The 69522-nt window shown below is 50.7% G+C and overlaps 8 protein-coding genes across 8 annotated transcripts; 4 read left to right on the top strand and 4 right to left on the bottom strand.

Annotated features, from left to right (window-relative positions):
- Positions 1-14795: 14795 nt before the first annotated feature.
- LOC311163816 (uncharacterized protein) lies at positions 14796-15158 on the top strand (the record flags this gene model as incomplete). The annotated part of the gene is made up of 1 exon (XM_084222944.1): positions 14796-15158. The coding sequence occupies one exon, from the start codon at positions 14796-14798 to the stop codon at positions 15156-15158; it is 363 nt and encodes a 120-aa protein (XP_084079070.1).
- Positions 15159-40298: 25140 nt separating this feature from the next.
- On the bottom strand, positions 40299-40709 carry LOC311164004 (claw keratin-like; the record flags this gene model as incomplete). Its single annotated transcript, XM_084223228.1, has 1 exon — positions 40299-40709. One exon carries the CDS (start codon positions 40707-40709, stop codon positions 40299-40301), a length of 411 nt encoding a protein of 136 aa, XP_084079354.1.
- A 2523-nt stretch (positions 40710-43232) lies between these two features.
- LOC311163815 (claw keratin-like) lies at positions 43233-43616 on the top strand (the record flags this gene model as incomplete). The annotated part of the gene is made up of 1 exon (XM_084222943.1): positions 43233-43616. One exon carries the CDS (start codon positions 43233-43235, stop codon positions 43614-43616), a length of 384 nt encoding a protein of 127 aa, XP_084079069.1.
- Positions 43617-46507: 2891 nt separating this feature from the next.
- Positions 46508-46936, bottom strand: LOC311164002 (claw keratin-like; the record flags this gene model as incomplete). The annotated part of the gene is made up of 1 exon (XM_084223226.1): positions 46508-46936. One exon carries the CDS (start codon positions 46934-46936, stop codon positions 46508-46510), a length of 429 nt encoding a protein of 142 aa, XP_084079352.1.
- Positions 46937-49197: 2261 nt separating this feature from the next.
- LOC311164001 (uncharacterized protein) lies at positions 49198-49683 on the top strand (the record flags this gene model as incomplete). Its single annotated transcript, XM_084223225.1, has 1 exon — positions 49198-49683. One exon carries the CDS (start codon positions 49198-49200, stop codon positions 49681-49683), a length of 486 nt encoding a protein of 161 aa, XP_084079351.1.
- A 2898-nt stretch (positions 49684-52581) lies between these two features.
- Positions 52582-52965, bottom strand: LOC311164007 (claw keratin-like; the record flags this gene model as incomplete). The annotated part of the gene is made up of 1 exon (XM_084223231.1): positions 52582-52965. One exon carries the CDS (start codon positions 52963-52965, stop codon positions 52582-52584), a length of 384 nt encoding a protein of 127 aa, XP_084079357.1.
- Positions 52966-55126: 2161 nt separating this feature from the next.
- Positions 55127-55537, top strand: LOC311164003 (claw keratin-like; the record flags this gene model as incomplete). The annotated part of the gene is made up of 1 exon (XM_084223227.1): positions 55127-55537. One exon carries the CDS (start codon positions 55127-55129, stop codon positions 55535-55537), a length of 411 nt encoding a protein of 136 aa, XP_084079353.1.
- Positions 55538-57123: 1586 nt separating this feature from the next.
- Positions 57124-60076, bottom strand: LOC311164006 (uncharacterized protein). The gene is made up of 2 exons (XM_084223230.1): positions 59958-60076; positions 57124-57589 (listed from the first exon to the last, which is right to left on the bottom strand). Exon 2 carries the CDS (start codon positions 57563-57565, stop codon positions 57179-57181), a length of 387 nt encoding a protein of 128 aa, XP_084079356.1. The 5' UTR covers positions 57566-57589; positions 59958-60076; the 3' UTR covers positions 57124-57178.
- Between the last annotated feature and the right edge of the window lie 9446 nt (positions 60077-69522).

Here is a 69522-nt window from a genome sequence, read left to right as displayed (position 1 = left end):
GCACAAACCGGTGGAAAGGAGTCAACGGGACTGAGGGAACGTGGTGTGGGAGAACTTTTATATAGGATCTGGTCCTCCTCTTGGAAAGAAGCAATGATTGATTTATTTACAGCCAAGCCCAGCCCCGACTGCCCACTTGCTTCGCATAATCTCAGGCTCAGTCACCGCCGAGATCGCTATCGCCCTTCCTTCCACCACCTCTTCTGTTAAAATTATTGGATTGGCTCCACCTACTCTGAGCAAAGTGAGGAAACACCAAAACCCAGCCGCATTTTCAGCAGAAACAAGCGATTTTTGATTTCACTCCCCTCTCTAGAAAAGTGCAGCATTCCAGAGAGGAAACCTGGGGGAGGGGGGGTTTGTCTTTACGGATGCTGGGGATTTATTTCTCATTCTAGAAAATATTTCTGAGCTGCCAGAGGTGGCCCTGGCGTGTCATTAGGGTGTGATGCAACCCAGGCTGTGGATTATATGTTTCTGATGACGCCCACGTTATTGCCAGGGACACGTTGGGCCCCGGTGAGCCCGAGGAGCTCCCCAAAAACACAACAAATGCCTCCAGAGCCAGAGTGATGCAAATCTGGGAGGCTCGGAGTGATTTACAGCCCTTGGAGGGTTTGACCTACTGAGGGGTGGAGGGAAGGAGCCCAAAGAAACCCAAAGAAGGAGTGAAATGGCCCTTTTGGGGATATTTTGGAGGAAAGCTGAGGGAATTGGGGCAGCTCAGCCTTGAGGAAGGGAAGCTTTGGGGTGAACTCACCGTGGCCTTGAAGGGGCTACAAGGAACACGGGGAGAGATTTTTACAAGGGTTTGGAGCGACAGGAGAAGGGGGAAGGGGTTAAAACCAAAAGAATTTTGGGTGGGTATGGGGAAGAAATTGCTCCCTGTGAGGGGGGTGAGGCCCTCACCCCTGAACTGCGGGGGATCCCACCCTGGATGGAGTTTGCTCCCACTTTTCCTGCCTGGATGGAGTTTGCTCCCACTTTTCCTGCCTTCCTTCTGCCAGCCTGGAATTGTTCCAGACAGCAAAACTCTCCAGCTCCAGGCGAGCTCCAAGGTGCCAGGGTTGGGAGGATCTTTTGCTCAGACGGATTCGATTGAGGCAACGGGGAGTTGATTTATTATTTCAGTTCTTGGCGCCAGAGCCGCGGGCTGTGCCAGCCAGGTGCCACCTTCCTGCCCAAATCCTGCCCAAATCCTGCCCTGGAGGCTGCTCAGCCTCGGCTCAGTTTTATCTCGTCCTCCCCAAATGCCACCACAGCACCTGGCTGGAGGTGACACCACCATGGGTGGCACAGGACAAGGGGGCCCCTCCCTGGGGCTGTGTTGGAGGCTCTCACCTGAATGGGATTTCATGGGATTTTTGTAATAAGAAGCTCCCAAATATATATTTTTAAAAAAAATTTAATATATTAACATTTATATATGGAGAATTTAATTTTTTATATATATATATATATTTAAAATTAGCATTTATATATATAAAAAAATGATGCATTAACCCTTATATATATACACATATATAATATTTATATATAAAACACATATAAATATATGATAATTCAAGAAATATAAATATAAATATAAATATAAATATAAATATAAATATAATTACAATTACACATATACATAATATAAATATAAATATAACTATACATATACATATAAAATATATCAATATACCTATAAAATATATAAATATATATATATAATATATAAATATACATATAAAATATATAAATATATGTAGATAAAATTAACATTTTTTATTAGGAAAACTTTTGGAAGTCTCTTCTCCAAGTCCCTCCCAAGGGATGCTCACACACACCTGGCTGTTGGAGGATGAGCAGGAGAATAGGCAGATTAAAACTACCCACAAAAAAAAGTTCAATTAAAAAATTTAAGAATAAACAACAATGAATTGCTCTGTTCAATAAATAAACACAGCAAAAAAAAGTGAAATATAATAAAAGTCACCTCCCCTCGACCGAAATTTGGTGCTGTATTTCCCACAAAACTGAGGGAAAATTTGATTTTAATTGAATTAAAAAGAAAATTTAAATTTAAATTCAGGAACACCCAGCTCCCAAGGGGAATGCCCAGGCCCCTCCATGGACTGGGGGGAAAGTGGGGCAGGGCAGGGAGAGGTGAAGGATTCTGTGCAGGCTGGAATCAGCTGAAGGGCTGTGGCTGCAGCACATCCTTCGCATATCTGGAGCAGATTGTTTATCTCTGCTGCCGGGATCCAGGGCACTCAGGACGCACCTGCCAGGGTCCAGTGCATAAAAAATGAATCTGGACTTCTGGGAGCATTAATCCTGATTTCTGGGAGCCATTATCTTGATTTATGAGAGCAATTTTGGTGATTTCTGGGCGCAATTCTGATTTTTGAAAGCCATTTTCCTGATTTCTGGGAGCAATTTTGGTGATTTCTGGGACCCATTTTCCTGATTTCTGGGAGCAATTCTCCTGATTTTTGGGAGCATTTCTCCTGATTTCTGGGAGCAATTATCCTGATTTCTGGGAGGAATTCTGATTTTTGAAAGCAATTCTCCTGATTTCTGGGACCAATTCTCCTGATTTCTGGGAGCAATTCTCCTGATTTTTGGGAGCATTTCTCCTGATTTCTGGGAGCAATTATCCTGATTTCTGGGAGCAATTTTGGTGATTTCTGCAACCAATTCTCCTGATTTCTGGGTGCGTTTCTCCTGATTTCTGGGAGCAATTTTGGTGATTTCTGGGTGCAATTCTGATTTTTGAAAGCAATTCTCCTGATTTCTGGGAGCATTTCTCCTGATTTCTGGGAGCCAATATCCTGATTTCTGAGAGCAATTTTGTGATTTCTGGGTGTATTTCTCCTGATTTCTGAGTGTATTTCTCCTGATTTCTGGGAGGAATTCCCCTGATTTCTGGGAGGAATTCCCCTGATTTCTGGGAGGAATTCCCCTGATTTTTGGACCAATTCCCCTGATTTCAACACCTGCTGTGATTTCTGTCTCCCTGCCAAGGAATTTCGACACGGCTGACGAGGTTTGTGTACCCCAAGCAGGGCAACTTTCCCCCATGATTAATTGCCAGTGGTTTTGGCAGTGGAACAGTCGATTGTCCAGCTGTGCCTTGCTTCCCTAATTTCACTTTTATTTGGTCCCTGCGCCGTTTAAGCCTCGGCCACACCCTGGCTTCCATTTTCTTCTTTCCCCCACGCTGGTTCCTCGTTCTTCAAGGTTGGGAAATCCTCGGAGCTTGGCTGGGAATTTGGGAGCTGGGGAATGGGATGAGCTGGGCCTGACCTTGGCATGGCCCAAAGCAAAGCTCAGCTTAACAAAACCTTGCCCGGCTTTAAATCCTGGCGCAGGAATGGCCTGGGGGATCAAAATGTTTGCTCCAAGGAATTCCTGGCAAATTCTTCCAAAGCTTGGAGGATCAGGAGGTTGATGAAGGGGTTTGGAGACTGCTCCCAATGGATCCAGGCTGGGAATGTTGGGAATTCTCAGCCTGTGGAGATCTCAGAGCCTTTTCCAGGGTCTGCTCCAGCTCCAGGGAAGCTGGAGAGGGACTTTTCCTCAGGAAATGCAGGGAATGAGTTCACACTGAAAGAGGGGAAATTTGAAGTGGGTATTGGGCAGGAATTGTTCCCTGTGAGGGTGGGGAGGCCCTGGCCTGGGTTATTCCATGGATTTCCCATCCCTGGAAGTGTTCCAGGCCAGGCTGGAGGGATCTTGGGCCAGCGGGAGGCGTCCCAATGTGCTCCGACAGAAACGATCATTTTTAAATTACTGCAATTTCCCAAGAAGTGGAAGAACATTTCGAAAACAAATCAAATCAGGGAGTTTCTGGCAAGCCAGGACCTGGAGCTGAGCCTGACCGAGGCAGACACTGGCGGCAGATGAAACAAAAAAGGAGGAGAAGTCAAAATTGAGCAAGATCCCCGCCCCCTCCGAGGCGCAGATCCCTTATCGTAGCCACGGCCTCGTCACGGGAGGGTTTGGTCATGGCAGCAAAATTGGGGCCACTTCCTTCCTGCACACACCAACCCTGGGCCCATTTTGGGTTGGGTCATCCCAGCTGCCATCAAATCACCCCTGGAGCTGGAGGTGCCACCGTGGTGGTGAGCAGAGAGAGCCCCAGGAGCGTCACCCGGCACCTCCTCGGGTGGGGAAATGTCACAGCTGAGGTGGAGACAGCACAAAGCTCCATTTCCAGAAGGCTTCACACTGCTTTTATTCTATTTATTCTATTATTTCCATTTGTTCTATTTTTAAAAAACATAAATGCTTTTTATGCATTCTTACAAAGCTCATAAATTTATGCTTATTGGTCACAAGAGACAAAAAAAGTGTTTATAAGAACAGGCAGTTGCAGGTTTCTCTTATTTCTCCTTTTTTCTTTCTTGTTTTCTGTGTCAACGACCTTGGTGGGAAATTCTGTCAGGGGTGAACATGGATCCTCTCCTCAAACTTCTCTCTGGCTCACAGAAGTGGCTGTAAAACCTCTCCCACAAATCCCCAAACCCCCAAATCCCTGTTATAGTTGAGATGGAGACAACACAAAGCAGCACTCCATTTTCAGGGGTCTTCAATTCTGGCATGAATGCTTTTTATACATTCTTACAAAGCTCATAAATTTACACTTACTGGTCACAAGAGACAAAAAAGTGTTATTAGAATAGACAACTGCAGTTTTCTCTTATTTCTCCTGTTTTTTCTCGGTTTCTGTGTCAAGGACCTCAAGGTTTCTCTTGTTTCTCCTTTTTTTTCTTGGTTTCTGCATCAAGGCAGAAAATCCTTTTAGGGGTGGACACGATCCTCTTCTCAAACTTCTCTCTGCCTAACAGAAGCCTCTGTAAAACCTCTTCCACAGGAAAATTTACATTTCCTTCTGCTTCCAGAGGGGGAATGAGCCACGGGAGGGTCCCACACAGCTCAGGGACACCTGACCTGACAGGATGTCCTGGGGAGCAGCTGCCACTGCCCAACCCCAAGGAATATTTTCTTATTTTCTGTTTTAATGGTGCTTTTTTTTTTTTTTTTTTTTTTTTTTGCGGTATTTCAGGTTTTAGTTTTAATTATTCCTGGGCTGGGGCAGCGTGAGGAGAGCCAGAGCTGCCTGGAATTTTATTTGCACAGCAGGGTCCCCTCCCAGTGGGAATTCTGCTATCTCCCAGTGCCCTGGGCTGGGAAAATCTGTCCTTGGGTGGGACGAGGTGATTTTGGGGTTCTTTCTAACCCAAACCATTCTGAGGCTCTGTAATTTCGACATTTCAAGACGTCCCCAGAGGGAAGAGCATCCACCATGAAGGGAGGGAAATAAATCCTCGTGGTTTTGTTCTGGGTCACTCCCTGCAGCTCTAAACATCGGTGAGAGTTTTTATTTGATTTTTATTTGCTCCAAACCTTTTATCCTCACCCGCAGGACTTTTCCACAGCCCCTCCTGGGCATTTTCCCATTCTCTCTCCTCCCCACCACGGAGCTGAAGCATTTCTGGGATGCCAGGAGGGCTCGTTGGCCAAGCCTGTCATTGTCACCCAGACACCAGCGTCACTGCCAGCCCCATTCCAGCGTCCACCAGGGATCCGTGGGGACAGGGCAGGACAAACTCCTCGGGAAGAGGCAGCTGCTCGTGCCCTGGCCAGTTCAGCTGCATTGCTTCCTATTTTTGAGGATCCACCCAGCTCTTTACTGGGTCATCTGCCCAGTTTTTTCCCTGTGACACTGAGGCAGCTTCCTCCCCTTGTTATTCAGAAAATTACAGTCATCAAATGGAAAGTCTTAATTGCTCCATTCATTATCCTCGGGAGTCATATCCGACTGTTAATTTATTTTGCCTGGGAACTCCCCAAAGGCTTCACGAGGTTTTTGGCCTAAATCAGGATTAGCTGCTCTGGGGACAGTTGGAGGAAGGAATGTCACCAGCACGGGAGATCCTCTCAGTGCCACCAGCTCCTGGGCCACCAAAACCGACCCCAATTTTTGGCTGCCAGCTTGGAGCGGGGAGAAGCCTGGCTGTGATTTTTGGGGATGTTGGAGCCTTTCCCCCTCACCAGCAGCTGATTTTTGGTTACTTCCATGCAGATTTCAGGAGGGGACAGGAAAACCAGGACCTGTTGTGTGGGACACATCTGAAATATGGTGTTTTATGTGGGGCAGAGGCATCTGGAAGTGTCCTTATCCTCTTTCCAAGGGACTGGAGTGACAGAACAAGGGGGATGGCTGCAGATGGACAGAGAGCAGGTTCAGGTGGGAGTTTGGGAGGGAATCCTTATTGTGAGGGCAGGGAGGCCCTGGCACAGGTGATCCAGAGGAGTTTTGGATGCCCCATGGTCCTTGGAAGTGCTTGGAGCAGCCTGGGATGGCGGGAACTGCCTGTGCCCATGGCAGGGGTGGGATGGGATGAGCTTCCAGGCCCTTCCAACCCAAACCATTCCATGATTCCACATCCTTAGGACTCACCCTTCGGTGCCAGATCCTCCTGGTGGAGCTGCAGCTGCAGCACAGCCGGGTGAGGCCGGCCCTGCTCACTCCTCATCCCAGCAGCACCACCCAGAGAGAGCTCGGGGAAATTGGGATGGAGAGGGAGGAACAGCTCAGAAAAACAGCAACTCCCATTTTATATTCTATTTATTCTATTTATTCTATTCTATTCTATTCTATTCTATTCTATTCTGCATTATGTATTATATATTATGTATTTTACATTATCTATAATCTATAATCTATAATCTATAATCTATAATCTATACTCTACAATATACTATATACTATATACTATATACTATATATTATATATTATATATTATATATTATATAATATATATTATATATTATATATTATATATTATATATTATATATTATATATTATATATTATCTATTATCTATTATATATTATATATTATATATTATATATTATATATTATTTATTATTTATTATTTATTATTTATTATTTATTATATTATATATAATATATTGTCCATTATCTATTATCTATTATATAATATATGTTATATGTTATATGTTATATGTTATCTATTATAATAGATTATATATTATATACACAATGTATAATGTATAATAGATAACATGTAATACATTATATATTGTATAATGTATAATATATAATTTTTAATATGTAAAAATTATTTTATTTTATAATTTTATTTTTATTATTTTTATTATTTTATTTTATTATAATTTTATTAATAATATATTAATGAAATCGAGTATATATTCTATTAATATATAATCTAATCCAATATAATAGAAAAGAACAGAATATAATAATTGCTACTATAACGAATACAATATATTATAATTAATAATTCGTTCCGAGCGCCCCGGGAATGAGGGAAGTGAGTCAGGAGGGAACATTCCAGAGGCTCGGCTCCCGCACGGCCACAGGAGGGTGCTCCGAGACTGTCCATGGAAGACAGCACCGGGAAGATCGCATCCCACCCCGGGCCAAACCGCCACCCCCTGGCTGACGGAAAATGGGGATTTTCAGCTCGGAGTCACGTGAAAAGGGATGGATGAAAAACCCAAATTATGAACAAATAATTCCATGCAGCAGAGGTTTTATTGGGGGTGTCAGGGATGTGCCAGAGAGAACGAAATAGTGCAAACCACGGAGCAAATTCTCTGGCTTGCAGCTGATGCATCTCCGGTGGATATTTCATGTATTTATTGCATCCGAGGAGTTTATAGTATTATATTAGGGAGTAAATGCTTTGAAGGTGAATTGCTTGATGCAAGAGACTCCCTTGACTTGAAAGTCAAGTTGTGGTTTTCACAAATTTTTTTCTGTTTTGTTTGTTTGTTTTTTTTGTTTGGTCGGTTTCATTTTGTTTGTATGGTTCGTTTGTTTGTTTTGTCTGATTTTTGTTTGGTTTTTTCCCTGTTTGTTTGGTATAGAATTAAAATCCCCAATCCCTGAGGCTGGAAAAGCCCTCCCAGACCTGAGCCCCATCCCCACCTTGGACATGACCCCACCACCTCCCCGGTCAATAAAACGCCATTTCTTTACAAATTTCCCTCTGGAACAAAGTCGGAAGCAGAAAAATAAAACTTTATTTTCAGTGGCATTGGCCCGGGGAGCCCTTTGGTGGCACTTTGGGGCCACCTGGAGGCAGTGTCATCCACGTGGGTGGCCGAGCCCACATCTCCTTGACACGGCCACCGGGATCTCCTCGTGCCAGAGAGAGCAGAGAAAAGAGGAGGAGAAAAGGAGCGGCCAGACCCCAAAATCTAACACAGGGAATTCACGGAGAGGGCAAAACAAGGCCTGGGTCCCGTAGGTGCCAGAGGGTTCCTAAAGGTTCCAGAAGGTTCCTAAAAACTGTCAGAAGGTTCCTAAAAGAACCAGAAGGTTCCTAATGGTTTCCAGAAGGTTCCTAAAAGAGCCAGAAGGTTCCTAATGGTTTCCAGAAGGTTCCTAAAAGAACCAGAAGGTTCCTAATGGTTCCAGAAGGTTCCTAAAAGAGCCAGAAGGTTCCTAAAAGAACCAGAAGGTTCCTAATGGTTCCACAAGGTTCCTAAAAGAACCAGAAGGTTCCTAATGGTTTCCAGAAGGTTCCTAAAAGAACCAGAAGGTTCCTAATGGTTTCCAGAAGGTTCCTAAAAGAACCAGAAGGTTCCTAATGGTTCCAGAAGGTTCCCAAAGGCTCCAGAATGTTCCCAATGGTTCCAGAAGGTTCCTAAAAGAGCCAGAAGGTTTCTAAAAGAACCAGAAGGTTCCCAGTGGTTCCAGAAGGTTCCCAAAGGCTCCAGAATGTTCCCAATGGTTCCAGAAGGTTCCCGAAGGTTCCCGAAGGTTCCCAAAGGCTCCAGAAAGTTCCCAATGGTTCCAGAAGGTTCCCAAAGGTTCCAGAAGGCTCCCAAAGGTGCTCAGGAGTGGTTTCAGCAGGAGAAGCGTGGTGCTCCCTCGGTGCTGGACGTCCTCCTGCTCGTCACGCCCCGGCCGCGCCCCGGGTGCCCAGCGGGGTTTTACTGCCCACAGTTGTACTGGTAACTGTTGGACCACTGGTAGGAGTAGGGGCAGGAGCGCTCCTGGCAGGCGGGGCCCGGGGCGCACACCTGGGGACACCTGAGCACGCCCTGCCCGCAGCGGGGCACGCCCAGCTCCCGGCCCTGCGCCAGGAGCTGCGGGAAGGGCGCCGAGCAGGAATCCAGGCACCGGGAGCTGCTGCACGACGAGGAGGAGGAGGAGGAGTGCCCTTCCACCACGCGCATCTCCACGCAGCTCGGCCGGCAGGGGCTGGCCAGGGCTTTCCTCACGGTGCAGACCTTGGGGGCCACGGGGGTGCAGGGTGAGCAGGGGCTGCAGGGCACCACCAGCCCCGAGCTCTGGCACGGCTGGGGGAAGGTGAGCGTGGAGCTCTGGATCCCGCCGGGGATGAAGCACTGCTGCTGCTTGTACTGGTAGTTGTAGTAGGACATGGCTCCGGGGATCCTGGAAAACACAGGAGGGAGCTGAAGGAATTCCCTGCTGGGCTCTGGAGGGGAGCTCTCAGCCCTCAGCTCTCCACCCAAACTCGCTTTTCCCTAAAAACCTGCCCCGCAGCTCCAGCTGTTGAGGGGAGCAGGGAGCTGTAATCCCTGGGAAAAGGGGAATTTCGGGACCTGGGATTGGTGCTGAGGTTCTCAGTTCTTTGATAAGGACTCTCATTTATTTCCTTTCCAGGTGCCTCACCTGACACTGGAATTTCTTTCTGCCAGCAGAAGGAAAAGCAAAGGAAGGAATCGCCCTTGGACCCCCTGGCATGTCCCGGACCCCTCCTCTCATCCCAGGTTGCTCCAAGCCCTGTCCAACCTAGCCCTGGACACTTCCAGGGATGGAGAATCCATGGAATCACCTGAGCTAGGGCCTCCCCACCCTCACAGGGAGCAATTCCTTCCCAAAATCCCGCTCAAATTCCCCCTCTGTCCCCCTGGCCCCATTCCCTGTGTCCTGTCCCTGCAGTTCCTGAGGAAAGTCCCTCTCCAGCTTCTCTGGAGCCCCTGGAGATCCTGGAGGGGCTCTGGGGTCTCCACAGGCTCAGCATTCCCAGCCTGACAAAGACTAATCCAAACCTGGATAATTATCACCTGAACTACTAAAACAAATGGACTGTAATAAAGGAGAAGCCTAGAACTCAATTTTAACAAATCAAATTTAAAATATGGATTTAATAAGCAAATAAATAAAAAAGAAGAAGGCGAAGAAAGCTCACATCCCAAATAGGGCGAGGTTCCGTAAACCTCAAGCTCAGCTTTAAAACCATTTTCCTGTCTCTGCCTTAAAAAAAGCCAGCAACAAACCCAAGAAAGAACCTTTATCTGCAACAACCCTCTTAATTCCCAGTGTCAGGGTATTCCAGATTCCAGCTCCAAGTCCCAGCAGAATGGTATTTTCTAAGGCTTAGAAATAGGGAAACAACTTACCGAGCTCACAGTGGAGAGTAAGGACTGGGTGGAAAGCTTGGAAATGGGGGTTTTTATATGGAGTTTTTATAGTCCTTCAGGCTTCATGGAAAACCTGAGCCACGGAGTGCCAAATCCTAATAAACCACAGCAGGGAATTGGTTCGGATGCAACTTTTTCACTGGCTGTAATTATTTTACTCACTTGGGCTTGTTAACGCATTATTATCCCCAAATCCCATGAAAAACACCTCACACCCTGAGGGCTCTTTCCATCTGAAAGCTTTACTGGGAGAAGGAAAAGCTGAGTTTTATCTGGCTGACCTCATTAGGTACCTGAAGGAATCCATCCCTCTCTTCCTAAAGCTCCTTTTGTGGGAGTGACCTTGGCATAGCAGCACTGGGAGAGGGGGAATTAACTGGGGTCATCCCAATGGCTGTGGGGTCATCCCAACAGCTCTGGGGTCATCCCAACGGCTCTGGGGTCATCCCAATGGCTCTGGGACCATCCCAACAGCTTTGGGACCATCCCAATGGCTCTGGGACCATCCCAACAGCTCTGGGAGCATCCCAAAAGCTTTGGGACCATCTCAACAGCTCTGGGACCATCCCAATGGCTCTGAGACCATCCCAAAAGCTTTGGGACCATCCCAACAGCTCTGGGACCATTCCAACACCTCTGGGACCATCCCAATGCCTCTGAGACCATCCCAACGGCTCTGGGACCATCCCAATGCCTCTGAGACCATCCCAACGGCTCTGGGACCATCCTAACAGCTTTGGGACCATCCCAACAGCTCTGGGACCATCCCAACAGCTCTGGGACCATCCCAATGGCTCTGAGACCATTCCAATGCCTCTGAGACCATCCCAAAATCTTTGGGACCATCCTAACAGCTTTGGGACCATCCCAATGCTTCTGGGACCATCCCAATGCCTCTGGGACCATCCCAATGCCTCTGGGACCATCCCAAAAGCTTTGGGACCATCCCAACAGCTTTGGGACCATCCCAACAGCTCTGGGACCATCCCAAAAGCTTTGGGACCATCCCAATGGCTCTGGGACCATCCCAATGGCTCTGAGACCATCCCAACACCTCTGGGACCATCCTAACAGCTTTGGGACCATCCCAACAGTTCTGGGACCATCCCAATGCCTCTGGGACCATCCCAACGGCCCTGGGACCATCCCAACAGCTTTGGGACCATCCCAACGGCCCTGGGGTCATTCCAACGGCCCTGGGACCATCCCAACAACTCAGATTTGCACCCAGAGCTTGGCTCTGCCCTCGGAAACAATCCTGTGATGTCATTAGGGTAATTAGCAGCCTTTGATGTGCCGGGACGCAGCCCTGAAATTGGCTCTGTGCCGGCGTTGCTCGTAATGGGGCTGAGCCGGGCCGGCTTGGCTCGTGTCAGACATTAATGAGCGTTTGTGAGGGGTTTATGAGGTCCTGTTATGAAGGTGTTGTTTAATGTCCTGCTCCTGCTTCGTGTGTGGGTAAACACGGGGACGAGCCAGCTCAGCACCTTCCGAGTGTCTTCATTAATCAGGAGCGTCTTAATTTATCACCAGAGTGTCCTCATTTATCACTAAAATGTCTTCATGTGTCAGCAGGGCAAAGCTGAGTTTTGGGGTGAGAACAGGCTCTGATAAAGGTGTTTTTCCCTTTTTCCAGCTCAGAGAATGCCTTGGAAAAACAGCCCAGCTGGACATGATGGTTTAGCTGTGGTTTTATGGAATTAGTAAATACACCACGTGTTTGTATGTTTGGAAGGGAGAGCGGAGTCATCAGGGAATCCTGGGGTGGTCTGGGTGGGAAGGACCTTCAAGAACACCTCATTCCACCCCCTCCACAGGCACGTGGGAGGTGGGATTGTCTCTCCAAACTCCTGAGATGAGGTTTGGAGCCCCCATCCCTGGAGGTATCTAAGGAATCCCTGGACGTTGGTCTGGGTGTCCAGGTGGGGTTGGGCACAGCTTGGACTCGATGACCTTGAGGCTCTTTTCCAACCCCAGCCATCCTGGGGTTCTGGTTCTGATGTTCTATTATTCTCAGGGCTGGGTTGGATCCCTGGTCCCTGTTTTTTGAACACTTTACCCACACTGGTGTCCTCAGGGCTCTCCCTCCTCCTGGGCTCAGATCTCCCTCGATCCTTTCAGTTTTTTCTTTACAAAGCTGGTGATTTTTTGTGGTTTGCATCTTTATCTTTAGAAGAGCTGACACTGGATCCTTCAGCCTGTCTGGACTGGAAAATCAAGCTGACACTGCTCTGCTGTGCTCCTCACTCAGGTGCTGAGTTTTGGCCACGTGTCACCTGTTGATTCATCACTTTTATTTCCTGGTTGGGCCTGAGCTGTTACAACTCTGTTAACAACGACACAGTGACAACATCAGGGCACTAATGAGCTTTTATGATGTGTTTGGAAACACCTGCAGAAAGCCTTGTCATGATTCTTGTCAGGGTTAATGTTCATGTTCAGGGAAATCCACCCTGCAGTGACAGGAGCCCTGAGCAGAGGGAACAAATCCCAGCGCTGTGGATTCCTCCCACGCCAGAGAAAAGATCTGGACTTTTCATTATTAACAAATCCCTAAGATAAGATTTAACATCTAGTTTAATCTTCAGCTGGCTGAAACCACTAATTAGGTATTAATTCCAATGTTGTTGACTTTGGGGATGAATTGCTGGCCAGTTTAATCCAATGTGAAGGTGGGTGTTGCAATCCCCGTGGTTATCTTTGATTATTGTGGCCGTCCCACCCCTGCAAGTCCAAGGCCAGGATGGACAGGGCTTGGAGAAACCTGGGACGCTGGAAGGTGGAATGGAATGGGATGGTCTTGGAAGTCCCTTCCAACCCAAGGGACGAGTCTTTGAGGCGAGGTTCAATAAAAGACAGCAGAAGTAGGAAAATATTTTTGTTTTTTTAACCGAATGGGAACCAGGAGGGGGCAGTTGCTGGGGGTGGGAGTGTCCATCCAGCTCACACCGGTGCCACCCTCGGCATCCGTCCCAGCGCCTCCTCCTCAGGTTTAGCAGGATGATAACCCCAACCAGCAGGGATTCATCAGCAGCTGGCATTCCAGAGGCGTCTCCCACTTGTTGTTCCCAACGTCAGCTGTTCCAGCAGCTTCAGGTGCCCTTTGGTCAGAGAAGTGACTCCATGGAAAAAATGCCTGACGAGGTCCTGCCTCGGTCACACCCCATTTATGGCCCTTTTTGCCATTCCCCAGATCCAGTCATGATTTATGGTTTTGAAAATACGGGGGTTTTAATGGGATATTAAATGGGGTCTTGCCTTTCTTTCTGTTTTATTGTTCAAATGTGTAAATTGGGTACTCGGTGTCGGGTTGAAAGAGGTGTCTTGACTTATTTGGGTCTATAACTATGAAGTTCAGGATTTTTGCAGTGAGCCACAGCTTTGATCAGACTTTTTATTAGTCTAAAGAACCCAGAATGCAGGTTACTCGTCTTTCATCAAGTATTTCATTCAAGAACCCAGAACTCCAGTTTCTCCCTCACTTTTCAGCTCTTCCTGGGCTGAGTCGAGGATATTTTCATCCAGAAAAAAGTCTGGTTCCCCCCTGCCAAGGAATGAGTCCAGTCATGGAGAAGATCAAGCCTAAACCCCATAAATATTTTCCTTTTGAGATGCAGAGACAAAGAATCCCCTCCCTATAAAGCTGAAATTGCAGAGTGGGGAAGGCAGTAAAGGACAGGTCATGCAGGACACAAGGGCCAACCAGTAATTAGCAAGAGTGATTTATCTAGAACAATTGGCATCCGTTAGCAAAGCTGGATCTGGAAAGAATCGTGGTTAGTAATTGATTAGGAAGTTCTGCAGGTGGCTGATTCACGTGCTGGGCACTTCGAGGCCGGGTATAAAAGTGCTCGACCTCACATCTCGCACCATCACTTCTCTTGTCTCACTCTCTGGTGTTGTAGGTAAGTGAATTCCTAAATTCCTGGACTCCTGAGCTCCTGAATTCCTCTTCTAACCAAGCCTTCGAGAGTGGTTTTGGGATCAGGCTGACATTCTGCTGGTGGGAACCACTGGATGTGGCACTTGGGGCTCTGGTCTGGTTGGGAAGGTGGGGATTGATCACTGGAGGGATTTTCCAACCTCAGGCATTCTGGGATTGGTAAATGAATCTATTTGTGACTGCTCAACCACTGGGAAATGCAGATCTGGGTGAGATCTGAGTAATATTCCATGAATATTCCATTTGTGTTCAGTACACAATTCAGGGATGTATTTTGGGTTCTGAGCTATGAGAATCCTCCCTGTCCCTTGAGCCTCTTTGTAGCCTTTTATCCTCATGTTTGACTGTGAAACCCATGCAAATTTTGTTTTATTTTCCTGCTCTTCCCTTGCCCCACAGATCCCCACCCGAGCCATGGTTCACTCCCTGAGCCCCTGCACCGACGGCAGCCCGTCCCCCTGCAACGTGGCCGTGCCCCAGCCCGTGGCCGACTCCTGCAACGAGCCCTGTGTCCGGCAGTGCCCGGACTCCACGGTGGTCATTTACCCTCCTCCCGTGGTGGTCACCTTCCCCGGGCCCATCCTCAGCACCTTCCCGCAGCAGAGCTCCGTGGGCTCCGTGGGCGTCCCCGAAGTCGGAGCCGGTGTCGGGGGCAGCGCCGGAACCGGTGTCGGAGGCGGTTTTGGTGCTGCCCGAACCCCTGGAGCTTCCCAAGTTTATGGTGGGGCCAGGTGGGGCCGGGGGTACCCGGTGGGCAGCTGCAGACCCTGCTGCTAAGGCCAGGATGTGGCCGCTGGACGAGGGTGACCGGCAGGACGCGGCTCCACGTCCGAGCGCGGCACTCAGGGGGAGCTGAGCATTTGGGGTGGAATTAAAACCATCTGTGGATCTTTGAGGGCCTCAAAAATCCATTTCCATCCTTCTACCCTTCCTGGTTTTCCTTCTCTAAAGATTTCCTCTCTTTCCAAGCACTCTGTTCTCAAAGCTACGGGCTGTTCCTGGTTCCTTGGGGGCTTCTTGGGATCTTTGTGGCTTCCCGCTGACAGTAGGTTTAGATTAGGGAGAAATTAGGATTTTAGATTTTAGGGAGAAATTAGGAGGGAATTCTTTCTTGTGAGGACCTGGCACAGGTTGCCCAGGGAAACTGCGGCTGCCTCATCCCTCTGGAAGTTTCCAAGGCCAGGCTGGATGGGGCTTGGAGCAACCTGGGATAGTGGAAGATTCCCTGCCCATGGCAGGGGTGGCGCTGGATCACCTTTAAAATTCCACCCAAACCATTCTGCGCTTCTGTGACTGTGGCAATGTCAAGGATCTGGTCCAAGACCCCCTTCAGATCCATTTCTAAGCTCTTTCCATGGCTACTGATGGACAAAAACAGCTCTGCAGTGCCCCAGCTCTGCTCTGCTGCCCTGCTGTGTGACCAGGGCTGGCTGTCACCACAGGAGGAGCAGCCCCAGACATTCCCTGAGTCACCCCGCATCAAACCACGGCTTGTGGGCAATTTGTAACCTGTGCTGTGTCTCACCTGTTCTTCCATATTAAACCAGATGTTGCAGCAGGTTATTGGTGTGTGGGTGTCTCTGTGTGTCCCCTGTCCTTGTCCTGCTGCACCAACCCTCATCCTGTCACCAGGAGAGCAAAATTCCCAAGGGATCTGGCCAAGGTCCGTGGGTGATCTCCTTTGCCCGGCCTCAGCTGTCCCGTCCTTCCCCACATTCCCAGATTCTGTAGAGATTTTTGCTCAGTATTGGCTTTCCTGGCTCCTCTTCCTGGTGCCCTGGGGATCCTGGCAGTGACAGGAGCAGAGCACAGGGCTGGAAAAGCCCTCGAGGATCACAGAGTCCAAGCTGTGCCTGATCCCCACCTGGTCACCCGGGCCAGTGTCCATTCCTTCCTTGGACACCTCCGGGGCAGCCACTCCAAACCTCCCTGAGCCCCTTCCAAGGCCTTTTCCCTTTTCCAGGAGGAATTTTCCCAAATTTCCCACCCTGAGCCTCCCCTGGCACAGCTCGAGGTTGTTCCCTCTTGTCCTGTCCCCATTCCCTGTGATCAGATCCCAAATTCCCCCGGTGGATCCCAAATCCCCCCTGGATCCCCTTTTCTCTGGGAACACCCCCTCAGCTCCCTCAGGATCCTCCATTCCCTTTTCCAGCTGCTCCAACTCTGTTCCCACCCCTGGACACGCTCCCCCTTCAATAACCAGGATAACCTGGCCATGACTGACGCTCCCTCATGGAATTGGGGATTTCTTTGGGAATAAATTGCTAATAAACCTTTCCCCAGCTCTCCTGGCCGTGTTTGAAATGTTATGTAGCGTGCGAGGAACGGCGCCAGTGTCTTTGAGGGTTGCAGGGTGACGTGGGAATGTGGGATTATTCCAGGGTAGTCACTCTTTGGGGAATTATTATCCTCATGTGGAAGTCAAACAAAGTTGCCCAGGCACTGTAATAATGTGTAATTAATGTTGGCGAGGTCTGGAGCAGGTGATTAAAGCAGATTCTCCCCAGCCACATAATCCTTACAAAAGAGAAATCCCTCAAACCTCAAAAGCCAGGCAAAAATCCACCAAACCTCAAAAGGCTTTGTTGTTGGGAGCATTTGGAAAGGATCTGCAGGTTATTCACACCTCTCAAGATGTTCTTTCACAGCCTAAATTGAGATCTGTGGTTACCACAAACCAGAAAAATCAGTGAAATGATGGAATTCTGCCAGTGGGTTTTGATGGAACTGTTTTTGATGCATTTTCATTCTTTTTGCTATAAAAGCCCTCGGTTTGAAGTGTCCTTTCAGAGGACTAAAGATATCAGGTGTCTCACGAAGATTCAATGCCTTTTTAAGATTGAAGCATTTGCTAATATCTCTTAGGTTCATTATTGAGCCTAATTATTCAGCTTAATGTTAATTATGGGTTAACATCCATTTAAATATGGCAAATTTTGAAATTCTTTTTTCTCTCATTGCCATTTTTTTTTCCTGTTCCATGCCCCACTTTCCCTTCTCCTAAAAGGCTGCACTCTTTAACAAATAATTTGAAAATTTAGTCTAGCTTGGGTGATAATCTCACGCCCAGCTTCTCATTTGGGACGGGTTTAGTCTCTAGGGAAGATCCTAAGCCTCACAGGGAATCTTGGTGCTGGAGGCAGCTCCTGCGGCATTAAATGTTCCCAAGAGAACATTTAAATGTATAATTCCCCAGTGAATACATTCCCGAGTTGGAATGGATTCAAAGGAATTGGTTTTCAGTTATTTAAATCACCCGCCTGTCGCCTGTTATGATAATATCGCAGCCAGGCCGCAAATTCCTCTCCCCATCCCACTTTTCCTTTCCTCAGGACACGAAAGAATTCAGGGTTTAGGATCTGAGAGAGATCAAAGAGGCTGTGGAGGAGCTGATGGTTGGAAACTGGAGCAACAGGAAAGGGGGAATCGGTTCAGACCGAAAAAAGGAGAAATTTAGGTTGGATATTGGGAAGTTCTTCCATGTGAGGCCCCGGCACAGGATGTTCCAAGGATTCCCCACCCCTGGAAGCGCCCCAGATGTTCCTGAGACATCAGGACAGAGCCATGGAAAATGAGCCTTGGTGTTGGGAGGGGTCTGGGCTGCAGTTCCAGGATGATCTGGAACTTCCTGACGTCTCCTGACGAGCCGGAATGAGCAGGCGAGGAAACGTCCCGTCCCCGCTTGGTGGTGACTCCTGCGACAGGAGCATCTGGGGTGAGGAATTTGGCACTCCAGTGCCTCCAGAAGGGTGACCTGCAGCAGAGGAGGAGATCCTGGAGGTGCCCTGGATCCCCGGAGCTGAGGGACGCCCTCAGAGCCGCGACATTCAAAGCAGGACGGGGAAGTGAGGTGGGAGCCAGGTGGCTCCAGGTTAGCGTTGTGGCGGGAGGTGACGGCAGGTGACAGGGCTGGGACTGGCAGGAAATCACCACGTGTGGGTCCTGTCCCCAGAGAAAGTGCCTTAGGAATGATCCCAGGGGGAATTCAGAAGGCAAGGACATCACAAATGGAGCTGTGCTGCCAAACTTGGGCGGGGATGGAGGTTAAGTGCGACCAAAGGACTCAGAATTTCACCCAAATCTTTATTCCATCTCTTCTCCTGTGCAAGGCTGTCCAAACCCTTCCCCACTCTCTGTGCAGGCAGGAGAAGCTTTTGTGTGCCTGAGGCACCCCAGGGAGATAAGCTGAGCTTACCATGCTGGGAGACTCCACCATTTCCCAATGCTTTCCCTGGGGAACCCAGCCCATTTCTCTGCTGGCAGCAGGAGGGTTGCAAAACCTCTCTTAAAGGCTTTGCCACTTTCAAAGGGCTGCCCTGATTTACTGGGAACGTGTTTTGCTTGGGGGCAGGCTCCTCCCTGACCCCCCCCTTCCCGAGGCACCCCCATCTGGGGCTGTCCTGCTCAAATTGGGGCACCGAGGAATCAGACCAGACCTCGCTCTTGGCCGGGGCTGCTCCTGCCCAGACAAGGAAATGGAGCTCTGGAGCTCAGCTCTGCTCCTTGGAACGGGCTCCAGGTCAGAGTTTTGGGGAAATCACCATGGAAAGAAATGGATGTTGGGCTGGAGGATCAGCGTTTCTGCTGACCAGTCCTGGTTTTCTGCCCATGGAATGGCTTCTCCAACTTCCTCCCTTAATTATTTTCTTGAGCCCTTCCTCCTGAGAGCTGGGAAACGCAGAAATGCTTCTGCAGGAGGCCACCATGGAAGAGGAAGGGTGGCCATGGCTATCTCTGGAAATCAGCCCAGAGGTGACCCCTCAAAGTCACTCCTGCAATGACAGTTGTGACTCCTGCTGAGCTCTCTGATGTGGAACTGGGCTCACAGTGGATCCAGGCAGCTCTGCCTGGGCTCTGCTTGTTGAAACACCTATCATCTCTAGTATTCTAAACCCAAATCATCTTTAATATTCAAAACTGAAATAATTTTTAATGTTCTACATCTAAATAATCCTTATTCGAAATCTAAATACTCTTAATGATTCTAAATCTAAATAATATTTCATATTTTAGACCTAGAACATCATTAGCTTTCTAAATCTAAATAATCTTTAAAGTTTTGGACCTAAATCATCTTTAGCATGCCAAACCCAAACCAGTGCTCCTGTGGGAGCGTGGCAGGGGCTGGCAGGAGCTCCCTGAAGAACCGGCTGCTCCATCTGCAGAGGAGCTGAACCCTCCAGCATCTGGCCATGGCTTGGCTGCCTTTGGTCTTTCCTCTTGGGTGGCTTTAACCTGGAGCATCACCGATGTCCTGCCTTGGACGACCATGAGATCCCCCTCAATCTCTCCTTTTTGTCATCTATTGCCCAAGCACAGACCCCAGCTTTGGCCCAGGAGCCTCTCTGGGGGCAAAACCAACTGAGCCATGCCTCTTTCTGGTGAAACATTTGGGTAAACCCGAAGTCAAGGGTTAGTTAAGGTTTCTCCTTCTGCTGGGGGAAATGAGTCAGGGCGGGAGCCATTGAGATGGAGATGAGGTGACAGTCCCTAACATCCGGAGTCGGGCCTGCCCTCTCATTGCAGGGCTCCCGGGGTGGCTGGGGGTCCCTTTAAAGTGCCCAAACAAAACAGAGCAGACATTTTTAAGCTTCTAACCAGATTCTAATTTTAATGGAAATGAGAAGCAGTGAGGAACAGAGATACAGCAGAGATACAGAAGGGGCTTTGGCGAGCAGAGCATTCCCGATGTTGGGGGATGTTTTTCCTTGTGGAAATGGTGGAGCTTGCCAGTCCAAATGTGTCTCCTTTTTCATGTTCACTGTCAAGTGAGGCGCAGCAGGGACGGAGAACAGGAGCTCTTCTGCTCAAAGTCACCTTTGGTCAGGGTCGAACAAAGTGGACTTTGTTATAGAAACTCCCACTACTGTGGCAACACAAAGTCCCTGTGGATGAACTTAAAAGGTGCTTTCCTCACACCCAAAAGTCTCTTTCCATTCCACCAAAGTGCCCTAAAAGTGCCTCAGCCCTTTGAGAGGGACGGCTGGAGAGACAGAAAATCCTACAGAGGGTTACATGGAGTGTTCTACAAAGCTTGGCGCCCACACATCCCCCGGAGTCGGAGGCGCGAGCGCTCGGCGTTTCTCAGCACCGTAACCAAAGCCGTGAATCCGTGTCCTGCATTCCGTCCTAACGCTGCTCCTGCTGGGAACAGCTCAGAGGGTTCTGTCCCCAAACTGGACAGAGAAGGGGAGGCTTAATCCCAGGTTTCCGAAGTTACCCAGGTTGCCCACGCAACCCAGGAGCCCGGGGAGCCCCTCGATCCTCCCGGAGAGCTTCCCAACGATGTCGCCGTTCAGGTTGGCGTAGACGGTGCCACGGATGTTCCCGGAGGGGTGGAAGAAGTTCCCGACGTTCCTGAAGCCGGACGGGGGCACATCTTGGCACTGGTCCCGGTAGAAGCTGAAGGAGCGCCTGGGCCGCATGTTGGAGCCGCCAAAGCCACCAAAGTTGTCATTGCCGCCCTGGGCACAGCAGGCGTTGTCACAGCAATCCTTGAAGGAATTCATCCTTGTTGATTTGGAGAGTCTGGAACACACACCCAGAAACAAATTTTATGGGCTGCTGAGGGCAGAGCAAAGGCTCTGACTCGGTACCTCCTGCGCTTCGGTTTCACCCTCTTAATTAACTCATTTATTTTTGTAATCTCCTCAATCCCAAACAACTTGGCTTTTTTCTCCCTGTCAACTTTTGGAAACTGCTGACTAAACGTAGCGAATGAGGGTTTTGCCAGCTGAGAGTTGAGGTTTCCTGCCCCAGAAATCAGAGAAATGTAATAAATAAAAGAAAAGCACAATAAATATAACCCAGAACTGAAAATTACTTTTTACTACAAGACTGTGGTAGCAAATTTCCAGTCTTAAACTCTTTAGGGCCTAATATTTAAAAATGCACAGGAAAGAAGAGAAAAAAGCCTTGAGTGGAAGAGCAAAATTCCTTGAGATTGCAGGGAATTTTGCGCTTGGCGGCCGCTCTAAAACGCCAAGAAATTTCCTACAGAATGCCTGTACCTGCACATACACACAGGTTTGTACTTATATGCTATATAAGTACATGCAGAACACAGCAGTACCTATTAAATAAATAAATAAATAACCACAATACATTTAATATATATTCATATTAATATCCATATTCATATTTTTATATATAAATGTATAAAGAAATATATAGAGAAGCATAAGCATGGGAGAGTAGAGCCAATTCTTACCTCTGCTTCAGCGAGAGAAGTTGAGAGGAGAAGTGGAGAGGAGCGGATGACTTTTCGGAGTCAGGGGTCCGGTTTTTATACCGTCCAAAGTGGGTCATCCCACCCCTTATTCCTCCAACCTACGTCAAGACCATTTTCATATTTTCCGTTCTTGGCGTCGCGGCGCCAACGTAAACCCTTTAGAATTTCTTTAATCTTAAAGCATTTCTAGGAAGATTGCCCTGAATTCCTTGTGGCCAAATGGGGAGATACTTGAAGAGATATTTATTAATTGGGGGAGATACTTATTAATTTGGTGAGATATTTATTTGGGAAAATATTCAGACCATTAAGCCTCGTAGGTGGTCCGGCGCCTTGGCGCCGGCGCCTCCAGTGCCGCTGGCGGACGACAAAGAGAAAGGTTTCGCTCTGGTGCGCTGAGGATGGAGGAGCCTCCACTCAGCATCTCCATGACCTTCCCGGTGGAATCTCCCACTGGGTTTGCACCCCAGCTTCTCCAACAACAACCCAAAGACGTTTTGTGGTCGTCCCCAAATATTCCTTCCAATTTTAAGTGATTTTTTTTGGATTTTTTTTTTTTGACTTTCATGGAAGAGCATCACTTTAATGGATCAGGAAGCAAAGACCTTGAAGAGTGACCATATTATTAAATCTGGAGGTGTCTTTTGGTGCCAAACTATTAATATTTAAATCCAGCAACACTTTGCAAATTGAAAACATTAATGAGTGTTTATGAAGTGCTTTGGTATTCAAAATTCGGAGGAAGCCTCAACATCCTGCTTGCTCATTATTACGCTTATTTTATATTCAAATTAATGCCAGAAATTAGGTGAAGGTCACCCAAGGAGTTCTGCCGTAAACTGCAGAGTTCCTCCCTATCACAACTCTTACACGTGGTGATTCTTTGTGGAAAAAATACCAGCAGAGTTCTTTTATGTTCATTTAATGCTCTTTTAGTGCTCTTCCTGATGATTTCTTTATTTTCAGATCAAACTGAGGTTTGAATTCTCCACTTTGCTCTGTTGAACTGGGGTCAAGCCCTCCAGTGAATGACACTGCAAAAAAAAAATGCAGATGGATTTTTGTTAAAAACATTCTTCCTGCTCCTGCAGCAGCATGGCTTTGATTCAGGAGCACTTTGGAATTGAGATTTACTTATAGTTCTGTTCCTTTTTCCCGAAGTTGATGAGGATTAATGTAAAATCCCTACATTTGCATTTCCTTTCGATAAAACCCCATTGTGTATCTTTCTACTGAACACAAATACTTTTAAACATGTGGGAAAGTTTTCCTTTTTTTAAACATGTGGGAAAGTTTTCCTTTTTTTACTGAAAATTTCTCTCTCTCCAGTGACCTTGAGAAATCACAAAAGGCTTTTTTTTAATACCAAAAAAAAAAAAAATTCAGATTTGACAACAGGGGCAATAAAATGGTATCAGGAATGTTGCTGGCCCAGAAAATGTTAAGATGAAAGAAACCTGTAATACGTGGGACATACGGGAACACACTAATAATCCCAAACAATGAGGAAAATTACATTAATTGAAGATATGACGTGTACAGGCAAATTTGTTTGCCAACCAGTAGGGCTCCAAACCTTTTGAATCCACAGGGCGTCTGAGATAAGCCAGGAGGGCAAAGCTGGAGTATAAAAAGGGCTCGGAGCTCAGGGCTCCTCATCAGCTCTCCTGCCTTCTCCTCCCTGTGAACTCGGTAGGCTTTTCCTCCTTTCTCCCCCGGGACTGGGAATTTTCCTTTCAGAATTTCTCTTGGGGTTGTGGCTCCTCTGAACTGTCAGGTTTTGCTGTTCCTTTTATCTGGGCTTGCTGGGTTCGACTTTTAAAGCTGCAGGTGGAATTTTCCTGGTCCTGTTGGTACCTGGGTTCCCTGATAAGGCAATTTCAGGACAGCAGACGTAGGAAAGGGTTTCCCCACCATGACTCTTTGTGGGTTTTTCCCTAAATCTCCTATTTTAAGTGGGATTTAGGATCTGTCTGGCCACACAAATGTTCTCATGTGTGTCCACGCTGCATGCTTTCTTCTGTGGGCTCTCAGTATATGCAGGTGCAAATTAAAATGGGTGGGAAGTACTGAAATGGGTCTTAGGGTGATGGAGCCAAAACCTGAGGGGTATTATCACAGGAGAATTCTGGGAAGACCTTCCTGATGGAGTCAGGAATGCAGAGCTCCATGAAAAGCTGATATCCTAAAATACAATTAGGATTGCTAATTCCTATCCAGGTTCCATCAGAAAAAACCCTGAAGCAGCAGCAAGGTTTTGATCTGTGGCCACTGATCTCATCAGGGGTTTCACCAATGCCAGGAATAGAGAAATAATTTATTACGAATATACTGAGTGTACATGAATATAGAATATAAAATCATTTGAATGTAATATAATTGAAGGCAGTGGGTAAATGAGAATATAGAATATAATGAGAATATATAGAATATAATATCATTGAAGGCAGTGGGTAAATAAGCAGATTATACAAAGAGGGCATTAAGGAGCAGCTTAATTTTTCCTCTGCCCTTGTTCTCACGGGACCGGTGAGGAAGATTTCGCGCTCTGATCTCTCTGCTACCCCTCGGAGTATTCACCACTCTTCCTTTCCTCCCCGCCGCAGGTTTTACCTCCATCTCCCAAAGATGACTTTCCTCCAAGGCCAGTGCGACGACGACTGCTACTCCTCCTGCAACTACGGGAGCCTCTACGGCTACCGGGGCTACGACTGCGGGAGCCCCTGTGGCTACCGGGGCTACGGGAGCCTCTACGGCTCCCGCGGCCTCTACGGCTTCGGGGACCGCTACGGCTACGGCAGCTTGTACGGCTACCGGGGCATCCTCGGCTCCGGGGACTGCTATGGCTCCGGGGGGCTCTATGGGGGCTACCGGGGCTTCTACGGCTCCGGGGACTGCTTTGGATACCCCGGGTTCTACTCCGGCCGCTACGGGTTCCCCTTCGGCTCCCGCTACGGCCAAAGGTTCGGCTACGGGGGCTGCTACAGCTGCTAAAGCCGGAGGGAGCCGCCCCGAAACCCAGCCCGGGTTTGGTGGGATCGATGGAGTGTCCGGCAGTGGAGACCATGGCTGGGCAGAGTTTTGGGCGCAAGAGGCATGGCCGGGGTGCTCCGAGAGCTCTGCGCTGCTGCTGAAGGGCTGGCGGTGATTCGCCTTCATCCCGTTGCCCCAGCCCTCCTCTCAACCCAGAACTTCTCCTCAATCCTCCAAGCAAACCAAATTCCGTGTGTTTTGGCAGTGCTGTGCAAAATGTTCCCTCTGACTGGATGATGTGGGTGTCATGTGACTTTGGGAGTGTGGTCTTTCCGTTCTGTATCCCTTTAAAGGTATCTCTGTGTTTCATTCTATTAAAGTTTTTTTTTCTGCATCAATTCAGCATTTCTGGGTTTATTTGTCATTTAAGTTTTTCAAACAGCTTGAAGTCTTTGGTATCCAAAATCCTGAGGAAGCCTCAGCATCCTGTTTGCTCTTTTTTTATGCTTACTTTAAATTCAAATTAACAACAGAAATTGGGTGGAGGACACACAAATATGAAATCCTTCGCAGCAAAAGGATTGGAAGACAAAATGATGAAAAAGAGGGAACAGTGGTGACTTTGCTTGTGTGGATGTTGGCCTGGAAAACTCAAACCACCACCTTGATCTTCCACACAGAATGGAAGAAAATCCATTTGAGCTGAATAAAATCCATTTCTATGGGTGTACTTAAAGTAACGCCCTAAATCCAAGCACTAAAAGCCAGAAAATTGGGGGGGAAGTGTGTGTGGGGGGAAGGCAAACACTCCTAAAGACAAAAAACCAATTGAAATGTCCCCATTCCTCCTGGGCAGCCCCTTCCAAGACCTGACCAGGAGGAAATTTCTCCTTGTGTCCAACCTGAACCTCCCCTGGCCCAGCTTGAGGCCATTTCCCCTTGTCCTGTGTCTGTTTCCTGGGATCAGATCCTGAATTCTCCCTGAAAGTGCCAAAAATTCCCCCTGGATCCCCCTTTTCTCCAGGCTGAGCCCCTCTCAGAATTCTCCAGCTTCTCCAGCTGCTCCAACCCCTTTCCCTTCCCTGGACATTCTCCAGCCCCTCAATGCCCCCTTGCATTGAGGCACCCAGAGCTGGACAAGGATTCGAGTCCAGAAAGTCCCTTCAGAATTCCACAGCTCCCAGAATATCCACCCAAACCAAGGACAAGAATATCCACCCAAACCAAGAAAACAACCGGACCTTCCGAAGTTTGGTTTTTTTTCAAATGCAGAAAGTATTTAATAGAACAAGAAAAAGAGCTGGCACAGATACAGAAAGATTATAGTTTTGAGATGCTGGAGGCAGCTCTGGGAGATGATTCACCGCTCTTCCAGAACATTCCTTTTTGCTGAAGTTGTGTTGTTCATCCTTCAGGTCCGCGTAAAGGCAGATCAAAGGCGAGACAGCCGTAAGGCTCCCTCACCCAGGGCTGCAGAGCCGTGCTGGAAGTGCTTATTGAAAATGCAGATGACACCAAATCTAACTTCACAGAGGTCCTCCAGTCCCATTGCAGCAACTCCAAGAAGTTTCACATGAATTACACATCGCCCCTCCCGTTGCTGAAGGGGCCGTGGGAGGCTTTAAATATCAGGAGAGTTTAGAAAGGCAGGAAGGAGGAGACAGAGACAACAACAAAACCCAGAAACTCCAAGAGGTTTCAGAGCACAGCAAAGCCCCCACTCGTGGTGACTTCACCGCGGGGGCTTCGCGCTTGTGCGAGCGTCAACAGCGGGCTCATCCGTTCGTCTTCCGTGGGCGCGGGTCCGTCGGTGGGATTTTCCCCTGGGATCAGCAGCAGGGGTAGCAGCAGGAGTAGGAGCAGCACGAGGGGTAGTAGTAGCGCGTGGTGCAGCGCCGGGAGGAGCAGCAGCTGCCGTAGGAGCGGCGGCAGCAGCTCAGCGTGCGGGTGATGCAGGGGTTGCAGCTGTAGCTGCGGGTGTAGGTGCGGTAGCAGGGGGAGCAGCAGAGGGTGTAGCAGCGCGGGGAGTAGCAGCAGGACATGGTGGGGTGCAGGGGTGGAGGTGAGCCTGGGACAGGGAGGGAGAAAAAGGGGGAGAAAAAGGGGTTTGGTAAAGGGCAGAGTCGTGGTGTGGGCGAGGTGCGGTTGGGGGGAAATGTTGAGTGGATCCCTCAGGTTTGTGTGGGATTTTCATGTCATAGACTTCCCAGAATCCCAAGATCCCAGAATTCCAGAATCCCTGGATCTCAGAATCCCAGGATTCCAGAACCCCAGGATCCCAGAATCCCTGGATCCTGGAATCTCAGGATTCCAGAACCCCAGAATCCCTGGATCCCAGAACCCCAGAATCTCAGGATTCCAGAACCCCAGAATCCCTGGATTCCAGAACCCAAGGATCCCAGGATTCCAGAATCCCTGGATCCCAGAACCCCAGAAACTCCAGATTCCAGAACCCCAGAATCCCAGGATTCCAGAACCCCAGCATCCCAAGATCATTGAGTTTGGAAAAGACCTCCAAGATCGAGTCCACCCTGCACCAATCCCCAGCTCAGAGCTCTGAGTGTCATGTCCAGTCCTTCCTTGGGATGGGGACTCCAAGCCTCCCTTCCAAATCCTGAAAACCCTTTCCAAGAAGAGAAAACCTTCCTGAAGAAGGGATTTGTTTGGTGTCCAAGCTCCCAGGACAGGCAGCTGAGGTAAATCCCATCTCAGGGATTTACCTCCAGTGAGGGAGTCCCAGTGTCTGACTCGAATCCCTCCCGGTGTTCTCCAGAGTTCTTGGAAATGCACAGCTCAAGGAGTTCATTAAGTCTCCAGCCTCCCTGTCTGCTTTTAATCTTGGCACATAAACAATTCCTTCTCCTGGGCAACACCGGCTTTGTTAGTGCCAGTTCTAGCAAGGACACTCTGCTAGACAGGGAAGGTTTAAACCCTGCAGCTCAGAGCTGCCCCAGGGACTCCAGAGGGACAAAAACAATTTCTGGGACTTTTCCATATTCCCCATTGCAACATCCCGCCACAAAAAGCCATTTCCTCCTTGCTCAACCAGGCCTGAAATTTCCAGGTGTCACCACTGGAAAAAAAGAAACCCAGAACTTCTAACTCAGCTTCCCATCTTCCCAAAGACACGGAAATGTCCCCCAGATTAAACTCAGCTTCCCATCTTTCCCATTCCGTGGGAATGTCCATGCATTGATCCCCCCAGATTGAAAGCATCCACTAGAAAACACCCACGAGCAAAGGATTTCCCCCCCAGATTCAAGGAGTCTCCAGGAGAACAGGATCTGGACTTACCAAGTTCAGTGGGAAGAGCAAACCAAGAGGAGCCGTGTGAGGAGCGCCGGGGTTGGGACCATTTTTATATTCCCATTGTGGAGGCCGGAGCAGTTCCCCGAGAGCTCCCCTTAGTCATGGGACAAATTTGGGAAGTACATCAGCAGCCCAATTGCTATAATTGCTTTCCTCCGCATTTAGGTCAATTTTGGAATTCCTGGGGTTGGGCACTGTGATTACAGCCCGGGAGATTCTTTCATCTCCAGACTTTCCAGGACAGAGGGGTTTCTGGGAAAGCACCCGGAGGACAGCCGGGAATGGGGCTGGAGGCTACACAGAACAGCTCCAGCCCCAATTCCTGGTCAGCTGCCGAGCCAGGGGTTGGTTCTTCACCTCGTGGCCCCACCAGGGAGGTGGGCACTGCACATTTTGGGGTGACGTAAAACAGCTGGGGAGCGGAGGAGAATCACCCCGAGCGCTGCGGGATTTCCGTCACAATTAATAACAGGAGTTCCATTGATTCTTTTAGGTTCCTCTCCTGCCTATAATTTGTCCTAGGAGAGGTGCAGGCCGAGGCACGGGATCAATTAAAGCAGCATCTAAGAAATGTGGTTAATTTTTATGGTGTGAGGGTTTTGGGTTTTATTTTTTCCTTTTTTTTTTTTTTTCCCAGATGAAATTATTGGAAAAACTCACTTGAGTCAGTGTTTTGTGATGTCATTCATATGTCTGATATTTATAGGGTTTATATATGGGATCCATGGGCATGAGCTGGCCAGAATCCCTCCCTGTCCTGGGCTGCATCCATGGGCAGGGGGGGTCAGGAGGGGACTTCTCCCCCTCTGCTCTCTCTGGTGGGATCCCACCGGGAATTCTGTGCAGGTTCTGGTGCTCCCAAAATAAAAGGGACGTGGAATTGTTGGAGCAAGCCCAGAGGAGACCACCAATTTGATAGAGGGACTGGAGCCCCTTCCTGATGGATCCAGGTTGGGAATGTTGGGAATGTTGGGAATGCTGAGCCTGTGGAGACCCCAGAGCCCCTCCAGGATCTGAGGGAAGCTGGAGAGGGACTTTTCCTCAGGAACTGCTGGGACAGGACACAGGGAATGGGGTCAGGGGGATTGAGGGAGAATTTGGGAAGGAATTGTTCCCTGTGAGGGTCCCAGGTTATTCCATGGATTTCCCATCCCAGACCAGGCTGGACAGGGCTTGGAGAACCTGGGACAACGGGAAGTGTGGTCCTTCCAACCCAACCCATTCCGCGGTTCCATATCCATAATAACGAGCCAAAGATCTTATATTTCACCTTAAAAAAAAAAATGCTGGGGTCCTCTTCAGCTTTAGGGATGAAATCCAGGTCTCCAAAACTCACAGGAGTTAAAATTATCAAATTATTTTTCTGCCTCAGGTGGGTTGGACGTTCCCCTCGAGAGGGATTTTCCTGAGGCAGGAATCGCTCCCAGACCTGCTGTGGTGGCATTTTCCAGCCGGATCTCTGTCCCTCTGCTCCAGGGGACGGCAGGAATTATAAATAAATATAAATAATTTAAAGAAGGAAAAACCTCCCTTGTCCCCCAGGGCTCCCTTCCCCTGCTCTGCTTGTGATACTCGAGGAATTTAAACCGGGAGGGTTGAAATAATCCAGGCATTGCCAAAGGAACTCTAATGACTGTTTTGGGAGGGCGCTGATACCAGAAATTCTGATGAGGCTCAGCACTTCCCCAATGTCTGTCATTATCCTCATTTAATATGCAAATGAGGCTTGGCTCACGGCGGGGGAAGGTCACACAGGGAGGTATTTGCTGAATTTTAAAAAAAGCCACTTGATTTGTGCTGGGAAGGCTGAAAATCAGCATTAATAAGATGGTGTAAAAATAATTTCATCATTTTAACTCCTATAAATTCCCTTGCCCATTCTGAAATCTGGATTGCATCACTAAAGCTGAGGAGGAGCCAAAAAAGTTTTTAACACAAAAAAAATTGTGGGTTTTTTGTGTTGCCAGGTTGAGCTGAGAATAGATTAATGACCGACCCCTGATGGAGAGGAAACCAATTATTTTAATTGAAGGTGTGACACGAGCAAATAAATTTAATTTTGTTGATGTTTACATTGGTCAGATAATTTCTGAGTGACCAAAGCATCTCCCAAAGGGCCGAGGGACACTGAAGGGCCCAGAATTGCCCTGGGAAGTTCAGCAAATGCAGAACATTTTCCAAAATCCCTTCAATGATCCAAATTCATGCAAAATTTGGGTGTCCAGAACCCTGAAATTGCAAAATTCCTGCAGAAGCAAAGATTTGCTTCTGTGCTTAAAAACACGGAGAAGAACTCAAGAAAGAATTCGGTCATTAGGTGGAAATCTAATTTATAGAACCTTTTATTAATTAGAGAAAGATGGAGTGAAATTCCTGGGGAATAATAAATGGAGGCGTTTAATGAAGGGCTCTGATTCATGGGATGGGTTAAAACCTGCTCATCCCCAGGAAACTTCAGTGCTTTTTTTTTTTTTTAATTAATATTCCATACAAAATTTAAGTCTGAACATTTTGAAAAAATGCATTCCGAAAAAACAAATCAATTCCAATCGCTTTCAAACTCTGCAACAGGAAAGTTTATTTTCTACTCCACCAAATCTTAGCTCCTTTTAAACTTCTAAACCAAATTCAGGCCTTAACCACAGCGAGTTTAAATAAGAAATTAATCCCTTCAGCCTCTGAATTTGCACGTCCTGACCAGCGGAGGGAAACGTTGGTTTGCATTTTTAGCCTGTTTTATCAGATCTGAGCTCCGGCAGAAAAAGGAAAAGCCGGAATTCCGGGATCCCCGAGGTTGGGGAAGCCTCCAGGATCAAAGCCAAGCTGTGTTCCAGGAATTCCTCAGACACCTCCAGGGATGGGGATCAACCCTCCCTGAGCCCCTTCCCAGGCCTGGCTGCCCTTTCCAGGAGGAATTTTCCCAAATTTCCCACCCTGGCACAGCTTGAGGGGGAGCAGAGCCCGAGCTCCCGTCAGGGATTTGGGGATTTGGGGATTTGTGGATTTGTGGGAGAGGTTTTACAGCGACTTCTGTGAGCCAGAGAGAAGTTTGAGAAGAGGATCATGTTCACCTCTGAAAGGATTTCCTACCAAGGTTGTTGACAGAGAAACCAAGAAAGAAAAAAGGAGAAATAAGAGAAACCTGCAACTGCCTGTTCCAATAAACATTTTGTCTTTCCTGACCAATGAGGAAAGTGTAAATTTATGAGCTTTGTAAGAATGGATAAAAAGCATTCATGCTAGAATAAAAATGGTTTGAGGGCTTTTGAAAATGGAGTGTTGCTTTGTATTTTGTATTTTATCTCCATCTCAGCCACGACAGGACTTTGGGGATTTGGGGTTTGGGGGTTTGGGGAGGGAATTCCTCCTCCTACCTGCACTCCGGGGCTGTGGGGTGACAATTCCTGCTGGAAATCCCTGCCAAAACTGGATTCTTCCTGTGAGGCAGAACTTGGGCTGGAAATGTCCTGATTAATTTTTCCTAAATCGTCACATTTTTTAGTCAGTGCTTTGGAAACAGGAATGTTGGTGGTGGAAAAGGGGAGGGGTTGAATCATGGCAAATGTGAATTTTGGAGCAGAAATCGAGGTGTGCCCTCAGCCGCCTCAAATTCTGCCAAAAAACGGCAGATCTGAGGAACTGGTGCCTCTTTTTGATTTCTTTTCTATGTGTGCAAAATAATTAATTAGCAAAGTCAAATACAATATCAAAAAGAACATTAAAACACAACAGAAGGCAGCAGTGTGATGCAAGATCTTTTAATGAGAGTAAGAAGTTACAGCTTGTAGTAGCACAGGAGGTTCACATTATCATACACTAAGGAGTAGCTACTCCCCAGAGCAGAGGTTTGGGGAGTAAAGCTGGTGTAGGAGAGGAGCAGAGCTGTCAGCACAGCCAGACCAGGCTCCAGCTCCTCGGGACACACAAAAACCTCATCCCGAAAGAGAAGGAACAGCAAAAAAAAAGCGAATTCATCAGAGTAACATCATGGAAGAGACCCCAAACCCTCAGGGAAGCGGAGTTGAGCCAGAGCAAAATCCACCTAGGAGCAAAATCCACCTAGGAGCAAAATCCACCCAGGAGTAAAATCAATGCGGCCAGGAGTAAAATCAATGCAGGCAGGAGACTTCAAGGCAGGTTTAGGGGTTTTCCCTGCCTGGCTGGGCTCAGCACTGGTAGCAGGGGTAGCAGCTGCCGTAGGAGTATCTCTGGAAGTAGCGGGAGGAGTAGGGGGAGCAGTAGCGGGGGCTGAAGCTGGGGCAGCACTCGCGGTAGCCGCAGAGCCTCCCGTAGTAGCCCTGGTAGCCGCAGGGGCTGCCGCAGTCGAAGCTGCGCGAGCTGCAGACGGTGCCGTAGCTGCAGGGGGAGTAGCAGGAATCCTCACACTGCCGCTGGTAGCAGAAAGTCATCTTGGGGCTGGAGAGGAGGCGAGGCTGGAAGGGAGGAAAAGGGGAATGGGAGAGTTGGGCCATGGTTAGTGTTGGATGAGGATTAAAGATCATCTTGTCCTACCCCTGAACAGTGAGCGACAGGGGGCATTAAGCTGAAACCTAAACTTAAACCAAACCTTAGCCCTAACCTTAACCCTAACCCAAACACTAACCTTATTCCTAAACTTAACCTTAACCCTAAACCTAAATTTTACCTTAACCCTAATCCTAACCTTTACCCTAACCCTATCCCTAACCCTAACCCTAACCCTAACCCTAACCCTAACCCTAACCCTAACCCTAACCCTGACCCTAACCCTAACACTAACACTAACCTTAACCTTAACCTTAACCGTAACCGTAACCGTAACCGTAACCGTAACCTTAATCTTAACCTTAGCCCCAACCCTAACCTTCCTCCAGCCCAGGGGGCTCCAAGCTGGCCTTGGACTCTTCCAGGGATGCAGAATCCTTGGAATATCCTGAATTTAGGGCCTCCTCTCATGTGGAGCAGTTTGAAAGGCGAGCTCAGAGATGGATCCAGCAGGAATTTGCTGCTTTTGGGAGCCCCGTGAGAGGATGGAAAACAGGGAAAAGAGGAGAGAAGGATGAGCCCATGGAACCTCCTTGTCCAAGGCCACCCTCTGCAGGAAGAACCTTGGCCTGTATTCCCACCTGAACTTCCCCTGGCATAGCCAATTAGCAATAAATCCTGAAATAACCCATAATATCCTCTAATAACGTTTTTCCCATAGGGGAGGCCTAGATACACTAAATTTCTATATTTACTAAATGTAGAAATTAACAATTAATTTTATATACATATACATATACATATACATATACATATACATATACATATACATATACATATATATATTTACCCATAGTATAAAGTGATATATTTACCCATATATACATGATTTCATGGCCATGCACTTCAGGATATTTGTTAAATATTGAGTATTAACCCATATTTATACATATATATATACATACATATATATATATATATATATATAAATACATGTAATTCTAAATCTATTTTAAATACATTTATATATATATATATATATATATATAAAAGAAAAAAAGGTACATATCTCTTAAAAATATGGATTAATACCTTTTATTTAACAAATACCCCAAACTGCACAGCCACGAAATCCCTTCTAAACCACAATTTTCAAGTTTAGCTCCCACCCTTACCCCGCTAGGGCAAAACCCAGCAGCAACCCAGCAGCCAAGCCCCTTAAGCCCGACTTACCGAGCTGAGCAGGAGCCGAGGCTGAAGGCAGGAGTGTGGAGCCGTGGACTCGGATCCCTTTTATACATTTATCTCCCCCAGCCTGTGGTGCTTGAAACTCCTTCTCACCGCGGCCCAAACTCGCCCCGCACGTCACCCCGCAGCTGATGGGGTTGTTTTCCTCGCTTTGGGATCCTTACTCAGCTCCCAGGGCTGCCACAGGGATGATTCGTGCTGCTCCTTCCTTTCATGTCCAGGCTCAATTACAAACGGGGAGTGAGGGTGGCGAAATCTGAGTTGCAGCAGGAAAAGGAAGGAAGGATATTGAGAGCAGAATTAATGGATGCTGGCAGTCCCAATTTGGGATGAATGGACAAATGGTAATATGTGAAACCTGCAATGACCCTGGATTCATTTAGGGAGAAGGAATTTCAATTGTTTTTCAAAATGAAAATGCCTGGGAATAATTTATTGTTTGGGTCTATTTCAAAATCGCGTTTTCAGGCCAGAATATTTATATTATCATAATATATATATATATATATGTAATTTATATCTTTATTTATTTATATTCACATTTACTTTCTATATATTTAATTTGTATTTATATATTTTTTCTTTTTTATTTGTATTTGTATATAAAAATTATTATTAAGTAATTCGACCCAGCTTCAACAAACTCCAAAATTGTAGAAAGAAATGGGGATCCTTTTCCGTGTAAGACTGGAAATACATTTGAATAAAGCCAGACATCAATGACTTAAATGAACCTCAGAGCAGGTAGAAATCCCCAAGAAATCTCAATTATTTCGAGCAGCAATAACCACATTTGAAATCTCCAGGTTTATTTTATGGTATTTGAAATCTCCAGGCATGTTTTATGAAATCCACTCGGGAACTGAATTTCCTGCAGAGCCAGCCCAAGCAAGGTGAATTTCCCTGGCTCCAAAAAGATCTGCTTGGTGTTTGTTTTCCCTTCGATCACAAAACGATTCCCTCACGGATTCCTAACAATTAGAAAGATAAAAAACCCAGGGAAAAGATAAAAAGCCCCAGGTCTTTACCTCTGTAACGACCACAGTTTCCCCAAGAAACCCCCCAAATTCCAAATATGGTTTAATGTAAATTCTTCTTCATATTGTTGAGGTGTTTAATTTTGCCCTAATGAAGGTGAATAATGCTGGGGTGACCTTCACCTCCAAACCCTGTTTTTCTGTTTACTCCCATCCTGAGGAAGGATAATGACAGGCAGCACGTCAGGAGTTCTGGGCCTTTCTCTAAATTTGGAATATCAAAGCCTTCATTAAGACTTATTAAATATTTTCGGGCACAAAGAGATTTATTATTTCAATATTAACAGCACTTTGCTACGCCCCACTCTTATGTAACACTCCAAAAACGTGCATTGGGGTGTCCTGTTTCCTGCCTTTATTAAAGTTCTAATTTATACCTTCGGAATTGGGTCTCTGGGAGATTTTTTCCCCCCTTTAAAAATACATCCTGGACATGCCAATTCGATTCTCACAGGCCAATTTTCCGGCTGAATCAATATTTTCTGGCTGAACCAATATTTTCTGGCTGAATCAATAACATCCCCATGCGTGGCAGCTCCAAATCACAGGAAACGTTGGGAGGGATCCGCGGGGATGCTCCAGGCGTCATTAGGAGTGATGAAATTCATCACAAAACACAGGTTGTGCCTTCCACAGTTATTCTGAGGGGTAAAAAAGCACAACAAAGCAAATTCAGTCTCCCCGAGCCGCCGCGTTGGGGATTCCACAGGACTCTGCTGATCCCGAGGAGTCGCCGCCGTCCCCGAAAGCGCAAATTCAGCGCGATGATGATGATGGTGGCCAGCCTTAATTGCGCTGAGTGGCTTTGGGGTGACAGGGACGTGGCGGGTGGAGCCTTCCAGTGACCCTGGGGAACACCGGGATATCGATGAGGGGAGGAAAAGGGGCTGGGAATTAACTGGGGCGGGACCGGGAGCTCCATAAAAACCTCGCGTCCCTGCCGAGGAACCATTCCCTGCTCCTGCCTCATCCTCCTTGCAGCCCAGGGTAAGTGGGAACAGATCTGGGGAGTTCAGAGGATGATGAAGGGATGGATTTGGGGCTGTTCCCCCTCCTTTTTTTTCCCTGCTTATCTACAGATGCTGCAGCCGAGAGTTGAGGTTGTGATTAGGAGTTATCCCTATGCAAAACAATCTTCCCTCCCTGGATTTTGAATGTCTGGGTGTTCAAAACGGCCTCAGTCCCATACTCTGAGGATTTTCCAGCCCTGCTTTGGCTCGGGGTCATGGTTCACAACCCCATTTTTCAGTGGGGCTGTGTGGGAAAGCTCAGGATGGAGGATTAGGGGGAAGAACTGGCCCTAAATTCAGGATGGAGTGATGGAGGAGCACACTGGGCAGTGGTTTGCTGCCTCTCCCTTCCCTGCAGCGCTTACTCGGGGTTTACTCGCTGTCGGGAATCACCTCATGGGTTTTTTTCCTCCCTTCCAGCCTCATCCTCCTCCAGCCCTAAGATGACCCTTGGGCTCATCCTTCTCTCCTCTTTTCCCTGTTTTCCATCCTCTCACGGGGCTCCCAAAAGCAGCAAATTCCAGCTGGATCCATCTCTGAGCTCACCTTTCAAACTGCTCCACACGGGAGCTCTGGGAGGGTGGGGAGGCCCTAAATTCGGGATATTCCAAGGATTCCACATCCCTGGAAGAGTCCAAGGCCAGCTTGGAGCCCCCTGGGCTGGAGGAAGGTTAGGGTTGGGATTAGGGTTAGGGTTAAGGTTAAGGTTACGGTTAAGGTTAGGGTCAAGGTTAAGGTTACGGTTAGGGTTAGGGTAAAGGTTAGGATTAGGGTTAAGGTTAAGTTTAGGGTCAAGGTTAAGTTTAGGGTAAAGGTTAAGTTTAGGAATAAGGTTAGGGTTAGGGTTAAGGTTAAGGTTAGGGCTAAGGTTTGGTTTAAGTTTAGGTTTCAGCTTAATGCCCCCTGTCGCTGCCTGTTCAGGGGTAGGACAGGACGAGCTTTAATCCCCATCCAACACTAACCATGCCCCAACTCTCCCATTCCCCTTTTCCTCCCTTCCAGCCTCGCCTCCTCTCCAGCCCCAAGATGACTTTCTGCTACCAGCGGCAGTGTGAGGATTCCTGCTACTCCCCCTGCAGCTACGGCACCGTCTGCAGCTCGCGCAGCTTCGACTGCGGCAGCCCCTGCGGCTACCAGGGCTACTACGGGAGGCTCTGCGGCTACCGCGAGTGCTGCCCCAGCTTCAGCCCCCGCTACTGCTCCCCCTACTCCTCCCGCTACTTCCAGAGATACTCCTACGGCAGCTGCTACCCCTGCTACCAGTGCTGAGCCCAGCCAGGCAGGGACAGCCCCAAAACCTGCCTTGAAGTCTCCTGGCTGCATTGATTTTGCTCCTCGATGGATTTTGCTCCTAGGTGGATTTTGCTCCTGGGTGGATTTTGCTCCTGGGTGGATTTTGCTCCTAGGTGGATTTTGCTCCTAGGTGGATTTTGCTCTGGCTCAACTCCGGTTCCCTGAGGGTTTGGGGTCTCCTCCATGATGTTACTCTGATGAATTCGCTTTTTTTTTTGCTGTTCCTTCTCTTTCGGGATGAGGTTTTTGTGTGTCCCGAGGAGCTGGAGCCTGGTCTGGCTGTGCTGACAGCTCTGCTCCTCTCCTACACCAGCTTTACTCCCCAAACCTCTGCTCTGGGGAGTAGCTACTCCTTAGTGTGTGATAATGTGAACCTACTGTGCTACTACAAGCTGTAACTTCTTACTCTCATTAAAAGATCTTGCATCACGCTGCTGCCTTCTGTTGTGTTTTAATGTTCTTTTTAATTAATTAATTATATATATATATATATATATATATATATATATATAGTTCCCCAGTGTTCCTCCAAAATCCTTTTCCCTTTTTTTCTCTGCTGTGGCTCTCAGCCCTCCCTGGGTTTGGTGGTCTAAAGGAAACTGGGTAATATTTTATTACAAATCACTCATTTTTGGCTCTTTCCCAGCAGTGTTTAGTGAAATCTGGTGCGTGCCTGTCCTAGGGATGAATTTCTGGCTTAATTGCCTTTGAAATGGTGCCAAAACCCCCAAAATCATCCAATCAGCTTTGCTTTTTCAGGCTGGAAACAAGTGGGAACGTCTGAAAATGAAAAATCAACAGCTAAAGTTGTGCCAATGAAACCGGGAGATTTCCTGCACATAAGAATTCCTAAATTCTTTCTGCTCTCTTCGCTATTTTAGATTGTGATTTTGAGCTTTACTCTCATTAAAAACCTTGCAGCATCATGAAGTGGCCCTGGTTTGCTTTTTCTGGCGTTCTCCTTTTCCTGGACACAGATTTTTGTCACCAGCTCTGTGTTTTAGGGGGTCACACCTCACCCTGGGGCCTTTCTGAAACTCCTTCTAAACTCAGCTGTACCCACACATTTTGCAAACCAACAGCCATGCAAAATCACTCAGAAAATGAATTCCAAATCCTGAATTTCCTAGGAAATATTTGGAAATATTCCTTTAAATATGCTTTGGCATTGCAGGCAATGGACACAACAGCAGCTGTAAATCCCTGAGGCACAGACCAGCTGCTAATTAATTAAATTTTGGGGGAATAACACCAGAAATTGGGAGGAAACCCCTCTTTCTGCCATGCTTTTGTGCTGGCCCTACCTGGGATTTCCCCATCTTTGTGGATGGAGAGACCCAATCTGTTACACAGCAGAAAAATTCAATTTTCAGAGCAGAAAATATCACTTTCCAGGGCAGAAAATGTCACTTTCCCTCCACTCCAGGCTCTGTTGGAATGACGCTGGAAGTGTGAAATTCCCAGGCTGCTCCGCTGCCTCCTGGGGAGGAGGAGCGAATCAAATTATTCATCGCTGAGGTGTCTCAGAGTCTGGGCACAAAAGGGCTTGGAAAGCTCAATTAAACCCTCGAACCCTCATTGTGAGTGTAATTGCCGCCCTTTGAACAGGCAGAGGCAATCCCGGCATCCCATAATCCCAGAATTTGGGTGGGAAGGGACCTCTGGAGACCTCCCCGCCAAGGGAACAGAGCCAGATTGGGCTCAGCACAAAATATGGGAGCAAAAACCCCTGGAAAACCTTTCCCAGTAAATTGTTGTGTTTCCAGCAAATTTCAGGCTGAAAATTAAAAAAAAAAAAAAATTCTTGAGGCTTTTGATGAATTTATCCATTCAGAAGCCCAGCTCAAGTCGCTGCTCAAGCTGTATCCTGGTCTCTTAAATTCAGCTGCAACTGGTCATAATTTCAATCTTTTCTCTAATTATCTCTAATTGATAAAGTCTGGGAGTTACAGACAAATTCCCAAATAAAAACTGGAAAGCTTTCTGTGTCTCAGGCTGCACAAGTGAGACCACGTGAGAATAAAGTAAATTCTGCTGTCTCAGCTCCGATTTAGCTGCTTTAACAGGGGTCTGGTTAAAGAAAGAGTTAAAAAGAATTGAATTTTAACATCTATTTTGCTCTCTCCAAGAAATCTAAGGATAAAACTAGCAATCAATCCAGATTTGGAGGATGAAGAGACAAAGCAGTTCATTTGTGTGGCTGTTTGTGCAGAGCCACCCTCGAATGGAAAGTCTGAAAGGTACAAAATAAATTCTGACTAAAGCAAACATTGAACTGCCTCCACCTTTGAAGTGACTCTTTTTCAATAATGAAGCAGCTGAGAAGAGAATTGCACTTTAAATAGATTAATAACAGCTTATAAATACATAAAGCAGCGTCTGAGAGCTGCTTTGAACTGCCAAAATTATCACCGTGGAGAAAAGTGAAGACATTGTAGCTTTTTATTGAAGGACCACAAAGGAATAAATAAATTAATTGATACTTTTGCCTTCCAGCCTTGGAAGAGGGATAATGACTCATTTGCATCCTTTGTGTGCTGCAACAGGAAAATGTGAGAGCTGCCGAGCCTCTCACAAACCTTCATCTTTCGTGGATGATGAATGTTGGGCCTGGAGCTGCATCTGGGGAAGAATTTCTTCCTGGGAAGGGTGGTCAGGGCTGGAAGGGGCTGCCCAGGGAGGTTTGGGGTCCCCACCCCTGGAATTCTCCAAGGAACAGGTGGAAATGGCACTCGGATGCTGGGATGGGTGAGACGGTGGGGATGGGCCAAAAATTGGAGGATGACCTTGGAGGTTTTTAAAACCGGGATTATTCTGGGATCCCACGAACATATCCCAGCTAATATGGGCCATAAGAGGAGCAAACCAATAAAAACCAACAAAAATCCAAGCGATTGCAGCAATGCAGATTCTTTATTGTGAATGAAAAACCCACAGGCGGTGTCAGCGAGAGACAAGCCAGCACCAAGGCGATGGAAACACGAAAATCCCAAGGCAGCAGCAGCAGCGAGGCACAGCCCAGGCTGCACCCCAGAGATCGCCCCTTGCCAGGGCGGCTCCGGGGCTCGGCGCTGGGCAGGGCAGGGCAGAGCCTGAGCCCAGGCTCGGCACGGCTGGCTGGGGGCGCAGAGAGGGGGCAGCTTTGGGAGGCAGCGCTGGGAGGGCCGAAGGCGCCGGCCGAGGCTCGGCAGGGTCAGCCGGCGGGGACGGGCACCCTGCAGCTGCCGGGGCTGCCGGGCCGGCCCCGAGCAGGGGCTGCGGCTTCAGCCCGGCTCAGGCGGCACAAGGCAGCGGGGGCTGCTGGAGGAGCCCGCGGGCAGGGGCAGCGCTGAGCTCCAGAGGGGTTTGGGCTTTAGCAGGGCCCGCAGGAGCCCCCGAAGGAGCGGGAACTGCGGCCACAGCTCCCATAGCCCCCAAAACCTCCGTAACCCCCGCAGCTCCCATAACCCCCAAAACCTCCGTAGCCCCCAAAGCCCCCGTAGCTCCCGTAGCCCCCGTAGCCCCCGGAGCCCCCGTAGCCCCCACGGCCTCCGAAGGCGCCGCCGGAGCCGGCTCCCACGTAGGGAGCTCCGGCCGAGCCCACGGCGCTCTGCTGCGGGAAGGAGCTGAGGATGGGCCCGGGGAAGGTGACCACCGAGGCCGGCGGCTGGATGACCACCGTGGAGTCGGGGCACTGCCGCACGCAGGGCTCGTTGCAGGTGTCAGCCACGGGGGCCGGGGTGGCCACGCCACAGCTGGGCACGCACAGGCTGGAGCAGGACATCTTTGGCTTGGCTGGCAGAGCTGCAAGACAAGGCACAGCCACGGCTCACGCCCAGCACTCGGCCCAAAGCCCTGCTGCTCCAGCCCACCCGGAGCCCGTGGGCCAGGACTCGCTCTGCCTCATCCCAGGCATTCCCAGCGCAGCCCTGGCACGGCTGGAGCGGCTCCTGGCATCCCCTGCTGCCCTCACCGCCCCCGGCTCCTGCCTGCCCATGGCAATGAGGAAAAACTCCCTCATCCAAACCACCAGGCTCACCGAGGCCTTGAGCCCTCTGGTGGAACCCCAACCATCCCAGCTCTGCCCTGGGACAGCTGCTGGAGCATGGGGACAGAGATTCCCTGGGAAATCCACAGCCAGAGATTCCCTGGGAAATCCACAGCCAGAGACTCCCTGGGAAATCCACAGCCAGAGATTCCCTGGGAAATCCACAGGCAGAGATTCCCTGGGAAATCCACAGCCAGAGACTCCCTGGGAAATCCACAGCCAGAGACTCCCTGGGAAATCCACAGGCAGAGATTCCCTGGGAAATCCACAGCCAGAGACTCCCTGGGAAATCCACAGCCAGAGATTCCCTGGGAAATCCACAGGCAGAGATTCCCTGGGAAATCCACAGCCAGAGATTCCCTGGGAAATCCACAGCCAGAGACTCCCTGGGAAATCCACAGCCAGAGATTCCCTGGGAAATCCACAGCCAGAGATTCCTTGGGAAATCCACAGCCAGAGATTCCCTGGGGAAGGCCCAGAGGAGGAAGGGAGGACGGAGGGAAGGCTGGGACTCACCACAGCGATCAATGAGCAGAGTCGAGTGGGGAGAGCTGGATGCAGCCCTGTGGAGCCCTCGGACCTTTTATACACCCCAGAGTGCCTGGGGCACTGTCCAGGGGGTGGGGGCAAACCCCGAGTAATTAGGAATTCAAGCAGACAAGTTAAATGACACAGCTAATGATGGGCGACATTTGTCATCCCCTTTTTGGAGATATTGCTGTGCAAACGTGCCCGGACCGATGGGAGGGACAGCCATGGCCCATCATTACATGACAGACACTGCAGCAAGCAGCTCTCAGCCCCAATAAACCCAGGTTTGTCCCTAATCCCTCACTTTGCTTACAACCATGCATTGGGACACAGCTGTGCCCAGCCTGGCCATGCTCCTGAGACAGCTGTGCCCAGCTGGGGCTGTCCTGGGCACAGCCAGGGCCAGCCTGGCTCTGGTGGGCCCAGCAAACATCCCCTGGGACAGCCCTCGGGCCCAGCTGGGCAATACAGGCCCTCCAGGAGAGCTTGAGCAGGACCCAGCTCGAAGAAAAGGAGCCAGAGGAGCCCCAAAGAACATTCAACAATTCCCATGGTGTCCCCTCTGTCATGGCTGTCCTGGGATCTATGCCACCGTTCTCCCCCTTCCCTGGGGATTTGGGCCCCACCAGTGGGATCTGTGCCCTCTGTGGGTCCACCAAGGGAAAGTGGGACAGGAAAACTCCAATGTACTCAGGAATCCCCTAACCATAAGTCTAACCTTAACCCAACCCTAAAACTAGCCCAAAGAACTAACCCTAACACTAACCTCAATCCTAGACCTAACACTAACCTTAACTCAAACCAAAACCTTAACCCTAACACTAACCTCAGCCCTAACCCTAACCCAAAACCAAAACTTAACCCTAACCCTAACCTTAACCCAAATCCTAACCCCAACCCTAACCCAAACCTTAAACCTAACCCTAACCCCAACCCTAACCTTAACCCTAACCTTAACCCTAATCCTAACCTTAACCCTAACCCTAACCTTAACCCAAACCTTAACCCTTAATCCTAACCTTAACCCAAACCCTAACCCTAACAATTCACAAACGCATCAGGGGATCCCAAAATCTGGTGATGAACATTTTTGCTGGCGCTGGCAGTCGGTGGGATTTGGGAGACACCCCGAGAGTGGCTTCTCCTTTGCCCAAGCTGCCGCTGCCTCTGTTTACCAGCCCGTAAAAGGCCGCTAATGACAGGGGTGATGGCTGGGGCAGCGCTTCAAAGCTGCTGCAAGATGCCGGGAATTGTTCTCTGTAAGCAAAGTGAGGGATTAGGGACAAACCCGGGTTTATTGGGGCTGTGAGCTGAGCGAGCTCCAGCAGCACCGTGTCTGTCACCTAATGATGGGCCACGGCCGTCCCTGCAAGCGCCTCTCTCCTGTCCACTCATTTCCACACCAATGGCCACAATGGGGGGATGACAGAATTTTTCTGCGTCCCTTCACTTTATGAAGCTTCTTAGCTTGAATTCGTAATTACTGGGGGGGGGTCTGTCCGCACCCCCAGACGGTGCCCCAGGCTCTCTGGGGTGTATAAAAGGGCTCAGCTCCTTGCACAGCTCCATCCACACTCCTGCACTTGACTCTCCTCAGCACCTGGGTAAGTGCAGCTCTCCAGAGCCTCTTGGGGATCTCTCTCTGTCTCCTTCCATGGAATTCCTCCCTCTCACCTTTGCCTCTTCTTTTCCCGCAGTGTTTTCCAGAAGCCTTTCCAAGTCTCAAGGATGTCCTGCTCCAGCCTGTGCGCCCCCAGCTGTGGCGTGGCCACCCCGTCCCCTCTGGCTGACACCTGCAACGAGCCCTGCGTGCGGCAGTGCCCCGACTCCACGGTGGTCATCCAGCCGCCGGCCTCGGTGGTCACCTTCCCCGGGCCCATCCTCAGCTCCTTCCCGCAGCAGAGCGCCGTGGGCTCGGCCGGAGCTCCCTTCGTCGGGGGCGGCTTTGGCGGCTCATCCGGACGCCGTGCGGGCTCCGGTGGCTTTGGGGGCTCCGGGGGCTATGGGGGCTTTGGGGGATTCGGAGGTTATGGGGGATTTGGTAGTTGTGGAGGAGGATTCGGAGGTTTTGGGGGCAGCTGCGGCGGCTCCAGAGGCTGCGGGCCCTGCTAAGCCCCAGCGCCATCCCTGATCCAGAAGAGCTCCAGAAACGCCCCGGCCCGTCCCCGCACGCCAAGGCCCGAAGCAAGGACAGAGCGACAGACAGACACACATCCCCCGGCTCCGATCCACCGCCTTCCTGCCGCGCTCGGAGCCCCGCAGCGATCGCTGCCCGCTCCCGGCACGGCCCCGGCTCGGCTCCTGCTCTGCCCGCGGCCGGGACACGCGGGGAGCGCTCGGCCGGGGCCCCGCTCCGCTGCCGCCCCCCTGCCCCGCACGGCAATAAAAGCTGCCTCGCATTGCAATGTTCACCGCCTCTCGGCTGCTCTTTGCTCCGCACGCGTGCCCAGCCCGGCCCGGGGGCTCCGCCGGGGTTCTGGGCGGCCCCGCTCGGACACGGCGGACGAGAAGCCCCGGCTGCTGCCCGGGCTCCTCCCGCCCGTCCTCGGCCGCCCCAGCCCCGCAGCAGAGTCCCCCCGAGCCGGACCCTGCCCAGCCCCGGCCACGGGGCCTCTCCCCATCCCTGCCCGGCTCCTGCCCGCTCCGGGCTCCTCTCTGCAGCCCCTCCGCAGCCCCGGGCCCCACCGCCAGCCCCCTGCCCTGGGGACACCGCCGAGGGCCGCTGCAGCCCCAGGGCCGTGGGGATTGAGGGGCGAGGGGAACCCCCCGAGTGACCCGGTGATGTGCGGGAACAAACAAACAAACAAACGCTACAGCCTTGGTGCAAGCTGTAAAGCCGGAGTGTTTATTATTGCAGCGCTGGACGCGGGTGGGAATCCATTCCCTTAACAGGACATGGGGGCCTCTGGGAGCTCCAGATCCTTTTTTATTTCCCTCCCAAATACATATGCATGCCATTTTAGAATAGGTTCACTCATATTCATTTTACTGATTTTCTGTGACATTTGCAGCTGATTTTTTCCTTTATCAGAAAGAATTCCTGGGTCATTTTGACCCTGCTTTCCGTGGCAGCCTCTCTGTCTATTTCAGAGTTCAAGGGGCCCTCCCTTCTCTCTGTCCTTCGGCTGAAGCAGTTTCTTAGAGCATAGGATGTTTGCGAGAACAGACAGAGCAAACAGCAATGTTTGCAAGCTACAGACTTAATGCAAACATGTACATTTCACCTCAATCGAAATGGATTTCTGCCCTGGAAAATTTCCATTCTGTCTCACCGGCCCCGCTCGGGGCTCTCGGGAGGCCCCGGCTCCGCAGGGAGAGGGAGAACAGCCCCAGCCCCGCTCCCGCTCCTCCCTCATCCCCTCGGACATTCCGCACCCGGCACCGCCTCCTGCTCCCGCTTCTCCCGTGGCTTCCCCCGCGGCTCCTCGGAGCGCTGCCGGCCCCAGCTCAGCCCCCGCTGCTGCCCGAGCCCTTCCTGGGCTCCCCGGGGTCACCCAGCCCTCGCCGGGGACACGGCCCTGCCCAGCAGCAGCAGCAGAACTTCCCACAGCCCCGGGCTCAGGGACACACCGCGGTGACCTTTGCTGCCCCTGCTCACACTCACTTACATCGCCAAGAGGAAAATATTAATTCATAGATTGCTAATGGCGGCTACTTTGGGACTATTGCCATCATAGGGACAGAGGGTGAAATAATATTGCCTAAAACTGATCTCTATGGACTTAAAGCAGATATGAAATCCCAAACCCAGGGAGGTTTTGGTGGTAATTTGGGAAGAAATTTTCAGACAGATCAATAGGCAAAGAAAGGCACCTCAGGGAGGTGGGAACTCCAAACTCCTGCTCCAAGAGCTCCACAGGACTGAACCCTGTGCTCATTCCATGGTGTGGAGAGGAGGCCGGGCAAGATCTGCTCGGGTCTGTCTCCTCCTTCCCACTGCCACCACCTGGCTGGACATGCCAGAACTCCTGGGACAGGCAGAGCTCATCCTGCATTTCCCTGCACCTCTCCATGTGACTGACCAGCCCCAGCCCTGGGTGGTAGACGTTTTACAGAGACTTCTGTGAGCCAGAGAGAAGTTTGAGAAGAGGATCCATGTTCACCCCTGAAAGGATTTCCTACTGATGTCGTGGACATAGAAACCAAGAAAGAAAGAAGGAGAAATGAGACCTGCAACTGCCTGTTCCAATGAGCACTTTGTTTGTCTTTCCTGAGCAATGAGTAAAGTGTAAATTTATGAGTTTTGTAAGAATGTATAGAAAGCATTCCTGCTAAAATAAAATCAGGTTTGAAGCCTTCTGAAAATGGAGTGTTCCTTTGTATTGTGACCATCTCAGCTGAGCCCAGTCCCAGAGGTGGTGTCAGATTTGCGGCTTTGGGCTGAGGATTTGGAAGAGTTTCTGCAAGGCCCTCGTGGCCCTTTCCCATCATCAGAGAGGGCTTTGGGGTGTCCTGCATTTCCTGCTGCTGGGAGAGCACAGGGAGCTGGGGGGGATGAGCTCCCCAGAGCCAGCAGGGTCGGACATCTCCAGCTGGGACACACGGAGCCAGCTGTGCCCGGGCTCCAGGGCACTGCCCAGGGCATTGCAACAGCCCAGCAGACACCCAGGAGATTGGGGCAGCAGGATAAAGGCAGGATGAAGGAAAACCAGGAGTCAACATTGCAATGCAAGACAGCTTTTATTGCAGGGGGAGGGCAGGAGGGGCTGGGCAGGAGAGCAGGCTCATGGCCAAGGGCTTGCCATGGCCTGGCCCTGGGCACAGCCAGGTGAGCAGGAGCAGCCCCACGAGAGTCTCTGGGACCATCGGGGCACCAGGAGCCCCACGGGGATGCTCAGGCAGGGCAGGGACAAAGCAGAGCTGGTTCCCAAGCTGGCACCAGGCTCCCGAGGCGCACAGCCCGGCCGTGCCCGAGGGTTTTTGGTCCACAGAGCGTCGGGTCGGGATGTGCCGGGGTTTCTCCTGGAGCTCTTCTTGGTCTGAGGCCGCACTCGCGCTGGGGCTTAGCAGGGCCCGCAGTTGCCATTGAGGTACCGGTGGCCGCTGCTCCAGCCGCCGTAGCCGCAGTTGCCGTAGCCCCCGTAGCCCCCAAAGCCTCCATAGCCCCAACCCCCATAGCCACCACGGCTTCCATAGCCCCAGCCTCCATAACCTCCATAGCCCCCAAGGGCCCCGTAGCCCCCGTAGCCCCCACGGCCTCCGAAGGCGCCGCCGGAGCCGGCTCCCACGTAGGGAGCTCCGGCCGAGCCCACGGCGCTCTGCTGCGGGAAGGAGCTGAGGATGGGCCCGGGGAAGGTGACCACCGAGGCCGGCGGCTGGATGACCACCGTGGAGTCGGGGCACTGCCGCACGCAGGGCTCGTTGCAGGTGTCAGCCACGGGGGCAGGGGTGGCCACGCCACAGGTGGGGACGCACAGGCTGGAGCAGGACATCTTTGAGACTTGGAAAGGTTTCTGGAAAACACCCCGGGAAAAAAGAGGCAAAGGTGAGAGGGAGGAATTTCACAGAGAGAGAGATCCCCAAGAGGCTCTGGAGAGCTGCACTTACCCAGGTGATGAGAGGAGTCAAGTGGAGAAGTGTGGATGGAGCTGTGCAAGGAGCTGAGCCCTTTTATACACCCCAGAGAGCCTGGGGGTGCGGGAAAGGGGGCGGTGACAAAAACCCCGAGTAATTAGGAATTCACGCTGACAAGCTTCATCAGAGAGATAATGTTGCAAGATAATTCCATGGCATCCCCGAATTGGGGACACAGGTGTGAAAACGTGTCTAGGACATGAAGGAAGTGATGGGAGGGACAGCCGTGGCCCATCATTAGGTGACAGACACGGTGCTGCTGCAGCTCGCTCAGCTCACAGCCCCAATAAACCCGGGTTTGTCCCTAATCCCTCACTTTGCTTACAGAGAACAATTCCCGGCATCTTGCAGCAACTTTGAAGCGCTGCCCCAGCCATCACCCCTGTCATTAGCGGCCTTTTACGGGCTGGTAAACAGAGGCAGCGGCAGCTTGGGCAAAGGAGAAGCCACTCTCGGGGTGTCTCCCAAATCCCACCGACTGCCAGCGCCAGCAAAAATGTTCATCACCAGATTTTGGGGTCCCCTGATGCGTTTGTGAATTATTAGGGTTAGGGTTAAGGTTAAGGTTAGGGTTAGGGCTAAGGTTAGGGTTAGGGTTAGGGTAAGGGTTAGGGTTAGGGTAAGGGTTAGGGTTATGTTTAGGGTTAGGGTTGGGGTTATGGTTAGGGTTATGGTTAGGGTTGGGGTTATGATTAGGGTTAGGTTTAAGGGTGAAGGTTAGGGTTGGGGTTAAGGGTTTGTGCTTTCTGGAGGGCATTGAGGTTTCAGTGTCCCATTTTCTTCTTTTGGCCCCACATATTTGGTTCTTCCACTGCTGGTAACCCCCAAACCCCCAGGGAACGGGGAGTGCCATGGGACAGAGGCCTGGACAGGTGTGACAGAGGTGACTCCACATCAGGAGCTGAAGTGTCCCTGCAGGTCCTCCTGGCCCGTGTCCTTGGTGTGGGTCCTGGTCCAACCCTCCTGCAGGGTCTGCAGTGCCCTGCTGCCCCCGAGGGCTGACACTGGGGCTGTTGGCCGATCCTCCTGAGCCAGGCTGGCCCTGGCTGTGCCCATGACTGTCCCAGTTGGACACACTGGGGGCACGGGGGGCTTGGGTCAGGCTGTGCCCATGACTGTCCCAGTTGGGCTCACTGACTCAGGGGCACGGGGGGCTTTGGGTCAGGCTGTGCCCATGACTGTCCCAGTTGGGCTCACTGACTCAGGGGCACGGGGGGCTTGGGTCAGGCTGTGCCCATGACTGTCCCAGTTGGGCTCACTGACTCAGGGGCACGGGGGGCTTTGGGTCAGGCTGTGCCCACGACTGTCCCAGCTGTGCACACTGACTCAGGGCCACGGGGGGCTTGGGTCAGGGTGACGCCGCTGGGCAACGCCGCGTCCTGAGGGATGCTCGGGATTGTTTGTAAGCAGAGTGAGGGATTAGGGACCGAGCAGGGTCTGTCACGTAATGATGGGCCATGGCTGGTCCTCCCATCGCCTCCCATAGGTCTGGGCCATGTTTCCACACCGATCTCCCTCATGTTGAGGTGTATAATTGTATTGCATCATTATCTCTCTGATGAAGCTTGTCAGCGTGAATTCCTAATTACCTGTTTTTTTTGCCACCGCTCCCTTTCCTGATGCCCCAGGCCCTTTGGGAGATGTATAAAAGGTCCAAGGGTTCCACAGAGCTCTATCCACCTTCCACCGCCTGACTCGCCTTATCAACTTGGTAAGTTGAAGCCTTCCCTCCTCTTGCCTTCTTCATCCCTGTTTTTCTCAGGGAATCTTTGTCTGGGGATTTCTGGAGGAACCTTTGGCTGTGGGTTCCTCTTGCTCTCCTAGAACAGAGTTGGGGTGGTTGGGGTTCTAGCAGAGGACCGAGGGAAGTCTGAGGACTTTGCTCCTTCAGATGTCAAAGTCTTCTTAATTTCCATGGGCAAGCAAGACCCAGGGATGGTGAGGGCAGACGGGGATGTGAGAAGGAATTTGGATGGAGTCAGGCTCGGTTCAGAATGCCTGGGACGAGCCAGAGTGCTCACGGGCTCCAGGTGGGCCAGAGCAGCAGGGCTTTGGGCCGAGTGCTGGGTGTGAGCCGTGGCTGTGCCTTGCCTTGCAGCTTTACCAGCAAACCCGAAAGATGTCCTGCTCCAGCCTGTGCGTGCCCAGCTGTGGCGTGGCCACCCCGGCCCCCGTGGCTGACACCTGCAACGAGCCCTGCGTGCGGCAGTGCCCCGACTCCACGGTGGTCATCCAGCCGCCGGCCTCGGTGGTCACCTTCCCCGGGCCCATCCTCAGCTCCTTCCCGCAGCAGAGCGCCGTGGGCTCGGCCGGAGCTCCCTACGTGGGAGCCGGCTCCGGCGGCGCCTTCGGAGGCCGTGGGGGCTACGGGGGCTACGGGGCCCTTGGGGGCTATGGAGGCTATGGAGGCTGGGGCTATGGAAGCCGTGGTGGATATGGGGGTTGGGGCTATGGAGGCCGTGGAGGTTACGGCGGCTGGGGATGTGGTGGCTATGGAGGCTGGGGCTACGGAGGCTTTGGGGGCTACGGGGGCTACGGCAACTGCGGCTACGGCGGCTGGAGCAGCGGCCACCGGTACCTCAATGGCAACTGCGGGCCCTGCTAAGCCCCAGCGCGAGTGCGGCCTCAGACCAAGAAGAGCTCCAGGAGAAACCCCGGCACATCCCGACCCGACGCTCTGTGGACCAAAAACCCTCGGGCACGGCCGGGCTGTGCGCCTCGGGAGCCTGGTGCCAGCTTGGGAACCAGCTCTGCTTTGTCCCTGCCCTGCCTGAGCATCCCCGTGGGGCTCCTGGTGCCCCGATGGTCCCAGAGACTCTCGTGGGGCTGCTCCTGCTCACCTGGCTGTGCCCAGGGCCAGGCCATGGCAAGCCCTTGGCCATGAGCCTGCTCTCCTGCCCAGCCCCTCCTGCCCTCCCCCTGCAATAAAAGCTGTCTTGCATTGCAATGTTGACTCCTGGTTTTCCTTCATCCTGCCTTTATCTTGCTGCCCCAATCTCCTGGGTGTCTGCTGGGCTGTTGCAATGCCCTGGGCAGTGCCCTGGAGCCCGGGCACAGCTGGCTCCGTGTGTCTCAGCTGGAGATGTCCGACCCTGCTGGCTCTGGGGAGCTCATCCCCCCCAGCTCCCCGTGCTCTCCCAGCAGCAGGAAACGCAGCACACCCCAAAGCCCTCTCTGACCATGGGAAAGGGCCACGAGGGCCTTGCAGAAACTCTTCCAAATCCTCAGCCCAAAGCAGCAAAGCTGACACCACCTCTGGGACTGGGCTCAGCTGAGATGGTCACAATGCAAAGGAACACTCCATTTTCAGAAGGCTTCAAACCTGATTTTATTTTAGCAGGAATGTTTTCTATACATTCTTACAAAACTCATAAATTTATACTTTACTCATTGGTCAGGAAAGACAAATAAAGTGCTCATTGGAACAGGCAGTTGCAGGTTTCTCTTATTTCTCCTTCTTTCTTTCTTGGTTTCTATGTCCATGTCCTTGGTAGGAAATCCTTTCAGGGCTGAACATGGATCCTCTTCTCAAACTTCTCCCTGGCTCACAGAAGTCTCTGTAAAACGTCTCCCACCCAGGGCTGGGGCTGGTCAGTCACATGGGGAGGTGCAGGGAAATGCAGGATGAGCTCTGCCTGTCCCAGGAGTTCTGGCATGTCCAGCCAGGTGGTGGCAGCTGGGAAGGGAGGAGACAGACCCGAGCAGATCTTGCCCGGCCTCCTCTCCACACCAAGGAATGAGCAGAGGGTTCAGTCCTGTGGAGCTCTTGGAGCAGGAGTTTGGAGTTCCCACCTCCCTGAGGTGCCTTTCTTTGCCTATTGATCTGTCTGAAAATTTCTTCCCAAATTACCACCAAAACCTCCCTGGGTTTGGGATTTCATATCTGCTTTAAGTCCATGTAGATCAGTTTTAGGCAATATTATTTCACACTCTGTCCCTATGATGGCATTAGTCCCAAAGTACCCAACATTAGCAATCTATGAATTAATATTTTCCTCTTGGCGATGTAAGTGAGTGTGAGCAGGGGCAGCAAAGGTCACCGCTGTGTGTCCCTGAGCCGGGGCTGTGGGAAGTTCTGCTGCTGCTGCTGGGCAGGGCCGTGTCCCCGGCGAGGGCTGGGTGACCCCGGGGAGCCCAGGAAGGGCTCGGGCAGCAGCGGGGGCTGAGCTGGGGCCGGCAGCGCTCCGAGGAGCCGCGGGGGAAGCCACGGGAGAAGCGGGAGCAGGAGGCGGTGCCGGGTGCAGGAATGTCCGAGGGGATGAGGGAGGAGCGGGAGCGGAGCTGGGGCTGTTCTCCCTCTCCCTGCGGAGCCGGGGCCTCCCGAGAGCCCCGAGCGGGGCCGGTGAGACAGAGCGGAAATTTTCCAGAGCAGAAATCCATTTCGATTGAGGTGAAATGTACATGTTTGCATTAAGTCTGTAGTTTGCAAACATTGCTGTTTGCTCTGTTTGTTCTCGCAAACAACCTATGCTCTAAGAAACTGCTTCAGCCGAAGGACAGAGAGAAGGGAGGGCCCCTTGAACTCTGAAATAGACAGAGAGGCTGCCACGGAAAGCAGGGTCAAAATGACCCAGGAATTCTTTCTGATAAAGGAAAATATCAGCGGCAAATGTCACAGAAAATCGGTAAAATGAATATGAGTGAACCTATTCTAAAATGGCATGCATATGTACTTGGGAGGGAAATAAAAAAGGATCTGGAGTTCCCAGAGGCCCCCACGTCCTGTAAAGGGAATGGATTCCCACCCGCGTCCAGCGCTGCAATAATAAACACTCCGGCTTTACAGCTTGCACCAAGGCTGTAGCGTTTGTTTGTTTGTTTGTTCCCGCACATCACCGGGTCACTCGGGGGGTTCCCCTCGCCCCTCAATCCCCACGGCCCTGGGGCTGCAGCGGCCCTCGGGGGTGTCCCCAGGGCAGGGGGCTGGCGGTGGGGCCCGGGGCTGCGGAGGGGCTGCAGAGAGGAGCCCGGAGCGGGCAGGAGCCGGGCAGGGATGGGGAGAGGCCCCGTGGCCGGGGCTGGGCAGGGTCCGGCTCGGGGGGACTCTGCTGCGGGGCTGGGGCGGCCGAGGACGGGCGGGAGGGGCCCGGGCAGCAGCCGGGGCTTCTCGTCCGCCGTGTCCGAGCGGGGCCGCCCAGAACCCCGGCGGAGCCCTCGGGCCGGGCTGGGCACGCGTGCGGAGCAAAGAGCAGCCGAGAGGCGGTGAACATTGCAATGCGAGGCAGCTTTTATTGCCGTGCGGGGCAGGGGGGCGGCAGCGGAGCGGGGCCCCGGCCGAGCGCTCCCCGCGTGTCCCGGCCGCGGGCAGAGCAGGAGCCGAGCCGGGGCCGTGCCGGGAGCGGGCAGCGATCGCTGCGGGGCTCCGAGCGCGGCAGGAAGGCGGCGGATCGGAGCCGGGGGATGTGTCTCTGTCTGTCGCTCTGTCCTTGCTTCGGGCCTTGGCGTGCGGGGATGGGCCGGGGGCGTTCCTGCAGCTCTTCTGGATCAGGGATGGAGCTGGGGCTTAGCAGGGCCCGCAGCTTCTGGAGCCGCCGCAGCTGCCCCCAAAGCCTCCGAATCCTCCGCCACAACTACCAAATCCCCCATAACCTCCGAATCCCCCAAAGCCCCCATAGCCCCCGGAGCCCCCAAAGCCACCGGAGCCCGCACGGCGTCCGGATGAGCCGCCAAAGCCGCCCCCGACGAAGGGAGCTCCGGCCGAGCCCACGGCGCTCTGCTGCGGGAAGGAGCTGAGGATGGGCCCGGGGAAGGTGACCACCGAGGCCGGCGGCTGGATGACCACCGTGGAGTCGGGGCACTGCCGCACGCAGGGCTCGTTGCAGGTGTCAGCCAGAGGGGACGGGGTGGCCACGCCACAGCTGGGGGCGCACAGGCTGGAGCAGGACATCTTTGAGACTTGGAAAGGTTTCTGGAAAACACTGCGGGAAAAGAAGAGGCAAAGGTGAGAGGGAGGAATTCCGTGGAAGGAGACAGAGAGAGATCCCCAAGAGGCTCTGGAGAGCTGCACTTACCCAGGTGCTGAGGAGAGTCAAGTGCAGGAGTGTGGATGGAGCTGTGCAAGGAGCTGAGCCCTTTTATACAGCCCAGAGAGCCTGGGGCACCGTCTGGGGGTGCGGGCAGACCCCCCCAGGAATTACGAATTCAAGCTAAGAAGCTTCATAAAGTGAAGGGACGCCGAAAAATTCTGTCATCCCCCCATTGTGGCCATTGGTGTGGAAATGAGTGGACAGGAGAGAGGCGCTTGCAGGGACGGCCGTGGCCCATCATTAGGTGACAGACACGGTGCTGCTGGAGCTCGCTCAGCTCACAGCCCCAATAAACCCGGGTTTATCCTTAATCCCTCACTTTGCTTACACAGAATCTTTTGGGACACGGCTGTGCCCAATCCTGCCACCCCGAGCCCCAGCCTGGCCGTGCCCCAGAGCAGCTGTGCCCAGCTGGGTCTGTCCTGGGCACAGCCAGGGCCAGCCTGTCCTGGGCACAGCCAGGGCCAGCCCTCGGGGCCAGCCTGGGGGGCTCAGCCAACAGCCCCTGAGCCAGCCCTCGGGGCCAACAGGGCAATGCAGGGGAGAGCTCAGCCTGGACCCAGGCTGGAGGGTCTGAGTGGTTCTTGATCCTCTCTCTGCTCTCCTGCTCCTCTCTGTCTTTCTGTCTGTCTGTCTCCCCTTACTCATTTATCCCCCCCCTGCTCCCACCCGTGCCCCACCACATCCGTGCCAGGATGGATGGTTGATGAAGCTTCATCTGACGTGGGATCTCTCCCCTTCTGCTTTTTGCATCCCCATCAGGTGAATCGGGGCCTTAACAAATCCTCCAGTGGCACAAAAAACTCCTTTAGGGATTCTCCTGCCCAGAACCCCCCGTGCCCAGCCCTGTGCCCTGTGGGGTGACCCTCCTGGGGCAGGACGTGGCTGTTTGTCCTTCTGTGCTCCCCCCAGCCTGCCCCACTCCGGGACTCTGGTCCTGCGCCCTCCCCTGCCACGTTTGGCGTTTGGGATGTGCCCCAGTGGGTGGGATGGCTTCTCCCTCCCGGCGTCCCTATTTAGCAGCCCGTAAAAAGGATTAATGTCAGATGTGCTGGCTGTGCCCAGGATTTCAAAGCACTCCTGAGTGATGCCCAAAACTCCCGTGCATAAGCAAAGCAGGGGATTAGGGACACGTTGGGGTTTATTGGGGTTCTGAGCTCGGCTTCAGCAACAAATGATCTTACACGCATCGATTGGTCACTGCCTGTCCCTCCAGGGCCTGGTGGCTCTCCAGGGCACCTTTACTCCTTCCTAGCCCAATTAATACGGATGTAATTACCCCACGTTTCAGTTTGTGTCATGAGGTTTGTCCGCTTGATTCCGTGCTCAGCCGGGGCTCTGTCACCGCCCCTGGACAGTGCCCCAGGCACTCTGGGGTGTATAAAAGGTCCGAGGGCTCCACAGGGCTGCATCCAGCTCTCCCCACTCGACTCTGCTCATTGATCGCTGTGGTGAGTCCCAGCCTTCCCTCCATCCTCCCTTCCTCCTCTGGGCCTTCCCAGGGAATCTCTGGCTGTGGATTTCCCAGGGAATCTCTGCCTGTGGATTTCCCAGGGAATCTCTGCCTGTGGATTTCCCAGGGAATCTCAGCCTGTGGATTTCCCAAGGAATCTCTGGCTGTGGATTTCCCAGGGAATCTCTGGCTGTGGATTTCCCAGGGAATCTCTGCCTGTGGATTTCCCAGGGAATCTCTGTCCCCGTGCTCCAGCAGCTGTCCCAGGGCAGAGCTGGGATGGTTGGGGTTCCACCAGAGGGCTCAAGGCCTCGGTGAGCCTGGTGGTTTGGGTGAGGGAGTTTTTCCTCATTGCCATGGGCAGGCAGGAGCCGGGGGAGGTGAGGGCAGCAGGGGATGCCAGGAGCCGCTCCAGCCGTGCCAGGGCTGCGCTGGGAACGCCTGGGATGAGGCAGAGCGAGTCCTGGCCCACGGGCTCCGGGTGGGCCAGAGCAGCAGGGCTTTGGGCCGAGTGCTGGGCGTGAGCCGTGGCCGTGCCTTGTCTTGCAGCTCTGCCAGCCAAGCCAAAGATGTCCTGCTCCAGCCTGTGCGTGCCCAGCTGTGGCGTGGCCACCCCGGCCCCCGTGGCTGACACCTGCAACGAGCCCTGCGTGCGGCAGTGCCCCGACTCCACGGTGGTCATCCAGCCGCCGGCCTCGGTGGTCACCTTCCCCGGGCCCATCCTCAGCTCCTTCCCGCAGCAGAGCGCCGTGGGCTCGGCCGGAGCTCCCTTCGTGGGAGCCGGCTCCGGCGGCGCCTTCGGAGGCCGTGGGGGCTACGGGGGCTCCGGGGGCTACGGGGGCTACGGGAGCTACGGGGGCTTTGGGGGCTACGGAGGTTTTGGGGGTTATGGGAGCTGCGGGGGTTACGGAGGTTCTGGGGGCTATGGGAGCTGTGGCCGCAGTTCCCGCTCCTTCGGGGGCTTCTGCGGGCCCTGCTAAAGCCCAAACCCCTCTGGAGCTCAGCGCTGCCCCTGCCCGCGGGCTCCTCCAGCAGCCCCCGCTGCCTTGTGCCGCCTGAGCCGGGCTGAAGCCGCAGCCCCTGCTCGGGGCCGGCCCGGCAGCCCCGGCAGCTGCAGGGTGCCCGTCCCCGCCGGCTGACCCTGCCGAGCCTCGGCCGGCGCCTTCGGCCCTCCCAGCGCTGCCTCCCAAAGCTGCCCCCTCTCTGCGCCCCCAGCCAGCCGTGCCGAGCCTGGGCTCAGGCTCTGCCCTGCCCTGCCCAGCGCCGAGCCCCGGAGCCGCCCCGGCAAGGGGCGATCTCTGGGGTGCAGCCTGGGCTGTGCCTCGCTGCTGCTGCTGCTGCCTTGGGATTTTCGTGTTTCCATCGCCTTGGTGCTGGCTTGTCTCTCGCTGACACCGCCTGTGGCCTTTTCATTCACAATAAAGAATCTGCATTGCTGCAAACGATTTTTTTTGTCATGGATTTCTTCATCCTGGCCCTAAATGAGTCTCTAACTGAGTGATGGTGTGGAATGTCCGATTGTGGGATCACTGGATGGTTTGGGTTGGAAGGGACCTTGAAACTCATCCGGTTCCACCCCAGGGACACCTTCCACTCTCCCAGGCTGCTCCAAGCCCTGTCCAGCCCCATCTTGGACACTGCCGGGGATGGGGCAGCCCCAGCCTCTCTGGGAAATCCATCCCAGGCCCTCTCCACCCTCACAGGGAGGAATTCCTTCCAAATGTCCCACCTAAACCTCCTCTCCATCACTCTGAACCCATTCCCCCTTGTCCTGGCACCCCATCCCTTGGGAATTGTCGCTCCCTATTTTCCTCCTTGCCCCTTCAGGTCCTGCAAGGCCCCAACTTGGCCACCCTAAAGCTTCTCCAGGCTGAACATTCCCAGTTCTCCCAGCAGAGCTGCTCCATCCCTCTGATCCCATCCTGGAACCTGCTCTGGGCTCTCTCCTCTCCCTGAGGGTGTTTCCCAAGAGCTCCTGGAGCTCTGGCAGCCTCAGGAATGTGCCCAGTCCCTGGGGAGCCTGGGCAGCGCCCAGCACCCTCGGGGGGAAGAATTTCCCTGATATCCCACCCAAACCTCCCCTTCTTTCTTTTTTTTTTTTTTTCTTTTTTCTTTTTTTTTTCCTTTTTTTTCTTTTCCTTTTCTTTTTTTTTTCAACGTGATAAAGGAAAACAGAAAATGTCTTTCGGTCTAGAGAATTTATTTGGAAAGAGAAGCTTTCCTATGATTGTGGAACAAAACTGTACAGGATACAAAGAGCATCGTTCCAGGGTTTCAGCGAGGCTCTGGCGAATCACCAGCATCCCGGTGATGCCGCCTGTAAAAACGGGGAATTTCCCTTTTTGGCAGCGTGGCCGTGTGCAATCCCGAGCATTTCGAGTCGCCTCTCCAAGCTCAGCGCCAGTAAAAAATCCGCGATAAGCCAAAGCACGGCGGAAGCAGACGACTGCGCTGCAAAGCTGCGGGAGAACAGCTCTAAAGTAAGGGAAAAAAAACCAAAAAACCACCGGAGGGATCGCAACAGGAGCCCGCCCGTGGCGGGGCTGAGCTCCCGCAGCGCTCGGGAGCAGCCGCGGGGCCGCTCCGCTGGGATTTCAGCCCGAATTTCCCTTTCCCCGGGCTCAGCAGGTCCAGCGCTTCCCGGAGCGGTAGGAATTGCAGGGATGAGTCCATTGCGACGAGTAGCTGTAGGAATATTTGGGGGCGCAGCGCGGCTCGGCGCGGGCCAGCACCGGCGCTGCCACTTTGTCCCCCACCGTCACCTCGGCGGCCACCGCGGCCGGGGGCTCGGCCAGGGCCACCTCCGAGGGCTCCGAGGCTCCCACGACGGTTTGCTGCGGGTACGTGGTGAGGATGGGCCCCGGGAAGGTGACCACCACGGGCGGGGGGTAGATGATGACCCGCGAGTCGCCGCAGGCCACCACGCAGGGCTCGTTGGTGCTGCTGGCCAGCGGCTGGGGACACTTGGGCTCGCAGGGGGTGGCACAGGCCAGCTGGGTGGATGCCATCGCCCGGCGGTGCTGGGGCAGAGCCTGCGGGGTTAAAAAAATGATAAAGAAAGGTCCAAAAGCGAAGCGAAGGACTCCGGGCGGCTCTTGGATGTTGGCGTTTGGGTCTAAGAGAGCGTCAGAGGAAATTGGATAAAGACAAAATTTGGGGGTTGGTTTATTGACGTTTGGCTCTAAAAGATCGTCAGAGGAAATTGAATTAGAGACAAAATTTGGGGGCTGCATTATTGATATTTGGATCTAAAAGATCGTCAGAGAAAATTGGGATAGAGATAAAATTTGAGCTCTGGTTTATTGACATTTGGATCTAAAAGATCGTCAGAGGTAATTGGAATAGAGACAAAATTTGAGGGCTGGTTTGTTGACTTTTGGCTCTAAAAGATCGTCAGAGGAAATTGGGATAGAGACAAAATTTGAGGGCTGGTTTGTTGACATTTGGATCTAAAAGATCGTCAGAGGAAATTGGGATAGAGATAAAATTTGAGGGCTGGTTTGTTGATATTTGGATCTAAAAGATCGTCAGAGGAAATTGGGATAGAGATAAAATTTGAGGGCTGGTTTGTTGATATTTGGATCTAAAAGATCGTCAGAGGAAATTGGGATAGAGATAAAATTTGAGCTCTGGTTTATTGACATTTGGATCTAAAAGATCGTCAGAAGAAATCGGGATAGAGGCAGAACTTGAGCGCTGGTTTATTGAAATTCGCCTCTGAGGGTTTTTAGAGATAATCGAGATAAAGACACGCGCCGAGCGCTGGTTTTTTTTTTGGCTCAAAGTGGTTTTTCGAGATAATCGAGATATCTCTAAAAGGATTTGTGCTCCTAAACTCGGGAAAAGACGAGGGTTGAGCGCTCGGTTATTGTAAGAGATAATTCGGGTAAGAACAAGAGCTGATCCCTGGTTTGCTGACATTTGGCTCTAAGTGGTTTTTAGAGGTAATTCAGATAAAAACAAGAATTGCTCTCTTGGCTATTGACATTTCCTTTTAAGATCTTGTTAGGGATAACTGAGATATAAACAAGAATTGCTCTCTCGATTATTGACATTTCGTTTTGAGATCTTGGTAGGGATAATTGAGGTAAAACCAAGAATTGCTCTCTTGGCTATTATTTCCTTTTAAGATCTTGTTAGGGATAATTGAGGTAAAACCAAGAAATGCTCTCTTAATTTTTGACATTTGGCTTTAAGGGATCCTCGGGGGCAGTTTTGTCTCCCACCTTTAACTTCCCCGGCCCGATTTGTTCTGAATTCCTGTTAAATTTCCCTTTTCTCCCTTTTCTCCTCCTCCCCCGGGAACTGAACTCCTCCTCTTTCCTTCCGTGCCACCTCCACGTCCCGGCCCTTTGGAGGAATTCCCGAGGACGCGCTGGAACTCGTTCCCACAGCGCCTCTGTTCCTCCCACACGGAGGAAAAAAAAAAAAAAAAATCCGGATTTTCCACCTATTTCAGCGTGGAATAATCAGCTTCGCGCCCTGCTTAATTTTTGTACTATTTTCCTTGCAGATTCCTGTTGTTTTCAGGCAGGAAAATAATCTGCTAAAACGCAGGGGGAAAAGCAAAAGGCTGAGAATAAGTGGCGGTGTTCAGTGCTCGTTTAATAAGTGAAACATATAATTAAAATATTTATATAATATAATATATATGGTAAAATATTTCTATAGTGATATATATATATATAATCAAGCCAAATAAGAAAATTACATTTTCACCTAGGGGAAATTCATTCAATAATGTTTATTTCTTCAGAATAAATCCTCACATAAAAGCCTGGTTTAGCATCAGGATATTTTTTAAGCTTGTGAATTAAATTTATTGTTTGGATAATTAAAAAAAAAAATCAAAAGTACCCATGCAGGGCATTTTCCTCCGAATTCCCTCAAGTTGGAACACAGCGCTGACCTACAGAAATGCTGAATTTAATCTCTGTAAAAGCGCTTTAGAACTGTAAATCACTTTTAAGAGTTAGAAATGAAAGTTATTGGCACAGTTAGGTTAATAGTCCATAATCATCGCTTGGCGTAGCTCACTTGGCTCCAATTAAATTAAGCATGGGGTGATCCAAACGGCAGCAGAGCTCCGTTCCGAGCAGGATTTTCCGCAGTTTTCCATGAATTCCACCCCGAACCCTCTCCCCGATCGCGCCACGCAACCAAAGGCGAAGTTAAATCCATTCCCGAAACTTTCCCAAAGTGAAGAGGCTGAAATCCTCATTCTCCCACAAATCCCAAAGCCCCGCTTTGCCTTTCTCCCCCTTTGCCAGCACGAAAAGCGCTCCTAAACCCCTTTAGAACCAGAACATTCAAGCAAAGCTCAGCCCCGATTTTGAGGAGAAATCCAAAAAAAGCAGAAGGGAAATGGAATTTTTTTAGAGCCGGGGAGTCCGAACTTACTCAGAGAGGCGGAGAGGAGGAGTCGGGAGAGGCAGTGAGGAGATGCCAGGGTGGAGAGGGGATTTATACCCTGCCCCGATGCCGGGGGCGGCTGAGCCACCCTTTGCTGAAGCGCTTTAATGACTCGGGAGCCGAGCCCGGTGCAGGGATCGCCGCTGGAGCCGCAGGAATTGTTTTGCTCGCTGTTTATGATTATCTAAAGCCGCGTTGGGCAATAAGCCCCAAAAAAATGCAGGTGGCGAGCCGCCAGGTCTTTTCATCCCGGAGTTTCCTGCTTTTCTCCTCCCGGTTTCATTAAGAGGTGAAAACGCAGCGAGAATTAATGAGGTTTTTTTAGCTTATCGTGGCTAAAAGCTGGAGCGCGCAGGGAGTCTTGGAGTGCCAGGGTGATTTTCCTTGCGGAAGCAAAACCAAACACAGGGAATTGTGGCCGTGCCTCAAATCAGGGATTTTTTTTCCCTCAAATCAGGGATTCTTTCCCATAAAATTGGTGGGATTTACGGATGTGCTCCTAAATCAGGTGCAAAGCTGAAGAGCAAAGCTCGGGGTTATTTTTGGAATGAAAACGAAGCCGTTCATGAATTATGCCAATTGTGCAGTTGAAAATGAGGAGTTTGATGAAACACTTTCCATAATTTATTCTTTGTGAGGTCACAGCAGCCCGGATCCTCTAGGATGTCATTACCGTGATTACCACCAAATGATTTCCCTGGATGACAAACTCGCAGAGGTTTTGAGATCCTCTTTGAAATCTCATTTTCTGATGTCTCCGGAATATTCCCGATGAGCTCCAAAGCCCTGCGGGGTCTCTGGAGGTGCCTCATAAATCAGAATAAATTCCTGCGATGCCACAAACCCCGGGATGGTTTTACCTCGTCTCAAGGTGGGCATTTCCAGGCACAGAGGTTCCCCCCGGAGGGAAGAGGGAGTAAAAAGGGAAAAAAGGGGTGCAGGGCACCGGGATTTTGGGAAGATCCTCCCAGTGGCTTCTTTGTGAGCAGGGAAGAGTTGGGGCCGCGTGGCTCCTTTTGGGATCACGTCCATGACAAAGGAATCTTCTTTTTTTTTCCACCCTCCAGGATTTAATCCTAACGAGGTTGGACGGACTTTGCCTGTGAGGAGGAGCCCGAAATTCTGCCCCAAATTCGTCCATTTTCTGCTCCTCCCCAAATTTCCCATGTCTCTGATATCACCCTTTGGAATTTCTTGCTCCAACACCTCCCCCCCTTCCCAAAATTCCCGTTCCAGACCAGGAGGATTAAAGCACGCGGAGAAAGTGTGAAATTCACCCCTCCGAAAGGATTCCAGCTCTCCTCAGCTGATTCCTGTGGCATTTGGGAATTCCCAACCCAGGAACCCAATCCGGGCTGGCAAAATCCGTCCCTGGAGCACAACGGGATCAACTCCTCCCCAAATCCCCCGAAAGGCAGAAATCTGGCACGAAATTTTCTTTTTCCACCCGCGTTTTGTGTCGTGCTCCTGTGCCTGCAGTTGGTTCGTCAGGAATTGTGGGGCCAGGGATGGATCCAGACTGAAGCAGAGGAGGTTTGGGGAGGATTTTGGGAAGGAATTGTTCGCCGTGAGGGTGGGGGGGCTCTGGCACAGCTTCTCCAGGGAATTTCTGGGAAAATCCATTCTCAAAACTTTCCCAAAGATTTGTTTTTCAGAATTAAGAGACTGAAATGCCTCATTCTCCCATAAATTTAAAAGCCTTGGAAAACCCCCCGCTTTGATTTTTGCACCCTTTACCCGGCACAGAAAACAGAGCAGGAAAGAGCTCCTAAATCCCTCAGAGCCGCAATATTTAGGCAGGGTTCGGCCCCGATTTTAAGGAGAAATCCACCAAAACGCGGAAAAGTGTCCGAGGCCAGGCTGGAAGGAGCCGGGACCGCGGCAGGGGTGGAACTGGGCGAGTTTTAAGGGCCCCTTCCAGCCCAAACCATCCCGTGAGCAACAAAGGGAACAAAGCGCGAGCGCAGACGGCAAAGCCCACAACACAGAACCTTAATATCCATTCATCCTAAATTGTGTAGAAAATTACATCCCTGCGCAGGGCAGGTGCAGCTTTAATACCGGTTAATTCGGTTTTTGTGCCCGAACCGGTTCGGCGGGGCCGCAGAGCCGCGGGGTTCGGGGCTGCGGCTGAGTCAGGAGCGCAGCCTCACGGAGGGATCATCAAAGGGAGGATTTGGGGTGGGAGCGGCGCTGCCGGAGCTTCGCAGCCCTCGCTGCCCTCGCTTCAAAGCGTCTCTGCCCGCTGACATCAGCGGCACCAAGCTCGCATCAGCAACAATTCCGCCCATCGGGCGGGACGAGCTGCGGACAGGGTAATTAACGACAATTAACGCCTCGCTCCCCGCGCGTTCTGCTCTATCAGGAGTTCTGATTTCGCAGGGAAAGCCGGAGAACCCCCAAAATCCAGGCGGGGACCCCCGACCCGCTCCGGGCAGGGAGCGACCTCGGTTGGTCTTGGGTGGTTGCCCAAGAGCCGGCGGCTCCCGGGTGGGGATAAATCCCCGAACCCGCCCGGGGAAGGGCTCTGGGCTGGGAGGAGCTCAGAACACACCCAGGGAAGGGCTCTGGGCTTGGAGGAACTTGGAGCACACTCCAAGGGGGAGGATTCTGGGGTTGGTGGAACCCGGAGCAGACTCAGGGAAGGGTTCTGGGGTTGAAGGAGCCCGGAGCAGACTCGGGGAAGGGTTCTGGGCTTGGAGGAACTTGGAGCACATCCAGGGAAGGGTTCTGGGCTTGGAGGAACCCAGAGAACTCAAGGAAGGGTTCTGGGGTTGGTGGAACCCGGAGCACACTCAGGGAAGGGTTGTGGGTTTGGTGGAACCTGGAGCTGACTCAAGGAAGGGTTCTGGGGTTGGTGGAACCCGGAGCACACTCAGGGAAGGGTTGTGGGTTTGGTGGAACCTGGAGCTGACTCAAGGAAGGGTTCTGGGGTTGGTGGAACCCAGAACACACCCAGAGAAGGGTTCTGGGCTTGGTGGAACCCAGAGCAGACTCAGGGAACAGTTCTGGGGGTTGGTGGAACCCAGATCACACCCAGGGAAGGGTTCTGGGTTTGGAGGAACCCAGAGAACACTCAGGGAAGGGTTCTGGGGTTGGTGGAACCTGGAGCAGACTCAAGGAAGGGTTCTGGGGTTGGAGGAGCCCAGAACACGCCCAGGGGAGGGTTCTGGGCTTGGAGGAACCCAGAGCACATCCAGGGAAGGGTTCTGGGCTTGGTGGAACCCGGAGAACACTCAGGGAAATGTTCTGGGGCTTGGTGGAGCCCAGAGCACGCCCAGGGTGTCTCATCCTGCGGGGCGGCCCCAGAAAATCCTCCCCAATCCCAATTTCCTGCACTGGGGAGGGTTGGAACAAATTCTGTCCCTGGGGTGGGTGCGAGGCAGGGAGGGTCTGCTCCAAAAAGATGAGCTGGGTCATGAGAGCTGAGCGTTTTCTGGAGGTTTTTTGGTTGATAAATGAAGGGATTTTTTGGGATGGTGTAGAGGTGTAGAATATATAAAAAGATATAAACCAAATATAAATAGAATAAAAATAAATATAAATAAGTTGAAACACCCGGTTGGCCAGGGCAGAAAACCAAATTTAAATATAGAAATGATATAAAATCTGAGCACACCTGCATTCCCTGCTGGTTTTTGGTGGGTTTGGTTTTACTTTTTAATTGATCCTGGTTTTTGGTGTTTGGGTGGAGCCCCAGCTCCGAGTTCCCTCGGTGACTTCGCGTCTCCCTCTGCTTGCCCCGGGTGGCATTGCACAACCTGCCTCAGTTTCCCCACAAAGCCCGGGATTTTTCTGCTCGATTTTTGAATTATTCCCGCATGGCTTTGGAAGTATTCCCACTCGGCTTTGGAATTATTCCCAGTCGATTTTGGGATTTTCCCACTCCATTTTGGAATTTTTCCCCACTCCATTTTGGGATTATTCCCCACTCGATTTTGGAATTTTTCCCACTCCATTTTGGGATTATTCCCCACTCGATTTTGGAATTTTTCCCCACTCCATTTTGGGATTATTCCCCACTCGATTTTGGAATTTTTCCCCACTCCATTTTGGGATTATTCCCCACTCGATTTTGGAATTTTTCCCACCGGATTTGGGATTTTTTTTCCCCACCCGCCTCCCAGCAGGATGGATCCCTCCCCCCGGAGGAAATCCCGCATTTTCGGGAGGGTTCAGGGCAGGGAATTGTTTAATGGGAGCAAACCACAGGAATGTAAACACGCGGCAGGAGGAGGAGCCGGCTATTTTTAGCAACCTCTGGGTGTGGCAGATGCTCGGAGTCACCTTGGTCCTCCCGGGGTGGCTCCAGGGTGACAAATTCCGGCCTCAGCTGCCACCAACCTGCCCCGGGGGCTGAATTGAATGGGAATTCAAACCCCCGGGGGCTGGAGTATTAAGGAAGCGTCATTAATGAAGTTTTGTGCTTAATTGAGTGATGTTATCAGCGGATATTCCAGCGTTTGGAGGCTGATAAGATGTGGTTTGATTTTTTTTGTTCCGATGTTTAGCGTAGGAAAAGCAAAAATAGCTTAAAGACGAGGATTTGGGATTTGTTTATTGCAAATGTCCCTGCCGGGAAGTTCTTTGAGTCACTCCAAGACACCCAAAAAATCCCAAATATCCCAAATATTCACCTCGGAATTAATTTCTGCCCATTCCTTCACCCAGCCCCGGGGCGCGCAGGAGCTGATTCACCGAAAATCCAAACCTGCCCTAAAAATACGAAATAATGATCCCGAAAAACGCCGCTCCCAACCCCCATCGGCGCGTTGCTCAAGTGCAGCTGTTGCCCAACATCTGGATGTGCAAATCCCAATCCTGGTGTCGCAAGGCTTGTGTACAAAGATAATTAATGTTTGTGGAGCGCTCCCAACGCCTCTCATTAGGGGCTGGCATCATCCAGGGGCTGATTTGTGGAAAAAGCAGATTTGCAGATTTCCTTTGTGGATTAGAGGAAATTAAGTGGATTGGTGGGGACAGAAAACGCCGGGCGGGGAGGTGGGGGAGGATTTTGGAAACGTGATTCCCTGGAAATTCCAGCTCGTTAATCCCCAGCTGGATCACTCATTACTTCCAGATATTACCCAATATCGGCTAATATATATATAATATTTCATATTTATATTTATTTCTTTCACACGTTGCAGATGGTCCTTGCCCATAATATATTTATATTTATATATTTATATTTATATTTATATTTATATTTAGATTTAGATTTAGATTTAGATTTATATCTAGATTTAGATTTAGATTTATATCTAGATTTAGATTTATAGTTATAGTTAGACTTAGATTTAGATTTAGATTTAGATTTATAGGTATATTTAGATTTAGATTTAGATTTAGATTTATAGGTATATGTATATTTATATTTATAGGTATTTTTATTTTTTTTTTTCACATTTAAACTGCACATCCCCATGTTGCAGATGCTCCTTGCCCACAATATATAATATTTATATTTATTTCACACTCAGACTGTCCTTGCCCACAATATATAATATTTCTATAACATTTCTATATTTCTATAACATTTATATAATATTTCTATAATATTTCTATAATATTTCTATAATATTTCTATAATATTTCTATATTTCTATAATATTTCTATAATATTTATATTTATTCCTTTTACACGTTGCAGATCGTACTTGCCCATAATATATAATATTTATATTTATTTCTTTCACACCTTGCAGATTGCCCTTGCCTATAATCTATAATATTTATATTTATTTCTTTCACATGTTGCAGATCATCCTTGCCCAACTTGTCCTAGCCTGGTGCCCCAGGGAGGGTGACAGAGCCCAGCTCCTGCCTGTACATGCTTGGCCTGGGATTTTTGTCCTATTTTTGGGGAACAGCCTCATGAGTCGGCTGGAAAATTCATTCCAGGCCTTCAATTAATTAAACAACAGCAAAAAAAAATCTGCATTTTTGTGCTGGGCCTGGCACCCAGAGGCAGAAGAATTTCGCCCCAAAATCCAGGCTGGATGAACTCTGGGAAAAGGCAAAATCTCCTCAGTTTTCCTGGTTTGGTTAATGCTGATGTGGGGGTGTTGAGCCTCAGGAAAAGGCCCAAAGTCACTCCTGGGACCAAAAAAGTTCCAAATTTAATGCAGAGGAGAAAGATTTCCACCAGAACTGGAGTGACTGGACGGGGGGGTGGGTTCAGACTGAAAAAGGGGAAATTTGGGTTGGATTTGGGGTGGAGTTGTTCCCTGTGAGGGTCCCAGGTGATTCCATGGATTTCCCATCCCTGGGAGAATCCAAGGCTGGGCTGGACCCACCTGAGATAGGGGAAGGTCCCTGCCCGTGGAATGGGATTTTTTGGGATTTAAGGTTCCTTTCCATCCCAAACCATTCCAGAATTCCCTGGGCTGGTTTGGATGGGGTTTTAGGGATCAATCCTTCCCTGGCCCGGGTGATTCCACGGATTCTCCATCCCTGGAAGTGTCCAAGGTCAGGCTGGATCAACCTGGGATTGGGGAAGGTCCCTACCCATGGAATGGGATTTTTTGGGATTTAAGTTTCCTTTCCATCCCAAACCATTCCAGAATTCCCTTGGCTGGTTTGGATGGGATTTCAGGGATAAATCCTTCCCTGGCCCAGGTGATTACACAGATTCCTCATCCCTGGAAGTGCCCAAGGCCAGGTTGGACCCAGCTGGGTTAGGGGAATGTCCCTGCCCATGGCAGGGGGTGGCACTGGATGATTTTTGGGGTCCCTTCCACCCCAAACCATCCTAAAAAAGCAAAACCCAAAAGTGCATCTGCATGACAGCATTTAATGGGAACGAGAAGCTCAATTCACAAGTGCAAAACTCGCTGGAAAGGATAAAATCAAAGAATTCCAGGAGGGTCCACAACAAATCCCCACTCCCGTGATTTTCATAGATTTTAGCAGAAGGATTTTGCAAAGAGATTTGCTCTTACAATTGCTGTAAATATTTTGATTTTGGCTTTTTTTTTTTTTTTTCCCCGTGCATTAAATGAGATAAAGGCAGGAAAAGAAGCTGGGGAGAGCGTTACATGGTGAGGCTAAGCAGAAATAAAGCACAGCAAGGAGCTACAAATTCCTAATTTTCAGAAATGCCAAGTAGAGCTGATTTATTTCTTTCTTTTTAAATGCTGGTTCAGCAAAATTTGCAAATGAAGAGGAATTTGGGTAAAATTTCATTTTGGAACCCAAGATTTTCAGTCATATCATTTGGGTGGATTTTGTAATTTTTTTATTGATAATGAAACATCCGTGTTGGCATAAAAACGAATTTATTGACAAACAGCTTTTAGCAAACCAAAAAAAAAAAAAAAAAAGAAAAAAAAAGTAGATTTTTTTTTTTTTTTTTAAATCTGGTTTCTTGGAAAATTCTGGGCTTTGGCTTGTCCTAATTTGGAATGAGGTCAATAGAGAAATTTCAGTTTTCTCGTGGTTTGGAAATTCTAGTCCTCAGGCAGGTCTAGTGCCAGGAATCCCTGGATTTATGGACTCCATGGGAACCTCGGGAGCTCGGCACTTCTACAATCCATTATCCATAAACTTTGGTCGGGCTCTGTCTGACTGCTCAGTTGTGCTTTTCAGTCTATCCACAGATATCCAGGCAGGGTTTAGGTTGGCCTGCAAGTTCCACAACAAAACTGGGATAAGTGAGGAGGAAAAGGATTAAAACTCCCCGAAGCGCCCCGAAAAGAGGCGTCCGCGCCTGAGCCCAAAGCGCACCTACCCCCAAACCCATGGAATCCCTGGGAGCCCAGGAAGTTCCTGATGTCCAGCAGGGCCGTGGAGCCCACCAGGGTCTGCTGGGGGAAGGTGGTCAGCGTGGGCCCGGGGTAGATGACGGAGTAGGGGGGAAAGTCGGGCTCCACGATGTCCACCACGGTGTCGGGGTACTTGATGACGCACGTGTCGTTGCGGGTCACGGCGAAGGGCTCGGGGCACGCCAGGCCCGCGGGCAGGCAGCACTCGTGGAAGGGAGACATGGGGCAGGGCAGAGCTGGAAAGGAGCAGGGAAAGAGGGAAAATGAGAAAAAAACCATCCTTGGTGTGGCGGGAAATATCTGGGATAAACAGCGGGGTATCGTAACGCGACTGTGGGGATTTATGGGAAATTGGGAGCTCAGGTGGGAGTTGAATTTGGCAGGGCAGAGCTGGAAATGAGCAGGAAAAGAGGGAAAATGGGAAAAACCCCATCCTTGGTGTGGCAGGAAATATCTGGGATAAACAGCGGGGTTTTGGTAATGAGGTTATGGGGATTTATGGCAAATTGGGAATTACAAACAGCTCAGGTGGGAGTTGAATTTGTCCAGTTTAGTTTTCCAACCAGGAGCTCTTTTCCTTCCTGGTTGAACTTCCTGCTTTTCAATACGATGACATTTTTCAGACCATCACCATTTTAACCCAAAAAATCTTTTATCCCATCGCTTCTCTTCCTGGGATTTTCTCTGTCTCCATCCCACTCCTATTGCCAGTGGAAAACCACGACTCCCAACTCAATCCCAGATTTTAAACTCAGGTTTTAATCCTCATTTAAATCCCCAGCGTGGGGGTTGGAGGTTGTGTCCTCCTCCCACCCTGTTCCAAGTGGAACAGTGAGATCCAGGCTGGAGATCCACCCATTTTTTATGGGACTCATTAGGGATCAGCTGAATATTTGAAATCCCAGAGCACTTGAAACCCAGCCTGATATCGAGGCCAGATTTTCCCTGGGCATGGTTTAATTATGGATTGAAGGCCGTGCTTGCCCTGGATTGTGCCCACACGGATTGGGCAAGGAAAACGCGGAGGGAGAAGAATTAATTTTCCTCATTTTCCTCATTTTAGCTCTGGGGGAGAATTTAAGGGCTGGCAAAGGGGGGGCTTGAAATGATTTCCTAAATAAATCCCCAATTCACCCCAGGAATCTGTGGGGGGACAAAATCCAGGGGGGATTTCTCACGTCTCCACCCGAATATCCCATTTTAACCTTCCCAAGTTAAAAATTCTGAGTTTTTTTCCAATTGCTTCAAGTCCAATCTCCTTGGACTTGAAGGTGAGGAGAAGGCAACCACAGGGTATTTTTCCAGCTGAAAAGCTGGATCTGGAATGGCTTTGGGAAAAGAAGATTGGTCTGGGGTTTGGGATCTTCCAGTGGTTCCACACGATTTGTCAAAGCTCATCCCAGAACTCCCGAAAGGAGGCAAAAAAGGAGCGCTCAGATGTTCCTGCTACATTTGGAATTCAAAATGATCAATATATTTTAACTGAAGCCAGCAGTAAAGTGGATTTTGAGTAAGGAAAAATCTGTGTTCTGCTCTCTGCAGGATTGGGAAAATATTTAGGGCGAGTTCTCCAACTTAAAAGACACTGGAGCCTCCTGGAAGACAGCTGAGGGTGAGAACATCGTAGAAATTAAATTTTAAATGAGAATTTCTTTCATCACACCGACTCTTTAGAATATGAAAAGGGCACCATGGAATTATTGAGACTCTTTAGGATTCAGAGGGAGTTTTCTGTGCCCTCCCCGCTTTCCTGAGTGTAAAACTTCAATTAACTCCAAATAAAGGAT

This window comes from Fringilla coelebs, assembly GCF_963513975.1.
Source record: "Fringilla coelebs genome assembly, chromosome: 29".
NCBI classification, from domain to species: domain Eukaryota; kingdom Metazoa; phylum Chordata; class Aves; order Passeriformes; family Fringillidae; genus Fringilla; species Fringilla coelebs.
Note: the sequence above shows the minus strand (reverse complement) of the source record. Positions and strands in the feature narration are given on the sequence as shown.

Bases quoted from the DNA above. Each gene is read 5' to 3' on its own strand.
- LOC311164006 (XM_084223230.1), bottom strand. From the start codon at position 57,565: ATGGCATCCACCCAGCTGGCCTGTGCCACCCCCTGCGAGCCCAAGTGT.